Here is a 72,089-nt window from a genome sequence, read left to right on the forward strand (position 1 = left end):
ACAATGTCAAGCATTGATAGTAGATGTCGAGTATCAGAACCTCACCTAGCTAGTCTTCAAAACCTAAGTTCCTACAATTAGGCCAAGTTTGTGTATTTTGTGTAAAATTGTATTGTAGCCAACTGTGTTGATTTATAAATTGGATTGGTATATATGTAATGCATTGTATCACATCCAAAACAAGAAATGAGTGTAATGTAATAAGTAGAGAAGACCAAAAGTGTGAAGTTCAAGGCTACAGCAATATAAGGAGCAGCAAAGATTTATCTATCATAGAAAGGTGATCATTACACTCAAAGAAATGTCATTCAACAAATCAAGTTGTAGATCAGAGATCAGCCACTATTTCATCCTAGCAGGTGAATCAGTTAAATCCTTTCACATGGTAGACTTAATAGTCTTTTGTAAATCTCTTTACTGAGTGCATACTTCATTGTATCTTTGTAAATCCTTTTGCAAGGTGGACCTAGAAGTCCTTATTGCTCCTAATAGGGTAGATCTTCAAAAGTGATCATTGTAAGCCTTAACAGGCCAATATTATACTGCAGTACTAAATCTTGTGAGTATCATCCCCACCCCAGTTTTACTTTCTATTTGGAAGGTTTCTGGGTCACCATATTGTGTATCAAAGTGTTATGAATGTTTTAATGCTTTCAGTTTTTCATGCATGCAATTAGATCAAAATACACACGAAGGATTAACTGGTAAATAAAGAAGAGAAATTTTATAAGTTACTAATTCACACCTCCCCTCTCAATAACTTAGCCTATCATATATATTTCCACCAGATGTGATGGCAAGAAATAGGGCATATTCTACATCATGTCTTGACACTGCTTATCATTTTCATAAAATAGACACACTTGAAATATTCCAACAATCCTACTTCGTGGTGCAAGAATATTGCACATACTTGACTTTAGTGGCACCAAAATTCCATCATTACGAGATTATGTTGGGAGTTTGAAGCTCTTTGCATGCATTCACAGGATTGTCTCATATTTTAGCTATAGTTTTAAGATGGGGTTTGAAAATCTATTGTAGAATTTTATTGAAAAATCTATCTACTTCATGTCTACCTGGATGTTTGCATATTGCTTATTAATTTCCTGTATTGATTGTTCAATAAAGAATTATGTTGTAAATATTGAAAAAAGAAAATGTATTAATCAAGAAAACTTAGTATGGTTGCATGCATGTGAAAACAAATATGTTAAAAATAGAGAGCTAAGTATAGTATGGTTGCATGCATGTGACAACAAATATGCTAAAAATAGAAAACTAAGTATAGTATGGTTACATGCATGTAAAAACAAATATGCTAAAAATAGAAAGATATAATTATAGTAAAGTTACATGCATGTAAAAACAAATACGCTAAAAATAGAAAACTAAGTATAGTATGGTTGCATGTAAAAACAAATATGATAAAAATAGAAAGCTAAGTATAGTAAGGTTACATACATGTGAAAACAAATATGCTAAAAATAAAAAACTTAGTATAATATTCTTGCATGATTTGAGAGATCAAAGACATGCGAAAATACTAATTGCATGTTTATTTTTATTTTACAAAAATATAATTTAATTTATAGATTAATTTATTTAATAATAATTTCTTAATTAAATAAATATTATCCATTTAATTATAAAGTAAATTTTAGTATTAGTGATTATTTAAGTTTAATTAAATTCTTAGTTGCATATAAATGATTTTATAATTATTAATGCAAGAGGGAAGTTAATAAATAAATATTTAGAATTTTATTATATTTTAAGAAAAGTTGTGGTAAAGTTCACTTTGTAATCATTTAGTTAATAACTATTTGACTTTATGAGAGAAATTATAAATAATTTAATTTAATTTAAAATTTTATCTCTAGTTGCATTATGAATTAAAGGAAAAGTAAATATTAATATTGGACTTAAATAGAAATCAAATTAATATTTTAGAAATGAAATTTATTTTAGTATGTAATCTAATAATATACATTTATGTTATTAATTAAAGCATTTATGATCTAAGATTATTTAAATTAATAACATGATAATATTACATGATATTTTATATGCACAAAAAGATCGGATATTTAAATACTTATTGTTTTAAATAAGTATATTAGCGTAACAATTTATATTAACATGTATATTCTTACTTTGTTTCTAAACACATCCTTATGACTCAAACTAAACAAGAAAAAATGGTAGAATTAAATCATGTGGCTAAAAACTATTTGTTTTCTAATATTATGTTTATAGTCTTGTGATGTTTATTTTCTTGATAGTTTTTCTTTGTGGGTTGTTTAGTTGGCCAAGTTAGGATGTGTACTAGAGGCATTTTTGAGATTTCTTTTATGATTATTTGATTGGATGTCATGATTAACTTTATGGTTTGAATTGAAATTTGTGTTATATGAGCTTTATACTATTGAGCATTTATGAGAACTTGGGTTTCAAGAACCAATGTTATTTTTGAGTTGCCTGTTAAGAAACCAAATTCAATCAATATTACTCTTGTGGTATGGGACACTATTGTGGTTTGTGAATTTTGGGAAGGTAGTCTAGGTGCATGTCTATGGTAGTGGCTTGAAATGGGGGCCGAGGTCCAAAGTGGTTGCCAGGGTAATTCATTGTAAGTTGTGTAACAAGTGATAACATAGTACTTAAAATATATTGCCTAGTTCTTTTCCTTGAGATACATTAAAAAGATAAAATAGAGATGTTTCTTTGTCCATGCCTTGAGTGCTTGTATAGACTAAGGATGAGATGGAGATGATATCTTGAGAGGTATGACTAGTTTCCTCATCTTCACGAGAGGGTGTCTTGGTTTTGCATGGAGTCACTAGGGGGCTGAGATCTTGAGAGACTGCCAGGGTAATCTTAGAGTTGGCTCATGTGATGACACTCCATAGCATGTAGCCTGAGTCTCCTTCATGGTTTTTATATATTTGCCTCTAGTGGTGTATTTGTTGGATATTACTTTTGATGGTGTCGTTATTGTGAGTTGTTACTCATTGATTGGATGTCATTTATTGTTGACAATTGACTTTTATTAATGGATGATTAGTCATTCATTAGTGGTGTTTTTATTGTTGAAGGTAGTGATTGGTAGTTTACTTTTATTGATGACAGTTGTTATCTGTTGGTCATTGTGCTTGTGACACTTGACATTGATTTCAAGGTGGTTGTATATTTTTGTTCTTGGTATTTGTATGTTGACTCGGTGTGTGGTGTTAGTATTGTAATGAGTGTCCTTTTGATTTTGATTATCTCTTCTTCTTGAGTAGTTTGGGTTACCTTTGAGGTAGTTTTGGCTATCAAGATTCCTTGCCTAGGATTATTTTATGATTTGATTATCTGTGTGTGGATCGTTCATTCTCTCCTGCACAGTGGGAGTGGAAGCCTGATTAGAGGACCACACAGTCAGGAAGTAGTTTATTCTTACCATTTGGGTCCCCCTCAGATCGGCAAATGTTGGATGCTCCTTGATACAATGGTACCATTATCATTCTTCCTCTTATCTTAACGACTTCTATTCATTTGGTGTATCCATGTATCATGTGTTTTGAGATCCTACGAGATATTTTATTGTATATTGATGTAGTTGTATCTATTTTCACATATCTTGTGACATGTGTAGCAGATGTTATTCATTAGATTTGCTTTCATATTACTAGTTGTATTTATGCATTTGTTTATATGACTATGTATGTGTTTATTCATTTTACGATTATGGACATTGTAATTGAGACTTAAACTTATTAATAAAACTTTATTAATTGTGACTCAACGTGAAAGAACCCTTAAAAGTTTGAAACTGTATTTGTAATTGATTACATGTCCTTGATGTGTATGTATATATTGCTTCTGCATTATTGTTACTTTGATTTTGTTTAAAATTCAGAACAAAAAAAAATAGTTCAAAAAACATTGTAAATATTAAATTTATTTCTTTTGGGTTCTCGAGCGAGGTGTTACAAAAATTGTTACTCTGTATGTAAGCATTGTCTTATCACTATATCCCTAGCTACATTATATTTGTTATGGGATTGAGTTCATTTTGCTGAAGATACACATCTAGCACTTCTTTTTTAAAAATTGTCTTTGTCTATGTAAGCATTGTCAATTTCATTTTGCTCCATATAATTATCTAGCATTTTGGCTTTATGAGCCCTAAATTAATTAGTTCTAATATTCTTTCTTCCTTAAATTAGGTTTGGTTTTAAAATATACTACAATAAATTTGGTTGAGAATTTTGCAACATCGTAAATGACCAATAATGATTATAAATATATATTTAAACACTAGGCATGTCAATCTCATTAAGATCTCATTTACCAAACCACATATTAATATAGGCTACATTTTTAGATTTTCACTAGCTTCCTACATTCATTCCAGGTAAGCAAGACACATTAAAAATGTGAACAAAGTCTCAATGAATGAGCAGATGCTTCTTCTCAATTGATGAGGATCATTCTTGGCTAAATGAAATTTTCAATTTTCAAAGTCAAAAGCACTTACAAATTTCATACCAAAACTCATATTGCTTTATGGCCATATTTTTCCAACTTAAACTAGTAATCCAATTTTCTATGAAATTCATATTCAAATTTCAAATTATATATGCTCATCTAAATCAATTTTAAATAGTGTTCAGCATTTTTAATTCTAAAGCTCACTTTAAACAAGGACGCGTAGCGCCCATGTATAATTAGGTTGTAGTCAAAGTGCTAAGTATTGCTAAAGCAAAAGTTAAATTAAAAGCAATCAAAAGAAATTATAAGAGCCTAACTACGATATAGATTTCCTAGACAAAATTAAAAGAAATCAAATATTTGAAAATAGTTTTTGTTCTCAATTCACTGGTAATCTTATACATTGAAATAAGAATTAAATGTATTATTTGAAGTTTAAAATATATGAGAAAATGAATTTAACCATATTATATGACTTTTAAAATGTTTACTTAAATGTGTTAAATAATATATTAATGATATCATTCATATAGACCATAAATAATGAGAAAATATCCTTTCAACTATTGATACAACTATGATTTGACAATTGTGTCTTCCATATAAGCCCACAAATATTGATAATGTCAAAGTTCATAATAGTAAATAAAGATAGATAAAATTTAGAAAATGGACAAAATTAAGTCAAACTTATGACTCTAGCACACTTCCACCAATAGAATTAAAATTAAATGTTTTTAGTCAAAATATATTTAAACTAAATAGAAAAAAAAATAACATCCACAAGATCAAACAATTTATATAACCTAGGCAGCTAGCCTAAGACACACCTAACCACCGTTTCCTTGCTGATCATATGATACCCAACTTTCGTAAATGTGTCAAGTCTACAAGTGCTCAAGCATCAATAAGCATACTTCAACATGGAAATACCCTGATCCAATATTAACCAACAATTTTTTTTAGTAGGTTAACCTAGATCAGAACGATGCACCTTTTATTGGCACAGATGTAATTCCCCTCGGAGTTTAATAATTATTTTATTGATAAGTAGGAGATGATTTCCACAGCTAGTCAAATTGTGATGTGAATATCAGGATTTAACTGTGTGATTTTGAGTCAAACTCGATGACTCATGTTTCATGAGTAGTGATTCAACATGAATCCATCTCTCATGAGAATAAATGGAACACTTAGCACTCATTGGATCTAGGTGATGCTCACAAGGGTGAAGCACCGGGACTTCCCGGGAGGTCACCCATCCCAGTACTACTCCAGCCTGAGCGCGCTTAACTACAGAGTAGTACAACACTTGGTGAAGGTTTTGCAAATGGGGTTGCAAGCTTTGGGTTTAACTGTGGAGGAAACTCTGTAGTTAAGCGCGCTCAGGCTGGAGTAGTACTGGGATGGGTGACCTCCCGGGAAGTCCCGGTGCTTCACCCTTGTGAGCATCACCTAGATCCAATGAGTGCTAAGTGTTCCATTTATTCTCATGAGAGATGGATTCATGTTGAATCACTACTCATGAAACATGAGTCATCGAGTTTGACTCAAAATCACACAGTTAAATCCTGATATTCACATCACAATTATTTTATTGTTTAATTTGAACATAACTGGACAATAAAATTGCTCAATTGATTTGACTAACCATTTATTAATATTATTTGAATTTGTCACTCATCTGGGTAAAATGATGATGCGAAACCCAGCCATCATGATTTTATTAGACTTCAATTATCACCGCATGTTTTTCAAAACATGTCACATGCAAATCTCTGATTACAATTTTTTTGAACTTAGATTGATTCGATTCTCCTATACATATGTTTGGTTTCGTGTAAATAGATATGTAATGAATACTTTTATAATTATATTGATGATTGTTATCCTCAAGTGTAAGAGTGATAGGCGTTAAGTATATTGAGTTGGAGACAAGATTGGAGGTATAATCTGAATACAGAGTAGACTAGTACCATCTAGAGTACTTACTCTTCTACTTAATTTTGGTGAAAATTAATCATTACAAAAATTATCTTGGCAGTCAATGGGACTCAAGTAATGTATCATTGGGTTTTGACTCCGTATTAGAGGCTTTTTTGTAAAATGCTAAACGAACTCTTTAATCACTGAAACAAACAATTGTGGTTTGCAGCAAGAAAAGGAAAATACTCGTGAAGTCTTACGAGCATCAAACTATATTATGGAGCAATAAAACTGAGTTCACGAACTTCTGCATCACAGAAAGGAGATAATAGGGTTTAAAAAGGAAAACCGCCATGCAGTGTAATGGGCATTACCCTGCTGCATGTAGCAATGAATACCGGGCTCCCAGTCTTTCTGGACTGTAGAAACTGTGGAAAGGAGACAGTAGGGTTTAGAACGAAAAATGAACCACACTGTGTGGGTTACCTCTGACAGTTTAAAATCTAACCAGCCTGGCTGTTGTATACTTTAGAAGTGAAAGAGATATCAAGTATCGAACAAAATAAGGAAATTAAATTGGGGTCTTCAAGTGTTAGAAGTAGTGACCCCATTCGAATTAAGATTACCAAGCGCTCAAAACATTCTTCATTCATGGGGCCCTCCACTGAATTTCTTTGAATTACTTGAATTAAGCTGGTATATTTAACCGTTGAAAGATACGGCTTTGTCCTCCAACTTAAACACTTGGCTCTCGTATACAAGAGGTTTGAGTGAATAACAAATTTCTATATGCAACATCTTTTCTCATAGACTGTATTTTCTGAATGAGTTTATTTTGTTGAAAGAAATTAAATTAATTAATTCTATCCATTAAGTAGACATAATCAAAGAATTACTCGCTATAGTTTATTCTGATTTCTTGATGAAATGACTCCATGATTCCCACAATAAACTTGAAATTTCCTGATAAAAATCATTTGCATTTGTCTGTAACTTTATTATTACCGAAAATTTCATTTGAGAGTTGTCTGTCATTTTAAATATGAATGGTTGAACATAAAGAGAGATCCTTGTCTAGAAATTAATTAAATAGTAAGCAAACAAGTAACAAACATTTGATCTGAGAGAAGTGTGGCCAGAAAGAGGACCTCAACCTGAGAAACATAAGTATTGCCATGTAAAAGAGGTGCTCAACCTGAGAAATGTAAGTCGGACCATTATAAGACTACAAAGTCAATAAACACATGGTTCTAGCTATATACCGATTCTAAAGTATAGAGTCCATACTTTTGCAATGGAAATTCGGACGCAACAAAAACATCTCCAGACTCCTTTTACTGCTGCTAGACATTTGAATCACATGCAGTAATACAAATGTTGCTCATAAATTCAGCATAACTTATATTTCATCTGGCAAAAAAAGGACAGCCAGGTATGGATAAATTGGTGCTTTTTCTGATAGCAATAATAGAAATCTAATTACACTACAATACCTAAAGAAGATAATATGAAGGAAAGTCAAATTTTAGAATCTAGTGACTCACAAATCTTTGACATCGCCTGCCCGATGGTATGCAATGCTGAAACCAAGTCACGTTGTGCTTTAACCTTCTGCTCCTCAACATTGATCATCCGTTGCACATTCATTGCATGATGGTTTAGATATTTTTCATCCATCTCCATCCTACGTTCAAACATATTACAATATTTTTCATGGCGCTTCATTCTCCCCTCCTCGGCCAGCTTAAGATTCGAGATAAACAACTTATTGTTCTCAGACAGTGTTGCTTTGATAGCTGCTGTCTTTGACACTATTTTCCGCTTTTTCTCCAGATATTGCTTGTCCCTATCAGTGGATGTATCACCAGGGCTCTGGAATAATGAATCGGGCATTGAATTCTCCAGAAGTTGTACATTTTTTGCAGGAGTATGACAGTCTTCAAATACTCCATGATCTGATGCAGATGTGTCAATAATCAAGTCTCCGGCGTCATTTCCCCTTTGGCCAAAGTGTTTTCCCATTGCTTCATATAATTCCCTGGTATAGTTGGTTGGCAATTTTTTATCCAACCGTTCCTTAGCAGTCATGTTCCAGTAGCTAATGTGGCCAGGTGGAATGTTTCTTTCATAATTTCTTATTTTTTTATAGTCTGGTAGAATATGTTTCCACCTGTCCCGGCATTGAGTTCCATTACGATCAAGACCATTTTCATGGCAATGAGCTGAGATAGTTCTCCATTTCTCCATAGCTGATTTTGGCCTTTTCATTGCAGCACCAATGGAGCTCATATTTTTCTCAAGTAATTTAGCATTCACTAGAATGAGGGTATCTGAACTTGTCCATCGAACTCTTCCTTTGTGCTCAGAAGAAAGCTTCCTTTTTCCCCGTGGTGTGGTTTCCTCTTCCTCCTGGGCAGATGGTAAACTACAAATTATTTCAGATACAGCCATTATTGGCTGGTTAGATTGTTGCTCTGTATTAATTACAGCATTTGGACCTTCAGGTCCCATTGATGAGATACACAGTCCCTCAGAAAAAGGTTCAGCCAACATCTTGTCTCACAAGGGCAAATCAACTCTAATGGCATGTTATGCAGCTACTCCAACATGAATCTTGAAAGCCCAGCACATAAAATTGGACAAAATCAACAAATCCTGCAAGCATGACAGTAGAGTTGCATAAACCATTGTAAGAGTCACTGCACTAACTAACAAATAGCTTTGCATCAGGTACTTGCTACAAGTAAAGCATCTTTTTCTGTAACAACATACATCACATATCAACCAGGAGAGATTTGCAGGAAAAAATTTCATTTCCAACAGATTATGGCAGTTTGGAAAGAGAGAGAATTAGCACAATTTGTTGGGTGAACTGCGGAGGTAGTAACCTTCTTATATCCAATCCAAAAGACTGCAACCTTCATTCCATATGAATAACAGCATGCAACCTAATAAGTTCAAATCTTTGAAGGGGCATCATAGAAACCACTCCATCGGCACAAAGGTTTTATTATGGTAGAAAGACTAGTTCAGCCACGAATTAAAATGCTTGACCATTAATTTGCTTACGATCTACAAAGTCACTCTATGGCTAGAATGTAACACCTGAACAAAACATAACCAGAAAGTAGCTGCTAAAAGTAAAGTCGCTTACATTACAATAATCTTTATCCGAAAACAATTAATTTGGATATCCCAAAAGATAATCATAAAACTGATCCATGGCAATCCAATCAAGCAAGGAAAGCTTTCCCTGACATAAATCAAGAAAAAATATAACATTCCAGCAACTTTTTTTATCAATTCGCATATGTCTACAGAAATAGAACCAATCTTTACAGACAGGCATACAAATTTGAATAAAACTACAGATATTTCTCTTTGACTAGACTTCAAAGATACTGCTAAATTCTGGTGCAAAAGATTTCCTTTGCCACAACACAGACAGAACTGTGCATAAAATTTGCCACGATATGGACAGAACTGTGCATAAAAAGGTATAGCTGTTGATAATTCCAGCTAAAGCTCATTGTCAAGAAACAAATAAGCGTATAAGGCAGCTCAGGCTTGTTTGTCAACAGATTCACAAATCTTCAGCATTGCTTGCCCAATTGTATTTAGTGCTGAAACTAACTCACGCTGTGCTTTCACCTTCTCCTCCTCAACATTGATAACTCTTTGAATATTCATTGCATGATGGTTCAGGAACTTTTCATCCATTTCCATTCTCCTTTCAAACATGCTACAATATCTCTCATGGCGTTTCATGCGCCCTTCCTCAGCCATTTTGAGATTAGAAAGTAACATCTTATTGTTCTCAATAAGGGTTTCTACAACATCTGCTGTATCAAGCACCATTTTAGGCCTCTTTCCTCCATACTGTTGACATCTATCAAAGGAATTTTCACTCACACTCTGAAATGGTGACTCCAGAGATCCATTGTCCTGTGGAGGTGAATGTTTCACATGAAAATGGCACTCATCAAAGGGTCTATGATCTGATGCAGATGTATCAATTATCATGTCTGCAGGACTACCACTTTGGTTCTGACCAAAATAGGTTTCTATTGCATCATAAATTTCCTTAGCATAGTTTGTAGGTAACTTCTTATCCATACGCTCCTTTGCCATCATGTTCCAAAAGCTTATGTGCCCAGGGGGAGTATTCCTTTCATAATCTCTGATCTTCTTATAGTCTGGTATAATATGTTCCCACCTGTCTCGACACTGAGTAGCATTGCGACGAAGGCCGTTCTTTTGGCACTGTAATGAAATTAATCTCCATTTCTCTAGAGCTGATTTTGTTCTCTTTATTACACCATCAATAGAGTGCACATTCTTCTCCAGTTGTTTTGCATTGATTAGAGTGAGTGTGTCTGCAATTGTCCATCGAACTCTCCCCTTATGTGGAGAAAGAAAATTTTTCTGCTTATCCTGCACATCTTGTGGCATTACCGTACATTGTTCATGACTAGGAGGCAACCTACATATCACCTCTGCAACAGCTGTTATTGGCAAGTTATGTTGATTCTCAATTATTTCATCCTTATCAGTCACACCATTTGCATCTTCAATTGTCATTGGATTGAGACAGAGAGCATCTGGAAAAGGTTCACCCAACATTTTATCATCCAAGGTAATATTACTTCAATGGTATGTTAAGGAGCTTCTTCAGAAATCTTGTAAACTCAGCACAGACAGGCTCAATGTAATGCCTAAACAAATCCTGCAAGCATAAGTGAAAGTGCCATAAACCACTAGAGTCTTGCTGCAGACATTGACAAAAACTGTGGCAGCAGATAACCAGCTAATTAAGAGAAACAAAAACCAATAGCAATAGCAAGCTACCAATGTAGCAAGGATGAGAGAAGGGAAACACTCAACCTGAACTAACCTCTTAAAGAAATGAATATTGTCCGGTAGACCATAAAATAGATGTAACAAATATATACTCACTGTCAAAATGCTAGGAATTATGCAGGTTGAACACTGAGAGAAGACGAAAGTCAACATAGGATGCTCGGGGGAAAGGAAGCTTGTCAAATTTACACGTTTTTCAGATGGACCTAATGAAAATTCACTAACCAAAATTTAGATAAGAGAAAGGTGTTCACCATTAAATAACATACACAGCCTTTGTCAAAACACCAACCAAAAGAAACTAAAAAGCTGATTTTTTCAGAAACAGAATTCCCTTTAAGAAGAAACTCAACATAGCAAGAATAGAAAAGCAAAGTTCAAAGCTGGTGTGCACAGCTTGCACATAAAATAAGCAATTAAACCAGAAAAAGAAACCCTGGAGAAAAGACTAGCATGGCTTTTGGCTGTTCAAAAGGCAACTCACAATCCATGAGTTCAAATAAATGCTATAAAACATACAAAAATCAGCACTCTGAAAACTCAATTATTAGTAGTAGATGAACAAGATGAAAAACAAACCGTCACATAAAAGAATCTCGCCAGTTAATTAAGATTTCCCTACCAATTGCTCAACAGTTCCTCCCTAACACCTGATGAAACTAAATGTTAAAAGCTGCTTGAATGTAAATATTGAAATTGTATATCTATGGCAAAGTCACACCTTTGTTTAGAGTCGAGACCATGGATTTGTTGGAAAAGATGACAATAATCACATTATAAGAATCTATAAGTAGAAGATTTGTATAAACACATTTTAAGAAAACCATTTTAAAGCAGGCTACATGGAGAAAAGAACCAAACCAGATGTAATATGTTGGAAACTATCACAGAACATCCATGTTTCAGTGAAAACATTTTGATTTCTATTATGCTGCCTTCGGACAATTAATCCTTTAAAGGATAGAAAAGAGTGCATATTTAACACGGACAATTTTGAACAAATAAAATAGTAATTACTTATGTTGATGTAAACAATAGTAACTTAACTGATTTATCTTCGACACTATTCATTTGCCTCTACATTCAAAGCTGTTCCAGTACAATTAATATCATATGGTGACATATTCAGCAGCTTTGAGATGCAATAGAACAAAAAAAGACTCAAACGGGAAAATCTGCTATTGCTATATATGGAATGTATAGCAATTCAATACCAACTCAAATTTTTGAAAATAGAATACATGGATATGCAGCTATATAACAATTATGTCAAGTAAAATAGAATGATATGCTAGCATTATTTGAAAATTCCCTTATAACTTTCACTGACTGAGGACATAAATGATTACAAATTGAAATTATAATATCCTGATATCCTTGCCCAAAAATACAAGGCAGCAAATAACATTCAATGGTTTAGAGGCAGTATGTGCTTTGAGAGGAGGAAATGTCCCTTTGTGCCTTGACTAAAAATTCTACATAAGTCCATGACAATAAGTTGTATCAATTCTGATAGTGTTTAGAGGATTGTGCTTTGTCATGTAATAAAACTGCTAAACTCATTGAAGGTAGGTCATGAAAAAAAACTGGAAAAGAATAGAGTGGGACAAGGCCAAATACATGTAATACGTGCACTACAAAAAGACAGGCAAAAAGGTATGCAATAAGGCAGTGGTATCATGGCATAATAAAAAGTGGCTATGGAATTACTACTGAGAGCAGATGAAATAAGAAGTCAATGTGTAATAGTGTCATAGGATTGTTCAATTCCAGTTTCACAAGTTGATCATGCTGGGACCATTTTCTATAAAATTGATAGCATATAGCAGCATGACCATGTTCACTCACCGATTTCTCTTAGAAAGCTGTTGCTTGCATTTGTACTACAGCATACAAATATTGCAAAACCCATGAACAGGTCAGTACGAACAGAATACTTAGCAGAATACACACAAGGTATTGTAATTACTAACTGCAAGATGCACAATGAAATTATGCAATTTCCCCAGGAAATACACAATCAATCTTTTGATATGTTCTAAAAGCCAAATTCAACTGATTCATCTATTGCCAGCACCAAATTCTTCCATCTTTGTTGACTTGTTTAGTTCCAAATTTTAAATCTCCCTCAACCAAAAACTTGTGGTACCCTTGACAACCAAAAGTTGAACTAGCTAAGCCCCTCAAAATCTGAATATTGTTTGCACAAAATAAGAAGAGGAGTCACAAAGAAACTCTCTTTACTTTAAAATAACACTTGATGCATCTAGAAAGAAAGGAAAGGCATTTGCAAGAAAGATAGTTGTCTCTTTCTTTGGTCTGTATTATATGGAAGCTGATTGTGTCTCCAAACCGGCAGCTGCTGTGACATTTTCTGCAATCAAATTCCAGAGGGGAGAGGGACCACACACTTCTTCCTTTGAATTTGATAAGATTACTATTTTCAATTTTGTACTCGAAATTTTAAAAAAGTCAATTTCTTAGAGATATATATATTCTTCCTTTGAATATAAAAAGTGGATATTTTCATCAAAATGGCGAAAACTGTTACATAATGATACAAAAGATCATCTAAGCTAAAGAATTGATTTCTCTCTATAATTTGGCTAATATGAACCTAGACTGTTGTCCATTAGGATCTATTATTGTAAATAGTATATACACATACTTGTCTTCTGTTTCAAAATCCTGCTGTCGCTTTCCCTCCACAGGATCAATATTACAAATGCAGGAGCACTTTAATGCAAGGGAGGAACAAGTTTATGTAGCATAATAATTAACTTTTTTCTCCATGCACTTATCCATCCAGACTAATGTTGCCAATTTCAGATCCTTCCCTGAATTTGGTGAGCAACTTTTCTTTGATGACAGAGAAAATTCCACCCTCTCTTTTTGATATTGATTCACTGAACAGTGAACGTTATCAACAACTTTTTGTTGAGTTTTAAGCTTGGATAGAAACTTCTGCACATGTTCAATAAGAGTGCAAGTGGTTTGGTTATTCTATTTTGTATTACATTTTTAAGGATTGACATGAGAGTTTTTAACTAAGTTGAATAAAGTGTATACAATCACTAATAACTTGAATTTAGTACCCACAGTTACAACTGTCACTGCTATTGTGATTAACCCTATTGCTGTTGTAATGCTCTCATGATATATCTAATCAGTTGCTACTATTCTACTGTTGGCATAACATAGTTAACAATCTTTTTAAGTGTTATCAATGACTTTGGTTTTTAAAGATTAAAAAAGTTCTTGCAGTTGGGGACATCTGACCATCCCTGGAACAATAAGTGGATGTATCAGACATTTCCGTGGCATTTTCTATTTGTGAACCTGTTAGAAAAGTTTCAAAAATTTAATTATTTTTTACTGCCATGTGATATTTCTGTTGTGACAAAGATGGACAACAATCATCTCATATATAGATGGGAGATAGCTCTTATTGCTCTTTGAAAAATTCAGACGTGCATAGCAATTTCCGAGTGCAAAGTAAAGTTAACATATGCTTCTACTTTAGATAGATCCCAAGACATGGTAATGTCCACAGCAACAGTGCTATGTGTCAGATAAGGCAATTTGATAGCAGGACTGCATGCAATCTTCATTGAGAGTTCAGTTGTTTCTTTCATATTGCTAATCTCTTATTGTATTAAAGATTCATCCAGTTTTATAGCAGAACTGCAAGCAATTTTCATTGAGAGTTCAGTTGTTTCTTTCATATTACTTATCTCTTATTGTATTGAAGATTCATCCAGTTGCAGGAAATGCTCAGCTGCTGTCATTAGGCGAATGCTAAGTTTCTATTCTTCTTGAGGATTCAACTCGTTAATGCCATCCTTATTGAAGGAAAAATTGGGTCGTCCAATTTTCTCAGTGGAAAGTGAATGTATGCTTCTAGTTTAATGGGGTCCCAGTAGTTGCTCTATCTGTCATTCGTCTCTCTAGAAGTGCACAAAGGTGCATTGATTGCAGTGTTGCATGTAATTTTCATCATCAGTTCAGTTTTTTTCCTATTTCTTATCTCTTTTGTATTGAAGACTCCTCCAGTAGCAAGAAATGCTCAGTATATCAGGTGCTGTCATCAGTCAACTGCTGAAGTTTCTTTTCTTGGCAATTCGGCTTGTTTATGCCATCCACCTTTGGCCCTCCACCAGGCATGTTTTACAGGGTAATTTGAGTATATAATCCATGTCATAAAATCTCTTTGAGGCTTTGAGCTACTACTGATTGTGGTTGCATATCTATAACTTGCATTCAACTGTATAGCTCAAAGTTTATATGTGCTTTGATTAGTGACTTAAGAGGTCAGCTTACTCTTATTTAATCTGTTAAAGCTAATGTCTCCCAGTTTAGAAGTCAATTTCCCATCCACTTCTGGTGTCATTCCATATTTAAAAAGACTATTTTTTGGTGTCTTGTTGAATTTTCCATTGACTGTGCTATATCAATACATTATATGCAAATTGAATTTAAATGTGTGGCTCACACCTTGTACAACGTACGTGTTTGAATTAGTGCCTTAACAGGTCACTTATGTAACTTGCATTTGAATTAGTGCCTTAACAGGTCACTTATGTAACTTGCATTTGAATTAGTGCCTTAACAGGTCACTTATGTAACTTGCATTTAAATGTGTGTGTCTGACCCTGTACGTGTTTAGAATAGCACCTTGCTAGATCAACCTAAACTAGGATTTATCAAGGTAAATGCCTCCCACTTTATTAGTTGATTCCCAATCTATTTGTAGTATCATTTCATATTCTATATTGATATTGTTCTAAGTTGCCGAATCAGCACAAGTACTAGCCGATTCCAGGTAGGAAACGTCTTGGAACCAGATCTTGGCTTGAATCTCCTGTAGATTCAACAAGGAGTCGAATTTTCCCCACCTCAGACATTCCAGCATTTCACAGGACAACATGTGCCTCTCTATTTGCATAGATGACACTGGAACTCCCTTGAACTATTTAAAAATGACTGTCCAAAAAGGCATGAAACCAGATCATGAAGAATAAGTACGAGAGACTCGTACTGCTCCAGTAAGAGACATTGCCAATTACGCTACTTCAGATTTGTTTGCTGCTCCTTTCTCACAAAAGAAAAAGCCCTAACGATTTTAAATTTTCCATTTTCTTTTTTGTTCCCTTAAAATAAATTATTTGTTTTGGTTTGGTCATTTGACATTTTTTAATTTTATTTGAATTTTTAATCTTAAAATTTAATTTAAGTAAATGGTTTTATATTTAAGTAAATAGTATATGTTGTTTGTTTGTTAAATTAATAAATAAATGCTTACTTGGGGGTTGACCCTGAGATGTAACAGTGAAAAAGTGGCATTCTTAATGGTGCCACAAAGGTTTTAAACCAACAGAGGACACAATGAGGATGCAATGGAGACAGGGGACTTTGAGTACACGCAGCAGGGGTCCGTGTAAGAGGAGTAAGACAGTCAAGCATTAATGCCAAATGCACAATCAAGCATTTAATGTCGGAGATGGGATCACCAAATGGACAGTCAAGCATTAGATCCAAGGATGAGATCTCACATTTGTGGCCTCACCAGGAGCAAGGGCTAGGCTATGAGGTCCCCCAACTGTAGCCTCATTTGAGCAAGGGCCAAGCCAAAAATCCTTGCACTTGATCAATCAAAAACAATAGTTTATTGTCATTTATATACTATAATATAATATAATATAAATTATAGATGCAAAAACATTGAAATATTAGTACTCGTGAATACTTCTAACCCAAAATTGGTGAGCTCCCCAAGACTCCCATATTTTACAAAAACTTGCACCAACATTTTCATTCGAAATGGTTAAGAACTCTCAATTTCTACTTTAAAATCAGTCAAAAACTTGCTAAAATCAACTGAGCCAATTTTTCATCAAAAATTAAAATGATTTGAGTGGTTTCATGCAACTTTGGGCACAATAGATGGTTGCTTAGGGCACAACGGTGACTTACTGTGATTTCATGCACTTTCAATCAAACAACAGCGACAACTTAGGCCACAATGGCGACTGCAGATGATTGTAGATATTGGAAATTTGGCATGAATGATTTCAACATTTTTATATTGATGGACATCAAAGTTGTTTTTTCCTTAAATATAAACAAATATAGATATTCTTAAAATAATACAAAATTTATATCTTGGTGATTGTATACATAGAAATTTAAAATAACTCGATATATACTTGATATTATAAATAAATAAATGATAAGATTACTTTTATTTAGATGAAAAAGATTAATATCTCTTAAGTTTTTTAAGTTAGATGTATTTAAGATATATAGATATAAAAAAGACCAATTAACAAGTACTGTATTTAATTTTATATAAACATGTCAAAATTTTCAATTTGCATGTCAATAATATTCGTTTATTTTAAGAATACTTCAAAAAACTCTTCAAAAGTTACATGAATTCATTGATAGGTTTCCCCCGTGCTTTCACTAAATCCTGTGTTTTTAGAAAATTAAACTTGTGTAGCTATTGCTAGGTCTAATTATTTCAATTATGATATAAATTATCTATTTCTTAAATTCATAAATAAAAATTTATCGTAATTTATTTAATGTGTTGTCTATTTATTAAATTCAGACATAGAGGTTTACATAATATATAAAATATGAATATATATTATGACACTAGATTTTGAAATAACAAATATATATTGTAGAAGTGTACCTAAAACATACCTAACCCCCCAAAAGAAATTTTGTACAGTTGTGTCGTACCCCCATACCCATCTACATGCACGTACCCAATTCAGCAACTTAGCTATTGTTTTGTGGCATCTCTTCACACCACAGCATACCCAGGTGTTTTTCCTTATACTTGAGTTTATTACTAGTTCAAGTGTGGACAGTTCAAGTATGGATCTCTGTCATTCGATCTCATAATTGGTGTATATTGATAATGTTTATTTTCGTTAACTATCTGCCCTTCTATCAGTCGAGATTGGTTTGGAATATTCTTTTGTATTGCTCATTTGCCTTTTTTACTAAGTAGGTCATACCCTACTTGTATTCATATTCATGAAAAAATTTACAACACAAATGAGCATTCTCTAACCTATGTATTATTCGCTTTTAATCTGCTCATTTCCAAATGTATTTGACCATGTACAAGCATCTCCAGATATATGTTAAACATGTATGCATGCATAGTTGATCACCCTCGGCTGTCCCATGAACTCAAACGTTTTGATGTATCCTCCAAAGGCATATTGCCAAATTTGCATAAAGATGTTCTGACTAATGCTAACTCAAAATAAGCAAGCAAAAGCACATACAAATATTGTGCTTCAAGAGTTCTACTTAAGATTGAAGACTGGATACCAAGGCTTTATAAACATCCCTGATATTTTCCAAAGCGCCCCTTGCAACACTTGATCATTCTCATGGTTCAACAGGAAGACAAGCATAAAATATCATTTAGGCATCATCATGATATATATTGATCGAGAGGGTTTTCTCAAGCTTCAATATGAAGACAAACATTAAATATCTTAACAAATCTAATGTCAATGGAGCAACTCCATCAAACTTATGCAATCAAAGCATAGAGGCAGCCCATACAGAAGGATGAATACTATTGTATTAAGAAATAGCCATGTAATGCACGAATGTTGGCAATCTACCAATGATTCTTTTCTGAAATCGATAGCCATGTTGTGGTCATGTGTTGTCAAAGGATATCAATCACCAAGAAAATCAAGTGTTTCCAAATGAAGCAAGTACTTCACACAGCACTCGAGCATCAGGGGACAACGTAAAGGGAAAAAATGGTAAGTTGTGAGGGCCGCTCTTCCAATGAGCAAGAAGAAAAAGGTGAAAGAAAAAGTTCACAAGAATTATTACTTGCATCACAAGTGGAAATTGGCATGCAAAATGTTAAAAACTTGCATCCTTAACTTCACCTAAGAAGATTGTAATAACAACCTATGAAAGCAGAGACATCTCAAACCAAGTAGGAATAAATCCAAGCAGCTACAAGTCAAGCAATACCAATAGGAGCAGCATAGATTTGTTAGGAAGATTCCGTCAAGAGGAGGCATAATAGAGATTTATTTATCACTACTGCAAGTGGGTAATGCTACCAAATCATTTTTGGAATCTTGGGAAGAGTATTTACAAATATAAGATGTTAATTTGTTCATTCACCTACTTAAGAAGCTTTAAAATTTGGTGGCACTCAAGAAGCACCTTCAAACTTCTCTGCTGGTTCCACTTTTCAAAAAAAAAAATATTGAACTAACTGCAATTCAAAGAGACCGAATGTACTCATCAAGGGTGAGTTTAGAGCAACAATCAAGTCCACTTCAAAAGAACACATAAGGGCAACTTGAGATATCAACAAGTCCAATCATTTTCAGATTCTTGTGTCCAGAAGTAATTGCGTGATTATTCTCACCAATTGTTATATCATATAAACAAAAAGATAAAGCAAGGTGCTCCAAATTCAGCAAGCATTCAAAGAATAATTAGGAAAAATGAAGTGATGCAAAGCAGATACAATAAAGAAAGCTGACAAAGAACAACTGACTACTATGAGAATTATCAAAACAAAAAATCCTTTTAGCAGTCGGGTTTTCATTTTGCCGGTAAAAAATCCTGCAGCTCACAAACTCCCTGAAGATATCTTCCCTCGAGTTGACTATAAGAGTGAAGCTGACTAAGCTCTGGCTCTTGCCTCTAGATATCTTCCCTCAAACATTTCATCATCTTGAACTCGGATCTATTTTTAGAAATCTCTCCATCCAAATCAGTGCTATCATCATGACTTGTCTTCCTATTTCTCTACCATCAAGATACTGATCTGAGTTCTCAAGAAAATGTTCTAGTACTGCTACTTACCTAGGAGATTCCACATGCTCATAATCAGCCCCCTTATTAGGTGAAGCCAACAGAAGCTAAACACTGAAATCCTTGGCCTTAAGAGGTTGTTCTTAGGTAATCTTGATCTCTAAATAGAGCTGAAAGGGTCCATCTTCTTCATCAATCACAATGTATCTGTTGAATGTTTAGCAGTCAGTGCCAACATTAATCAACCTATAGGTTTTATGATTTTCACCGTAGACTGTAAACATTAACTTATAACTCTTCAAGTCCGATTTGGTTATCTTTGCATCTGGAATCTAAACATATTTAATAGAGCTATTTACCTTAACAAGACTCACTTTCAGCTTCCTCGCAAACCAAGCTTCCTCTAGGGTCTTCTCCTTTGCTGTCCATGTCAGACATCTCTATTGAGAAGATCTACAATATCTATTGTCTTAGCCAGAAATTACTTGGGAACACTCCTATCCTTCAACATACCCCAAGCCGTCTCAGTAAATTATGATTTCTTCTCTCAACTACTCCATTTTGTTGCAGAGTATAGGGTAGTGTACTAATGTTTTTTATTGTTTTTACCACAAATGTTTATAATTTTTTTAAATAGAATTTTCCTCCATTACCACATCTAACAGTTATCATGTCGCATCCCAACCCTTTCTCTAGTAATGATTCCTCCTAAAATTTCTTAAACACGTCTGATTTTGATATCAAGCAAAATGCCCACATTTTTCTACTGAAATCATCAGAAAAACAAAATAAAGTGTCTAGTGCCAATGATTGTTGTTGAATGCATTGGTCACATACCTCCCCATGAGCAAGTGTAGGACTAGGCTCTCCAAACCTTTCCATCTACTAAATTTTTCGGGCTAACTTGTCCAAGCAGAGATACAAGGAACTGCTCATCAAGGAACTCAGACGAAGAATGTTGAAGATGAAGGGAATCTCTCTCTTGTAAGCAAGTGTAAGTAAAAGGCCAAGACCAAGTGAAGGGTATTCTTCAAAGAGTGAGTCAAAGAAAGATCTAAGAAAAGTTACTCTCATCAATTGGGTCACTATGCCAATCAGTGCCCAAATAATAAAAACAAGGGTTAGTAGAAGAAACAAGTTGCAACTACTATAGAAGTGGGCGAGTTTGCAGCATAATTTACAAATGAGTTTTCATTCATTGCATGTCTCTTGAGTTCATATCCAACAATGTGTGGTGTATTCATAATGGGGCTTATTACCACATGATGGGAGTCAAGAGAGTGTTTCAACAAGTTGGATAAGGGGTTGGATTTCTATATTGAGCTTGGATACAAAGCTATATACCATGCAGTTGGTGTTGGCATGGTCATGTTTCAGAGGGAATCTAGCAAACCCTTCTTAGTGGAGGACGTGGTGTATATCATATGCATGGCAAAGCATTTGATAGATGTATCTACTTTGGAGGACAAGGGTTACATCGTCACCTTTGTAGGGGGCAAAGCCTACATTCGTCCCAAGGATTCCAAGGTAGCAAGAGTGATTGATATCAAGCGTGGTAGCTTGCTTTGGTTACAAATTAGGTTAGTGTGTGTATTGGTAAGCAACAATAAAAAGATAAGATACCTTTATTAATGTCCAATGAAAGACCACAAAGGGTCAAAGGGACTACCAAGTACAATGAAAAGGGGACCAATCTACAACAAGGACACCAAACAAGCATCCAAAGAAAAACAACAGAAGAAACAAAAGCAAAGAGAAAGAAAGGAAAAGAGGAAAGAAACAAACCCTCCCAAAACCACTCAAGGCTTTCAAGCAGTCATAAAGAACTTATGAACAAAAGGATAATCAATAAGGCCAGTCAAAGCCCTTGACCTCATCATAGTGATCCTGGGGGAGGAGGGTTGTCTCGGATAGTATGTCGTCTTAGACCCCACAAATATTGAGAAAGGGGTGATGTCAAATGACCGCTTGGCACCATGCATTGAATAAGTCCCTCTCAAGGAGGTAATAAGTTGACAGGGTAGAGGTGTCATGGGACGTCAATGGAGTGTGTGGTCCCGAAGCCTAAGGGCTTCCTGAAAATAAAGGTCAAGACACCTTTGGTTGTATATCTGAAGAAAGTGGAGAGCCAACATACCTCTCTTAAAAAGCAGTAGCACATCCCTCTAATCTCATAGTACAGAGGACATCGAAAAATGAAGTGCTCCTCAACTCATCTCATTAATGCTACAAAGCTGAAATATTTGAGCTCTTTGTTCAAAAGGCAATCGATCTTGCAATGAAGCCTATGGGAACCCGCCTAAAAGGAGCCAAGGGAGATCGTAAGGGAATGGAGCCAATGGGGGAATAAGGAAGAAGGATGGACAATAAGTTTGTCCTTCAACTCCACAAAGTGTTTCATGTTAAAAGCCATCTTAGGAAGAAGGCCCTCGTTGGGGTTACCCCAAATAGTATGAATGAGTTGCCTATAAGTGTCATCTCTAATATACCCATTCAGCTCCTGGCGGGGAGAAAGGAGATAGGAGTGCATCAAGCGAGCACTAGAAAGGAGAAGGCAATCCATCTCAATCACAATAAAGCAAAAGAAGGGCAGAGTCCTTAGCAAACCAATTGTGAGCTCGACTGAAAGGGTAAGCAAAAGGAGCAATAAACTCAGAAAAATAATAGGTCAAGTATGGATATCTACAACAAGCCTCCAACGAATCAAAAGAGCCCTGAAAGAGGTGAATATACCAAACAAGATTGAATATGGCCTCAAGCTTGGAGGGACAAGCCCCAAATTCAACGAGAATAGTGTTGTGCAGGATGTATTGCTTGCACCAAATAATGTGTTGGAGGAAAATCTAAACCCTCTCGACAACAACCCAATCAGACTAGACTCTAACAATGAATTCTAGAGCAGAAAAAATACCCATCTTCACCATGAAGCATTTAATGTGCTCAAGGAAATAGTTATGGGTCTTATTGAGATGAAGGTCAAGAAGCATGAGGTGTGCAAGGGTTGCACATTAGTAAAATATACCAAGATCAATTTTTATGAGCAGTGACACTAGGTCCAAATGAATTTTGAATCCAATACACTCTAATGTGTGTGGCCATTATCAATAGTGCCCTCAAATGGGTATGAGTATTATGTTACCTTCAATGACGATTTCTCCAAGAAGACGCGAATATATTTTTTGAAGAATAGACATGTCTTTAGTAGGTTCAAAGAGTTTAAGGCTCTTGTGGAAAATCAAACAAGGAGGAAGATCAAGACATTGCAATCCAATAATGGAGGGGAGTATACCTCAAGTGCCTTCAAAAATTTCTATGCTCAAAAAGGTATCAAGAAAGAATTGACGATTCCATATAACCCTTAGCAAAATTGGGCTATTAAGCAATATAACAGGGTTATAGTTGAAGCAACCAAGGCCATGCTCGATGATTAGACCAGTCTTGTTTTTTATGGGTAGAGGGTTGCAATATTGTCATATAATTACTAAATAAGAGCTCGAACAAGGTGTTGAGCAAGATTGCATCGAAGGAGGCATTCACTACAAAGAAAGCGAATCGAAGCACATTCACATCTTTGGATGCCTTGTGTATTGTCATGTTCTAGTGAAGAAGAGAACCAAGTTGGAACCAACTGCAAAGAAGGGTATCCTTGTTAAGTATAGTAAAACTTTCAAGACGTATAAATTTTACATTCCTACCCTAAAAAACACAATTCTGTGTAGGCATGTGAAGTTCAAGGAGGAAAGGGCTTTTAGAAAGTCTAGCAACTTGAAGAAGGTTTTGGAGGAGCAAGCACCCAAGGATGAGGCAACTCAAATTCCTCAAAGTTCAATTACGCAAGCTCGTACGGATAGTAGGCAGGTAGAGCAAGTGGACCAAGAGGAACAGAGGATTCCTCGACCTCAAATTCCTGTCATAGGGAGGAGGAACAAGACAGTTGAGCAAACGCTGAGAGAAGCCCAGGAGTATATTGGTGCTCCATAAGAATCAATTCAATAAAAGCTCCTAAGCACTATTCTACGAATATGGTGCTTACAAGTGAACTAATTATGGTGGAGCCCTCTAGCTTTTTAGAGGCGTCCAAGCACCAAGGGATGCCATGGGGGAAGAGAATTCTTCCATTATGAAGAATAGCATATAAGCAGTAGTGCCAAGACTAAAAGGCAAGATAGTGGTGGGCTTGAGATGGTTCTATAAGACTAAGAATGTTTTGAGGTATCTTTGAAGCATTGTTAATCATGGATTGAGGTATATCCAATAGGGTGGAGTGAAGCTCAAGGGGTTCACCACTGCAGATTGGTAAAGCAGTACAATTAAATGGAAAAGCACTTCAGAGTAAAGTCTCATTTTGGTATCAAGAGGAATCTCTTGGTATAGTAGGAAACTGAAGGTAGTTGCACTGAAGTCTACAAAGATCGAGTATATAGCAGCCAATATGGCTACACGTAAGGCCATCTAGCTTTGGAAACTTCTAGTTGCGCTTCATCAAAGATGGTGTGCAAAAGGGGACAGTGAAGTTGTTGTGCATTCCTATAGACAAGAAGGTTACATGTAATGTCCCTCCTAGCTAGGACAAGTAATACCTGCAAAACAAACGTCAGAATTTATACAATAATAAATATAACTTTACTATTCTACCCTCTATCCTAACCCCTACCTTAAAAGCATCTTCAAGAACAGAATTACTAATGCTCCAAAGGATCTCCAGGTCCAAGATGATATAATATCAACTCTAGTACCATCCTGAATTACTTCTACATCTTCTCTAGAGTGGTTCCACTAAGGTCCTTCCTAGAAGAGATATCCTCTATATAAGGGCCTTATCACATATGCATATGTTAACATCAATGGAATATTTTGGCCTGAAAGAATATATCATATTTGCTTACATCAATCAAAAGTAGACTAATCTCACATACCAACATAAGGAGGTGATGCCATATTAAGATCACTCTCTTCCCTCAAAAGCAACTCTCTTTATCTTAAACCTTTAACCATTAAGTCCATGTGTACCATTCATTTAGAATTACATATTTACATACATTTGTGTATGTGTGTGTGTATATATATATGTATAAATTATCCATATAGAAATTTAATAAATTCATAATTACAATTGAACAATTGTAAACATAATTCTCAACATACCTTCCTTATCTTTATAGCTTGGTCCACTTTATTGGTCCACAAAGGAGTCCCCTTAATATATTCACTCAACTTTACTTTTAATTCTTTCTTCAAAATTCTTTGTTTGCTGCTATAAATAAAAAATATATTTTTCTCAATGTTCTTAAGAGTCTCATGCCTTTCACTTAAAATACTTCTCCTAGGCCCACCGTGCAACATGACGCTTCCATGCCCGCTCATTTTGGTGGCCATTAACATAGTGTGCCCTTTTACTAATGTGGGCTGCTTACTTCATTTATTGTTTTATTTTATTATTAGTTTTGTATATTGATTATTATTTGATATTGTAGGCATGAATGTTGATGGTATTCCTTTGGGGGAGTATCCTAAGCATTGGAGAACATGTAACATGATTGAAATGTTGCATTCATGATTGTGTTTGTCATTGATGACAACATAGTATGGTTTCTGCGAAGACTGATAGAGTAGCATACAAAGATCGTGATCGTATGGACAGAGTTTTGATGTTCAAGTGGCGTGCCGTTAAGGACATGTTCCATCCTGTGTCCTAATGACAAGGCTAAGTGCGTGTAACATAAGTCGAAGATATACGTGATTTATAGAGAGCAGTCCAAAGATAGAGTACCTGAAAGTAGTTTCTGATGATTGGATCGTATCTCCTAACAGAGATATGATCAAGGTATGTGAAGTTACACATAGACAGAGGACAGTCTAATGGTGACATCAACGAGTGTGCAAATCCTAAAGTCGTACGTGTGAGAAGTTGTATAGACTGTGAGCCGATAGTGTTATATGATTGTGAAATTACTAATTATCTTATTATGGTCCTGTTATAACTAATTGGGAAAGCCTCAAGGCTGACTCAAGGAATTGTTTTGAGAACTTGGTATAAAGAAAAGTATTTTCCTTGATTGTAAAAGGTGTGTGGATACAAAGTGTTCAAGGAAGTGCAAACAAGAGCAAAGTGTTTGATAAATGCGAGTAAACGATCCAAGGGATTATTGGATGTGAAGTTTGTGATCTGGTATCGAGATCAGAAGGAGCAGAAGTTTGGTTGACAAGACAAAAAAAGGAAGGAGAAGTACAATTCAATTCTATTATTCTACAAGGAATAATACAAAGATCATTTGGACAGTGGGTTCGTAGGTCTTGCCCCTGAAGCTATTTGGACAGTGAGTCCATCTGCCTTCTACAACTCCTAACAGGGTTGGCACAACTCCTAATAGGGTTGGAATCTCCTAACAGGGATTCAAAGTCTCCTAACAGGGACTGATATGTACTAAATGTATTTCATAGACTCCTAACAGGGTCCATCCTTGATCAAGGAATATTTATATTAGTACATCATTTTGTGGGTACCATCCCTATTGGTGTTAAGTTTCAGTTATCACTGTAACTTATGGATCTAATCTCACCATAATGGATTATTAACTCTTTGTCACATGTTAAGGCAAATAAGGAGAACTATTGTGTACTTTTTATGCACATTATTTGTTCATTTAAATTCATCGTAATTATTGCTTTATGCAGTAGTTTTACTTCGTATAAATCATGCACTAGTTGCATAATGAAACAATCATTATTAAATACAATGTGATCAATGCATTTTTGATGCAGGAGCATCTTGCATGGGAAAATTATTAGAAAGAAAAAAAAAAAATTGAAAAAAAAAAAGTTGAAAAAAAAAAAAAACAAAAAAAAAAAATTGTGGAGAGAGAAAGTGACGAAAATTAGAGGAGAAACAATAAAAAAATTAAAAAGGGGAAAAAGGAGAAAAGAAAAAAAAAGGGGATTTCTATTTTCGAGGTGCATAGGTGGCATAATAGAAAAAAATAAAAAATAAATGGTTGTCATTCCATTTATCAAGGTGTGTGGGAAGAATTCTAAAAAGTTATGAATATTGTAGAAAGTTGTGGAAGTTGTAGAAGGTTGTGGAGGAATTCTAGAAGGTTGTGGATAAGTCATGCATGGGGTGGTAAGTGCCTATTTAAGCAAGGCATATGAGCATTTCTAATCAAGCTCAAGAAGAAGCTTGAAGAGTAGAAGCTTGAGAAGAAGGTGAAAGCTCAAGGAGTAGCTTGAGAAGTGGAAGCTTGGGAAGGAGAAGCTTTGGAAAGGTGAAAGTTGTAGAAGGAGAAGCTTGGAAAGCTTGGAAGGCTTCAAGGTGTGAAAGAGAAGGAGAAAGTGAAGAGTGAGTTTTCCCGAGTCTGTGGACAGAGCGCCGAATGTAAGGCAGTTTACAGCAGGATTGTGATGGACTTGTGAGTGTGTAGACAGAGCGCCGAATGTGAGGCAGTTTACACTTGGATCTTGGATAAGGTTGGAGAAGAGCTAGTGACTGTGGTTTAGAAACAAGGAGATTGCTTGGTGGCTTGCGAGCACAAGTTGAGATCTCGGAGGTTTCTACCAGAGTGTGGATCTGGACTAGCTTGGGCTTGGATTGGATCTTGAGAGATCTTGTAGAAATGTTATTGTAATTGCTATTGGATTTTCAAGTTTAATAAAATTGCTTGGGAAGTATTTTGTTATCTCTTTGTCTTCATATTGTTGCATTCTTGGTTATGAGTTGGTAAGGGTAGTGTGGCCCTTTGTCAATGGTATCAGAGCGTACCTTCGTCAGTGGTATCAGAACAGTACTTCATTAGTGGTATCAGAGCATACCTTCGTCAGTGATATCAGAGCGTATCTACATTAGTGGTATCAGAGCGTATCTTCATCAATTTTTTATTCTTGGTAGCTCTGTATTTCTTCAGTATTTTTTTCCTGCATATTTGTTTCAATTCCTAGCTAGATCTATAGCAGAAATTTTACATGGTATTAGAGCTAAGGTTGTTAGGAAAAGAAATGTATGTTTTTGTTTGTAAGTACTGAAGATCAGAGTTCTCCAAGATGGAATTTTCAGCTTCTTTCTTTCTCATGTCATTCAGTTATTTCAAGTGGAAGCCATCAATTATGCTTAGGCCCACCAGCAGAGGCTTGTATTGAAATGTCACAACATTAGAGGTTGGACTGGATTCTGCATCAGAGATAGGTCAAGATCATGCTCTCTTCGCATGGATCTTGCCTTTCTTGTCACTCTAGTGATGCACTTTTCCAGTAGACCTATCATGCCTCCTTGTGAGAATGCTTCTTTGCTTCTATAGTTGATCAGATTTATAGACGACTTGCACCTATATTTTCAATCATCAATTTATTCTTCATGGTTGAGTAGTGTCGTTAGAGTCACTCGTACAGACTCATGTGTCATCTGCATCCTTGAATGATAGATGTTTTACCTCTGTTTGCCATCTATTCTTTGTTTGAGGAAGCTATGCATATTATTGTCTATTGCATCTTCAATTTGATTAGCAGATGTTTTGCCTCTATTTGCAATCTGCTCATCATTCGAGTAGTGTCTTCGAGGGCGCTCATGTAGACTAATCATGATCATCGTGTCGGTTTGAAAGAAGAATCTTCATTCATCACTATGGCGGTATCATTTGACAGATGTTCACATTTCTTTTCTTCTCCCAAAAGATTTTCAGCTACATCTTTTCTTTCATTAGCTTTTTGCTCTCCTCAGTTAGCCTTAAGTGAGGGTGTTGGTGTTAAGTTTCAGCTATCACTGTAACTTATGGATCTGATCTCATTGTAATGGATTATTAACTCTTTGTCACATGTTAAGGCAAATAAGAACTGCTGTGTACTTTTTATGCACATTATTTGCTCATGTAAACTCAACGTAATTATTGCTTCATGCGGTAGTTTTATTTCGTATAAATCATGCACTAGTTGCATAATGAAACAATCATTATTGAATACAATGTGATCAATGCATTTTTTATTCTTGGCAGCTCTGTATTTCTTCAGTATTTTTTCCCTGCATGTTTATTTCAATTCCTAGTTAGATCTATAGCAGAAATTTTACAATCCCCACTGGGGTTTTCTCTCTGATCAAGGGTTTCCCTAGTTAACATATTTGGTGTTATTGTGCATGAATATCTTGTTGTGATTTCTAATTATATTGCTCATACGGTTAAGATTTAATAAGATTGATAATTGTGATAATAATTGGATAACTGAATATCTTGTTGTGAATATTGCTTAATAACTAGTTCTTTTAACAAAAATTAATTCTAATGTATTTGACATTTGAGCATTATCAAGTAATATTACTATTTGAATAACATTGATTTTGAGAAAAGTATTGGTCTAATATTTCATCAATTAATTCACAACTAATCAAGGTTTATTGCATTACAGACATCTTGACCAAGGCCTTGACGATGGACAAGTTTCTATAATTCAGGGATAAGTTGGACATTGTACAAAAATCCTCCCTTCCTATAAAAGCGTTGATTTTTGTACCTTGAAAGGTGTTTGTGTGTTGAAATTTTTTAGTATGCATAAGGAAGTTCAAACTCCGATTTACTTTTCCCCAACTTTAGATAGAAGTTACAGTTTCTTTGTAGTAGGCATAATGCAAGATGTTATAAAACTGTTGTGTAAAAATAGAGCTAAACTCAATGAGTGTTCTTCAAGTCAAAGTTTATAAATGGAGCCCATGTCTTGAGGCCAGAACATAAGTTTTTATTAGCACAAGTTGGTGATTTATTGAGAGTGAAAGTTTAAGCAGAGAAAGAGGACTGTGAGGCTGAAATATATATATATATATATATATATATATATATATATATATATATATATATATATATATATATATATATATATATATATAATTGTTGTGGCAATCTTGTACTCTGCTATGTAAATTGTTACCCCTAAAGCTGAATAAACGTGTGTTTGTATGATTTTCCAACACTGGAGTTTTCTGGTTATATATGTGTTATTCATTATTGGTTTCGTGAGAATTTGTTTCTACTATTGATTACTAATTATCGTTGTTAAATTACCGAGAGTATTGGCTGTTACAAATCAGATAAATTAAAATTAATTTTCTTTTCTCAGGAATTTGTTGACCCAAATAATCTGGAACTGAGTTATATAACTTTAACAGGTTTACGTAGAACTGTTCTAAAAAATTAAAACACGCAATTATATTAACTGAAATTTTATTTAGAAATACTTTAAAAAATTATAAAAAGCATTTGATTTCACCACTTCGCTAGTAAGGTCCATCGGGGGCATCTGAAACTTCGGAATTTCAAACATGCCATGCATTCTGATTCAGAACATTAAGAATAGCAAGACACTGTTAATAAACCTCTCTCACGGCAAAACATTTATATAATACACTAACGAGAGTAGCCAAATTGCTCAGAATCTCGGATCATACACTTAAAAAAGTTGATATAGGGGTTTATCCTTTACCAACAAACCAATTCGAAAAACATTCAAGTACTTAATTAATCAGAGGCCAATTACTGACCTAGGGCAATAAAGTAGCTGGTTTAACTGTTCACAGAACACCCTTAACGACCCCCAATTAGTATATACACCGCAGAAGCACATGCACAGACGATATCATCGATTGGTACAGAACAAATTTTCAGAAAGAACTTTTAAAAAGCCATAACTAATAAACGAGGGCAATTCGGTACGCAATTTTAAATTTGCCAAAACAATACGGAAGGTACCCAATCCATAAACTTATCGTGCAGAAAAAAACAGTAGGAATTTATATTAGAGGGCTTTTAAAAATAAACAGAAAACGTAACCCATATGACCAGAGGGAGCCAATTAAATGCCATGTGACCACCCACAAAGAAAAAGTAAGGAAAAATGTGTACCTGAAGAAGCTTCTACTGCTCCAGCTCCTCCTCCATCGTCATCAACAACAATATAACATTTTCCTCGCTCTCTTCATTTTTCCGCTGGAGATTTTAATGAATAAAACCCTGGTCTGGCCCTAGGCCATTTTATACTGTCGCTACACCAATGATATTCCCATTCCCAACACTAAAATCTTCTATTTCGCTATTTCAAAAAAACAACAAAGATTAGAAGGGCCAAAAAATATTTATTACTTTGTGCAAAATTGAATATAAGGGGAAAGAAGACTTTTATCGCTGATGAGATTGATTAGGTGGTGGTATGGACCTCATATTGCAGAGAATTTTTTATGACCTTTATAGTGTGGTACACTTTTGTAAAGGATACGCAAATCTCAAATGCAATGATTGGTTTATCATTGCATCATCATTATTATTATTATTGACAATACGAATAATAAATTTTTTATTTTATCTTTAATTTTTTGTTAAATTTGTGAGTGGAATTAATTTTGAGTTTAGGGAAATGGTCTAGTAGTTGTCCAAGTGCACCTACAATTCTTGTTGATTTTTTTGGGTTTGTAGGTGAGTGAAGAGCTTAAAGCTAACTTTTCTACTTTCCAACATTTACAAAACTCATAGAGTGTGAGATGATCTAAAAGTGTCATTTTAAAATGTTCCCCAATACTCGCCACTAAGACCCTCAATAGTCGTTATAGTACTTTTTGGACTAATGGACCAATCAACAATCAAAAAATGAAAAAATGAAAAAAAAAAAATGAACGACTATTGGGGTTCATGGTGATTTATTTTGGCATGTTTTTATGTTTTATTGTGGGCGACAACTTGCTCATTTCCCCTAGTTCTGGCAAGCATGATACTAGTGCATCTATCAAATACAATTTTTTTATCAATTGACCAATCAAATTTAAGAATTTTTAGGATTTATTAGTGTATATTATAGTTCTTTAATTTCCATATTTTTTTTTTTAAAGTAATAATAACATTTGTTTATCTTCATATTGGTTCCCCTATTTTTAGTGAGGAGAAAAATCATTTTCTAATACTTTAATTAATAAATTTTCAGCATGCCTCATAAATACATATAAAGGTATAAAGTTGGTTAGTTTTAGAAATTTCTAGTCTTATATGGATAAAACAATAATATTGAATTAATGAAAGGTAAAGAGTTGGTTAGTTTTAGAAATTTCTAGTCTCATATAGATAAAAACAAAAATATTGAATTAATGAAAAATATAAATGATAGTACATAGTACAACTATCAATTTTGTGATTTGTATTTTTTTATGTAGTTTTTTTTAATTAATTCAAACTCCCCTCCCTTCACTCACACTCACATTTTCCCAATTTTATATTCAATTTAAGATAAATGTCTTCTTCAATTAATTTGTTATTATTAAATTTGATATATGTGTGTGTGTGTGTGTGTGTGTGTGTGTGTGTGTTTTTAATTAATTCTACACAAATGTTTTATCAAGTATATGAATGATTTTTAATTTATTTTATCTAAATGGGTTTTTTAATTATATTATAAATAAATTTATTTAGTTTTTTACTTTATTTTATAAAGATGATTTTTCAATTTAGTTGATATAAATGATCTTTTAATGTATTCTTGGTCTTTTTAATTTATTCTATATAAATGATATTTTATGTTAGTGTGTATTAGTATATTTATTCTTGATATTGATCTGGGATTTGTGTTTAAATAGATGGAATTAATTTATATTATTAATTATGTTTAAATCTTGAACAATTACTAAACAAAGTGATTTGTATGTCAGAAGTTTGGTATATGTGTTTTGTAAGCATGGGTAGTCTAGACTTGGTTTAGGGCTAGACATGCCACGTGCTTGGATTATTTGATGCTCCACATATATTTTTATATTCATATTGATATGAGATGTTATTATCATGATCACATTTATCAAACCATGTTCTTAAAATTGAGTGCACATGTCAATATGTTCTTGATACCAAAGAAACTAATTTGAGAATTGTTTTACCATTATTATTAAATTTCAAAATGTGATATGTATATGTAATTTGTTTGTATGTATCTATCATACTTTGATATTATGACTAATTCATTTGTCATTTCTTTTAACTCTCTCTTTATATCTCCTCTCATTCCTACTTTATATTTCTATATGTATACATCTAATTTTCTTTCTCCCTCTTTAGCTATAGGGAGGAACTTTGACACTTTGTGTTTCTTGTTTTCATATGGAGACTGGAATTTTAAATATAAAAAATTATTTAATTTTTTTAATTAGTAGTTGTGAGTTTATTTAGGAAATAAATGTTGATTTATGTGTTCATAGTTATATTTAAGAGTGTTTTTTAATTTGACGTTAACCTGGAATTCTTAGAAAAACATCTAAATTTTGATTTATGAAGATAGATAAAATAATTTAGCAAATAATTATAAATTGTTGCATCTTGATCCACTATGTAACTATCTTGATCCATCTAAGAAGTGGAGTTCAGAAAATAGGAAGCTTGTAATCCAATAAGTTTCCAAAGACCTTTTATAAACATCATCAAGTGTTAATGAGCATAAGGTCGTACTTTTGCAAACTTAATTTTCACTCTTATTAAGATCAAGTCTACAGGCATGGAGGTGAACCAAATGATAGATAGTCATTTGTCAAAATTTGAAGTTTTACTTAAAAGGAGTCATAAACTTCCAATCGTGAGGTGAATATAATGTTAACATTTGACACACCATTTTTACCCTATCAATATCAAGTTTTATGTTGCTTTTAATTCATTAAATTTCCCCAATTAATTTCTAATATTACCTTTTTTATCCTAAAATCTATAGAGTAATTCATGTAGATTAAATTTATTTATTTAACTAACCCAATTTACAAGATAATACACAAATGGAATAATTAAGATCACTTCAATTTTTTTCTATACTAATAAAACTAATTAGAAATGTATGTTTGGTCAAGTGGCATTTAGTTGACTAGTAAAGTCAAATAGATCACAACAGGCCTACTAATGATCAAGACTTGTTGGATGCAAAAGTTTGTGATGTTGTTAAAGGATAAGATACTGAAAAGTTTCCAAATGGTTCAACATGTTTACCCTCTCAACCATCTATACGTGTTAGTTGTAAGTAAGCTCTATATTTCTGATTCTAAACTAAAGACAGTTATAGAAATAATATAAATATCATAGTAAGGTAAAAACCTCCCTTTTTGCATGATCAACTTCATATTAATTTCATATGAGTAAATTTCCTAACATTTATAGATTTTGTATCAATTGGATGCATGTTCTCTTCATTAAGTTTGTTTTCTCTTCCTTTGTAAGCAACCCACATGGTAACCTAGTGTATTATTGATAAAGATAAGAGCCACTAAAGTTCAAAGGAAGAAGAAATCTAATATTGCATTACTTTTCGCCATAGAGTGAGTTTTGGGAGCTCATCATGGATAGTACATTTTCAAGTTGTGGCATTGGTTGAAGTGATCAAAGGAACCACAAAGTGGAACTAACGTGGAAGCATAATAATGCACATGGAAACACAATGCTCCTTAGGAGTGAAGTAGGATCCAATACATAATTGAAGGTGTGTCACTGGTTCTTTTTGGTTGCAATTTCAACTGAGCACATGCCATCATCAAGGGAAGATTAACTAGCAGTTCTAGTTGTCAAACAAACTTACATACTCACCATTTTCATCCAAAATCAATAACTCCAACAAGTTGAATTTACACATGTATTTCCATCATGATTAAAAGTCATTTCATGTATAAAATTAATTTTTCAATATATATAGTTTTAATATCTTTTAATTTTTTAATGTAAATAGAAACAATTATTCCAACGAGTCTTGGTGAGTACTTCTCATAAGGGAGTTTGAATATTCTAGATTGTGCCCAAGTGGCCTTTTGTAATTTGTTTTTTCCAAAATTGAAAATTTTGGCACTTTGTGCTCAGTTCATTTGGAAATATTTGTTTAGTGCTTTCTTGGTTTTAGTTTTTGTGATTCTTAATACTACATTATAACCAAGGATATTTAAATCTTACATGCATTCTTTTCAGATTTTTCGTGAATTCTTTTAATTATTATGTATTACATTACGTCATTTGAAATGAGAAGCTAGTTTGAAAAAACGATTCCATTGTCTTTAATTGGGATCTTTCTTTTTTATTATAGAAAAATAGGTTTTGAAGGGACCATAAACCATTTTTACAAAAGATTCTTACATAATTAGGTAAATCATTAAATCACCAAGAAATAACCTGAGACAAGAAGGTTGCAAAAGAAAGACACAAAGACTTCAACAACCAAAGACCAACAAAACAATCAAAGAGACAACATAAAGAAGCAAGAAATCCAAAGAAGAGAGGCACCATCTAGGCTAGGCTCTTGAGGGTCCCAACCACCTTAGATTTTAGTTGGCTCATGTTCAAAGTCATTTTCTTTAGGCTTCGCTAATCAAGAGAGGGGGTTTGGGCCTTTTTCTTAATGTTCCCCTTAGTCCCCTTGCTTGGATAAGACTCCCCCTAGGCTTTATCATTACTAGCATCCATGTCCACTATCATCTTCTCCTATTGCACCTTGTCAAGATTGCCCAAAATTTAAGCTTCATAGTCTCAATAATTTTATGTCTAATCATGTGGCTATGAGTCATAATAATTTGGAGAGGAACTTGGATGTTCAATTAGATTTTTTTTTAAATATAGTTTATTTCAAAGTTGTTTCACCCTTTCCAACCAGTCTTAATTTAGATGATCCAACTCCTTTAAAATATAGATATTGTCTCATGGATCAAAAGCCCAAGTCTTTGAAACTTCCAAATTGTGATTTCTTTTTTACCTACCTTAAAGATCAACAATTGTTATGGTAAGCCCAAATGTGAAATCTGCATCTTCTTTTACCACATTTGTTAATGATTTCTTGACAAAGATTAATTGGACCTAGCATAACACCCACTCAAGTATAGGTACCAATGGTTGTTTGAGGAACACCATGAAATTTTAAATCATTCAAAAGTGGTAGTTCTCTTGTTCTCTTATTATCTCTACATGTATGGAATCCTACTCCAAGTAATACATTGAAGGTGGTCCATGTATTCACTATGATGACGTTAAAAACAAAACACATGTATTATGTGGAACATATTTGTACCATGCATTACTTCACTTAGTAGAATGTGGCCTTAAATGTCTTCTCACATCCTCTAAGGAGAAATCTTTGAATTGGTATAGATAATTTCCATCTACCTCAATTTGGACTTGGGATCAATCGAGTAATAAATTTGTCAGTGAATTTAACAAGCAAGGAGATTGGTCCTATTTATTATAACTATTGATCATGATCAAGGGGTCCTTGTAATAAGACATCATAAATTTCAATCAACTTTCCATAAGACATAATAGAGGATTTAATGGTAGCTCAACCACTACCAAGTATGTCAATCTTTTCTATCTTGAGTCCTTTAATACTCATGATGTTCTATTCACTTGAGAGTTAGACACTCTCATATGTATGTGATTTTATGTGAGGTTTGAGAATAACCTAATGGATGTTGGGAAATTGTCACCTAGGCAACCTCTGAATATGTTTCTAGAATTAACTATATCACCTTTGGAAGAGATTTCAAGCACATCACAAGCCATTTATTCAATTTATTTATATCCCACTACCTAGGTAATGACTTTGGGTTTAGTGAACTTAGGTACAAAAATGAATGATATGAAAAGCATCTTGTGGATCTTTTCAAAAATAAATTATCTTAACAAGTAGTGGGCCACAAAATCCAAGCCAACTTTATTATTTTTTTAGGGAAAATGCTCAATTTAAAAATAAAACCAATATTAAGGGGAACTCTATTACCAAATCAACCCCAACACTCCAATTTAATTGTTCTAGTTATGACCATGTTACAAGTAGTAACACCTAATTTCCATAGCAATCCAATGGCAAGACAAAATAATTTAGCGAATTATTCTAATGCATGGAGTTTTCCTTGCAACTATGTGTACTTTCCCCATAGTTTCTTAAGGGGAAATATCTAGCAAAAGATAGTGGACTAAACTAGGTAGGGAGAAGCTTTAAAAAAATACCTTCCTCTTATAGATATTGACATCCTAAGGTTCATAATATGGTTTTAGTAGCCTAGAAATAAGGAATTTCCTTGGAACAAGACAAAAAAGCTCACAACATTCTCTTTTCTCCTAGGTTGAAGGAAAAGAAGCAGTATAACACTTATGTTTGTCCACAATCTAATGGAGGGATTTGGGGGGGCGAGGAATCAGTAAAATACTTAAAACTTAAAACTTTGATACTTAACCAATCTACCGATACATATAATTATTGTCTAACTAGTTAGTGAGTGATCAACAAAGCAAACAAGATAGAAAGGTAACATCACACAACATAGATTTATCTTGTGGAAACTTGATCAGGGTGAAAACAACACTTGTGAGGTGATGCTCACTAATCTTGCACCCTTCTAGAGTACATCAATCAAGAGCTTATCCCTATTAAAATATTACAAATATAATGTCAAGTGCCACCTATTAAAGGGATTTTAGATAAACCTATTTTAGTATTTAACTCATTAAAGGTAACTTGATTAAATGACTCAAGGCACAACTAAGTGTGTCACCCTATTAGGGGATTTGGTATAAAAGACTTGTTAGAGTCCACCCTCAATAGGATTTAATGTTGTAGTTATAAGAGTACAATAGAATGGTTGACCTATGAGAACTAGATACTTGAATTAGCTTAATTTAGATCACCAGTATGATTTTGGACCTATTTGCAACTTGCTCTGCACTCCCTCGGTACTACAATGTTGAAAGAAGGAGATTGTTGAAAATAGATTGATACAAGTATGATAAATGTGTTTCAATCATTGTTTTGTCACTGATGTCAAACATGTTTTTTGCTAGTAAGACAATTGCTTACATGATTCAAGTACTATCACTTATTTGATTGATGAAGAGGATTTGATCAAAAGATGTAACAATAGTAACTAATGGAAAGGTTGAGTTATGATACGAAAAGGAGTGCAATAATCAACTAAGATAGTGGTAACATAATGCATTGATAATCTACTTAAGGTTGCAAAGGTTGTGTATGTGTAAAAAATTTCTCTATCAAGAGCAAATGTAAATAATAAAATGTTATTAGCATGTGCATAAAACAATATCAAAATCAAGAAAACTACTAACTACTATTGTATTTTAATACTAATGCAACCAATAAACAAGAGTCCCCATGCAACCTTAAAGCAGCTCAACAAGGGCGCCCATAAGAGGCCTCGTTGGTGTATTTTAGTTGGATGGATGTAGATGTGCTCTCCCAAACACAACTATTGAATAAATCCTTTCAATGATTAAACTATGAAAATGAGATGAATCTAAGCTAGATGAGTGATGAATGCTTCAAGAGGAGGCTATGGAAGAAGCCATTCTCAAAACATCCTAAGAAGTGGAGGTGAATGCAAGAATTAAATCTAACATCTACCAAAGAGTTAGTAACAATGCATAAAAATCACTAAGAGCTCTAGAACATACTAGCATGATAACATTGCAAATGAGAGAGATTGGAAAATGCTTGAGACGAGGGCTCTATTTATAGGTTTGAGAGAGACCTTGGGGAGGTGGCATCTATGTGGCATCCACATAGGTGCCACGAGAGAGACACATGGACTAAGGGGACAAGCCATGCAAAGGTCAACATAGGCCTTTTGGATGAAAGTGATGGCTCAAGGTTTGCTCACACATGTATGAGAAACCTTGGAGAAAGGAAAGGGGGACAAATGTATAAGAGGTGTAAGAAGTGTGAATAAAATAATAAGATGGAAGCTTTATTGGATCTTGAGTTGCTCACACGTGTCAGAAAATACTTAGCGATAACAAAGTGTTTAGAAGGGGGTTTAGGATAATTAAGTGAGATTAATTAATGGGTAGGCTTAGAAGGATGAGAGTGATTGGTGTAGGTTAGGTTTTAGGAAGGGATTAAGATTAAATTACTTAGGATTTAACTTAATCATGGGATTAAAGAATTTAATAAAGTGGAGGGAATTAAATAAATTGAAATTTATTTAAAAGGGATTTACGGAGCACTACACATTACATAAATTTAATACATTAGAGAGGATGTATTTAAATTAAATTTAAATACATTACGAAAATGAACCTATTTAATTAAATAAATTTAATTAAACAAGTAGAAGAATATGACAAATATAATTAAGTAATAAATAAATAATTATAATGTCACAGGAAATATTAAATAAATTACTATAACATTTGGGACGATTTTAAGTGTCTACATTTTTCCCCCCTTTGATGTGATGTTAGGACAACATTATATCAAAGAAAAGAAAATATAGGTTGCCCCAGAGAGGATAGGAGTCTTAGGAGGTTTGTCATAGTGACGGCAAGGGAGGAGGTTGCCCCCTCATGAAAATAGAGCGAAAAATAAATTTTGGACATTTTTTATGAAAAGGACTCTAGAAGAAAAGAAAGGGTAGGAAAAAGGCATAGATGAACATTTTGCATGATTTGGGGATATCAGGGGTCGACATGGCCAAGGAAAGGGTACAGGCTCAAAAGGGGACCTTGGAGGGCCTATATAAGCCTCCAAGAGGCACATGGAAGAGTCATTTGTACACCTAGAGAGCATAGAACTAGAGTTGAGGATGGATCCAATCGAAAGACTACAACTTGGAGAGTGCGTCTGGGAGCACTAGAGGTCAACTAATATGGGTCCATCAGTAAGTCGATCATCCCTACTTGTCAAAGTTTGAATTATGTATTTAATTTTGGCATTTATGGCACATTAAATGGGGAAAAAATGAGCTCAGGGCGGAGATGATAGTTCTCCACTCTATCGTCTACGCAAACGATAAACTAGGTTTAGGGTTGTTGCGAAGATGACAGGATTTGTCTTGTTGTCTTCGAAGACATTAGGGTTCATCATGTTATCTACAAAAATGCCAAATGGGGGAAAATAAATGGTGGTCACGGGGTTGGAGACGATGATCTCCATGTCATCATCTTCGAAGACAATAGTCTAGCAGCTGTCGATAGGAAAACTGACGTCTATGCAACCCCCAAAGATGCTAGTTTGGCATCTCCACAATTTTTCATCTCCACCTATCCACGTCTACATGGATTGGCATCTTCAATGATTTGGATGAAGTGACGAAATCAAATGATAAGTATGACCGGGGGGTAAACAAAGTATGATGCTCCATGCATAGTTAAGCAAAAAGAGCAGGAAACAAATGATATACTAACCATTGCATGTCTATGTTGCAGATGGTGATGGTGACATTTTGGTTGCGGGAGCACTACTCAGTGACAATGGTGCTAGGAGAGACACTCAAGGAGATAGAGTGGGGTCACATGAGGCTATGTGGTTTGGAGCATGTCCATGAGTGGTCTGATTTGAGGATGCACTTAGGCAGCTTTCTACACTATAGAGTAGTGGCATACACTGACCTTGAGCTTCCATCTACCGATTGGAGAGGTGATAGTTACTCTTCTCGATGTGTGGTAGATTCTCCAAGTGCCAATTTATGAGATATATCTTGAGTATGTACTAGAGGGTGCAAATCCCTATCTATGAGAGTGCTTTGGACAACGACAATAGAGGTTACCTATTCACCAATCATGGTTGACATGGAGGGAGGCATTAGAGCATAGGTTGCCATGGATTGCCCTCTATCTTGCCTCACTTTTATGGAGGATGATGTTAGACCATGTTGGGCATGGGTTTTCGATTGGCAAGACACGAGTGTTGAGCACTCTTTTACAGGATGACGGTGCAATCTTTTGCTTGGGTCAGACTATCTTGGCTCAGCTATACCATGATCTACACATGTGTGCCTACACACCATAGCAGACCATAGGTCCAAGGTTGACATTGCTAATGGTGTGGTCATGGGAGCACATAGGTGTGACATTCCCTATTACGAGGCGAGAGACCTGACAACTTGATGAGCCTTATGTATGTCGGTATAGGTCACTAATCTAGTACCCCTTGACTAAATCAATTGGATTTTGGAGAAGATGTCTAGATGAGATTATCATGTTTGACTAGATGCCATATGATGGTGGTGAGTGGTGGGGGGCTACATTACCGGCAAGAGGAGAGGATGATAGTGAGGATTAGCTCTACCTTCCTTATACACAGATAGATTATTGGTTGATCAGTCAGAGTATTCATATTGTTATGTGGTATATGCCCTTTAGGGTGCAACGACAGTTTGGGCGGGTTCAGAATGCTTTGTCAGATAGATTCCTATACCTCATGGTATCCTAGGAGTATGGTAGATTATGGGGACATGGGACCTTTCTGAGCTTGGCTAGGATGTCATGGTATGGTATGCAACCAGTGCCCTAGGTTCATGGACAAGACCAGGGAGATGTAGGGATGACACTCGCATACGCATAGTGGTGGATGACCCATCAGCCAGTGCAATTGATAGTACCAGGAGTGCCACTAGCAACAAAGCAGGCACAGGGAGAGGAGATGGGGCAGGAGATGGGGGATAGGTAGCAATGGTGCCACCACCAGGGCATGGAGCGCAATAGGGTCCTCTAGGGTGTATAGTCTATCAAAGGAGAGGACCAGTACTTGTGAGGCCACCATTAGTGCAAGGGCCACAACCAAGTCCACAAGTATAGGGGCCAGAGGTATAGGTACCGCCGAGGCCACCTCAGTAGGATGATATAGAGACAGTGAGGGCTAAGTGGGACAACCTCCAGAAAAAGGTTGCCTAGCTACAGGCTGAGGTATAAGCAAAGCGAGCGAGGGCAAACAGTGCCCAAGAAGCCTTAACAACACTACATGCTAAGATAGATTTAGGGGAGTTCAATGACTTCACCATGCAAGCAGAGATGGATGAGTTGGCCAAGATAGACACTCTTTGGTAGGAGGTGGCCACCCTATGGGTAGAGAAGGAGACTCAATAGAGGTAAGTAGATGAGTATCATAGCCAATGAGATATTGCCTAAAAAATGGTATAGGCTAGGGGGATGGTGACGGTGATGTAGGAGGCTTTGACTACACACCGGCATGAAGCATGAGTTGTGCAAGAGGTGGCCTACTATAGGTCATTGTATCATGATGTTGTGCCTATAGATCAACGTTAGCCAAATTTTTAGGAGGCATCTAGCTTATGGGCCATAGGGGGCTGTCGAAGATCAAAGCCATCAATTGGACATAGCAGGCTTCCACAAGGAGGGGTACAGGAGGGGTAGGGCCCTCATAGTCAACCACATGGGACCTAGAGCCTTCATTTTTGACACAGTGATGTAGATGTAGCTAGTTTTTGATGATGCATTATGCATGATGTACTAAATGATTCTTTTGTATACAGACTGTACATGGACACTTATTTTTTTATATATATGACATGATTCGATGAACCTATGTGTACATGGGTGATGGTTTCTTATGCATGTGATGTTTATAATGTTTATGAGTATTATGCATGGTGGTATGATATTGTTACTAACATTATGATGCAGTATGTGTGTGATGTTATGTTTCTTATGATTCCTATAGGATGACTAATGTGTGGATGGTGTAGGTCCTATGGTGAGATATGAGATGTATGCATTTTTTTTATGTTACATGTATGGATTTACTATATGATTTTTGAGATGTATCATGATGTATATGTCACTAAATGTAATGGTTATAATGTATGTACTTAATGGATTAATGTAATGAACAAATAATGGGATATAATAATGAATGAAATGCATAATGTAATGAATGTATCCTAAAAGACATGAATCATGAATACAAAAGGAAATGACATCAACTTAAAGTGTAAATGTGAAATATGAAAATGTAATATGAATGAACCTAATGAATGGACATGTGTCAAACTTTTCACTCATAGGAATCAAGTAGCTTAGCATAGGAGGGGGGAAATAAATTGAATCCTGGTCTCAAGCAGAGTGCAATGAAATCCTATACTGTATAAATCCTAACTACATGATACCAAGGGATTCAGTTGTGTTTATATGGGAGAGCACACCCTAGTTTAATTTTGCAAAAGGAGTTATGCACCATATGCTATAGAAGCATAGATGACAAGATTCCTTTGCATGGACTAGACTCTCAACACAATAGATACTTTATTATGATAGATGTAGATTACATAGTCATAATGGAACAAATGAGATATATGCCTTGGAGAGGTTTAGGCACACCAAAAGTCTTTTTAGGGATCTTTAGCAAAAAATGTGTTAACTTGTTGCCCCCAGTGAGCAATGTATAACCATAACTTGAAACTGACATACATGTACTAAAGCATCAAAAACATATCATACTACAATCGACACATCTAGTCAGTTGGATCCATTTAGGTGATACCAAAATATGGAAGATCAAGGCACACTATAAAAGGCTACTACTAACACACAAAAATGAAATCAACCAAAAGAGACTGCATGACCAAGTAGTCATTCAGTCCACAATTTCTACCAAGAATGTTAAGTCCCAAAAGTGAAGGTTGTAGTGCCATGTGTAGGAAGGATTCATCCTATGAAAGTTTGTTTGTCTGTCATTCTTGTCGTAAATGTTTGTTGGCAAGGGCTGTAAAAAGAACAATTTCTCGAATCATTAAGTCTCAAATGGTGATTTTGTTTAGGTTTTGTTGTAGTCGCTAGTGTGGGAAAAAGCTCAGTGTAATGGAATTAGGACAAACACTCAATGGGAAAATACCTTGTGGACTAGAGGTCTTTTGAAAGATGGAAGGTGTATGGATGCCTTGTGGACAAGAGGTATTTTATTAGATGCATGAAAAGCGCAAGTCAAATAGGACTTCTACACAAAGATGGGAAATGGGGGAATGTGGTGAAGTGAGATGAGCCTTATAGATAATGGACCAACAATTATTTATTTATTTTTAGGAAATTTTTCCTCTTTTTAGTTATTCTTTCAAGAACATTTTACAAATGTTTTTGAAGTTTTCTAATTTTCTAATTTTTTTGGAGTTTTGTGGAACTATAACAACACTATACAGGAATTGCAGAACTCAAGCATAGAATCGCTTGAGGTGTTGAATATTTACAAGCTCAGGGAGCAGATCTCCCTCTAAAGTGGCAATCTGATATGTCTTAGAACCATATTTGGCTATAATGATAAACAGACCAAGCCAATTAGCTTCAAATTTTCCTTTCTTTTCATGGTTCTGGAGGTTCTTCATGTTATGCTGCAAAACTAAATCACCTACCTCAAATTCCCAAGGTCTAACTTTTTTGTGAAACTGGAGTTGAAGGCAATTTTGATACATGTGGAGGTGGTTTAGGGCATTGAGGCATCCCTCATTGAGGATTTGCAACTCTTGCAAGTGAGCAACTCAATATTCTTCTTCAGACATCAAATTCTTGAGAGAGATTCTTAGGGAAGGGAGCTCAATCTCGATTGGTAAGATAGTTTTAGAACCATAAACAAGGGAAAATGGGGTGGCTCTTGCGGGGGTATAGATGGAGGTGTAGTAGGCCCAAAGGGCAGGAGCAATTTGGAGGTGCTAGTCATGGCCAACTACATCAACAATTTTCTTTAGGATTTTCAAAATAGTTTTATTGGTGGCTTCAGCTTGGCCATTGCCCCGGGGGAAGTATTTGGTGGAAAAATGCTAGGTAATTCTAAATTTCTTACATAATATGACAACTTCCTAATTTTTGAAAGGAGTCCCATTATTAGTCATGATGTCTTGAGGGATACTGAAATGATAGATAATTTAGTTCAAGATGAACTTTAAAACCTATTTTTCAGTGGTGTAGGTTAATGGGATAGGCTCGACCCACTTTGTGAAGTACTTAGTGGTGGTAATAATATACTTGTGACTATTTGCAAAATTTGGATATATTTGACCAACAAGATCAAATCCTCAATGGGAAAAGGTCCATGGTGTGATGGTGGGCTAAAAGTCTTGGGCAGGAGCGTGTATCAAACCTCTATGTTGCTAACAAGGTACACATCATTTCACAAAATGATAGGCATCCACTTTCATAGTAGGCCAATAGTAACCCATTCTGAGGAGTTGTCTCACTAACGTAAGGCCACTAGAATGGACACCACAAATTCCTTGGTGAACCTCTTCTAACATCGTTCTGGCTTCATCTTGTTGGAATTCTTTTAGAATAACTGGGGGGGAGGGGTTGAATCAATTATTCAAGGTCTAGATGTACAAAATAAAACTTTTCCACAATTCAGTGAACCCATAAAACATTCATATCCATGCATGCATTCATTGTGTATCTACTAAGACTTATATGTTACTGTCAAATCAACTTGCAAAAATGTAAAGCATGAAAAACACATTCATCAACACATTTGACACAATGATTAAATGTGGAAACCCAATTTGGGAAAAACAACTAGTAACATGCTACTCCTTTTCACTCTTCTGAAGTGATGCCCTATGAAAGGCCAACCCTATTAAAGGTTACAATACACACTGTTAAATGTGACTCAGTTAAGGGATTTCAGTCACCTTGTTAAAAGTGAGCCTTGTTAGATGACTTTAGGCCATACACTTGAAATGCCACCCTGTCAAAGGATTTTCCAATGACTGTTAGATCAACTTTATTCTAAAGGATTTACCCTAGACTGATACAATTGTTTGAGAGTATTAGTAGATCTTTGATCTGATACAACTTACAACTTCACTTGTAGATTATAGATCTCTATTCATTCCTCAATTCTACTTCTCTTTCATACTTTGTAGCTCTGACAACTTGTTCACCCTTCAAGCATTCATCTCCTTAAGCCTTCTTTCTTGGTATGCCATTTTAGACTCTTCTCTTGGGTCACTTGATGAAGAAAAACCCCTAATTCCTTCTCCTCCTTAGGTTCTCGCTTATGACACCAACCTCTCTAACTCTTTTGCTTCATGACTAGACAGTCCTATATAAAGGAAATTAGAATATTTTCCTACTTATTATCCATTATCTAAGTTAGGGTTTTGGATGGATTAACTAGGATACAATGTATCTACCTCATATCTTGTCTATTCTAGAAACTTCTCCTATAATCCATTTGAATTTGCCTGAAAATGGTTTACATCAAACTATGTGCCACTAGCTCATCAATCTTACCTTCCTCTTGGTTCACAAGTTCCAAGAAAACAAACTTGTCGGCTTATATTTGGCTAATCTTCTATCTTTATCATAATGCAACAGCTTGGCATTATCAATCTTTTGATGCTCAACACATACTATGTTACTCGACATCAACTAGATTTTATTAGTGCTCAACATCAACTAAAATTTATTTAGCATCAACTATGTAGCTTGGCATCTACTAGAATTTGTTTTCACTCGGCTCCAACTGACTTTTTGCTCAACTTGCACTAACTTTTCTTGGCACCTATTATCCACTCGATCAAGCTTGGTAGAAAAACTTTATTTAACTTATTCTTCTAAACTTTCTAAGTGTAGCCAGCTACTTTGTAACCTTAAGTAGATCATCAATACATCATATCATTGTTGTCTTAACCTATCCTTGTACTTCATTACATAATCATAACTCAACCTTTCCTCTAGGTGCTTTTGTTTCATCTTATTGATCAAATGCTCTTCATCAATCAACTAAGTGATAGTACTTGAATTTTGTAAGCAATTTTCTTACGAACAAATAATAGGTTTCACATTACTGACAAAAAAATGATTAAAACACATAGTCTACTTCAACAATCTCCTTCTTAACAATCTCTTTTAAAATGATCTTTTCAATCAGATATCAATAATCTCCCTCTTTGACATTGATGGCAAACCAAATTGATCAACCTATATCATCAAATGATGAACATCTTGTTCAACCAAATTGACTAGGTTAAGATAGTAAGGCAATACCAAAGAAAGAACTTGTATTCCATGTATTCCTCTTTCAACAACTTCAATCTTATGATTAGCTTATAAAATGTCTTCCTTAAAACTTCCTCTGAGTTCCTTCTTGTATCTCCCTCTTGCTAGGTAGATTAGGATTTCTCCCTCATTCTTTCTAGCTCTATGATTTTCTCCCTCTCTATTTTGACTTGATTCTTGATATTTTTCTCCCTCTCTAATCAACAGATCAGTTTAGGACTTTCTTCCACTTTTCTTTTGATCTTCTGATGATGTACTTTCTCCACTATTCCTCTTACACTTGATCAATTTAATGTACTTTCTCCCTCTTTGACAATAATTCCAGAGATATATACCAAACACTTGGCATCTTTAATACTTGCAGATATAAGCTTTTGTAGTTTCCTCATTTTCTCCCTCTGTCACCTTGCTTGTGATTGATTTGAAGTTTTAGCTCTATGATTACTTTAGGTAGTTCCTAAAGTAAGATCCACTGCATCAATTTGTATTATATGATCATTAACTTGTTTGATGTAGGGCACTTCTTTTGTTTCTTACATAGCCTTTAATAGGGGTATCACCCCTAGTTTACCTCTTAGATACTCATGAGCATCCTAGGTAATGGTTTTGTGAAGATATCAACAATTTGTTCCTTTGAGTTAACATATTCCATCTTCACCTCTTTGTCTTGAACTAACTCTCTTACATAGTGATACTTGATTGCAATGTGCTTTGTCATTGTGTGCATTATTGGATTCTTTGATATATTGATAGCACTTGTATTATCACAATAAACTGTCATTGGTTCTGTGATTTCTTCCCTCATTCCTTTGAGTAGTTGTTTGATCCATACAATGTTTACAATTTACAACAAGAGCAACATATTCTTCTTCAACAGTAGATTGGGAAGGACAACTTTGTTTATTGCTTGTCCATGTAACCAGTCTCTTACCGAAGAAAAATGCTCCTCCATTGGTGTTGTTTCTGTCATCAATGTTTCTAGCCTAGTTAGCATAGTGTAGGCTCTCAGTTCAAACTTTTCATTCTTCTTGTAGTATAAACCAAACTCTTTTGTTCCTTTCAAGTATCTCATTATTCTTTTCACAACCATCAAGTGATTCTCTCTTGGATTAGCAGAGAATCTTGCAACTATCCCCACAACTAATGCAATATCAGGTCTGCTTGCAATTTGCCAATTATAGACCAATACAATGGCTGATTCACCTTAGCTAAATCATCATTCTTTGATAGCTTGTATCTTGTCACCATAGGTGTACTTACTGGTTTGGAATCCTCTAGTCCAAATGTCTCCAATATCTCTTTCACATACTTTGACTGAGTGATGTATATACCATACTTTCACTGATATACTTGTAGTCCCACAAAGAATTTGATCTCTCCAAATATAGACATTTCAAATTCTTGTTTCATCTAATTTGCAAAGTCCTTACACAAAGCATCTTATCCTCCAAATATGATATCTTCAACAAATATTTCAAATAGCAAAATACCTTTGTCTTTTTCTATCTTCATGTACATATTGTTGTTATCACCAGTCCTTTCAAATCCAATCTTCACACGATAAGTATGAAGTCTCTCATACCATGCTCTTGGTGCTTGCTTCAATCCATATAGGGCTTTGTATAGTCTACATACCGTTCTTATTATTTTCATCAACAAATCCTTCTAGCTATTCTATGTAGACTTCCTCTTCTAGTATTCCATTTAGATATGCAAATTTAATATCCATCTGATAAACTTTGAATCCTTTGTATGTAGTATAAGCAAGTAGAATTCTTACTCCTTCCATTCTTGCAATAGGGGCAAATGTTTCAGCATAGTCAATTCCTTCTTCTTGTACATATCCTTTCCAAACTAATCTTGCCTTGTTTCTTGTCACTTTGCCATTCTCATCTAGCTTGTTTCTAAATACCCACTTGGTGCCAATCACATTCTTGTCTTCTGGTCTAGGAACTAGACTCCATGTTTTGTTCTCTATCTATTGAATCTCTTCTTCCATGGCCTTGTACCAGTCATCATCTTCTAATGCATCTTTCACTATTTTGGGCTCCTTCATGCTTAACAAACATGATTCACTTCTTAATCTATTTCTTGTTATTGGCCTTGCATCTTTGTTTCCAATGATTTGATCAATAGGATGATGTCTTTTGACATATTTAGACAATCTTGGTTCTACTCTTGTTTTTGTATTTTGTCTTCTAGCTTTAGTGTCACTATGTACATCTTTGTCAGGTATCTCAACATCTCTTTCATGTGTACTAATCTTAGAATTAGAATGTCCATTTTCTTCATTTTACAACTCGACATCTAAAATCAGCTCGGTTCCTAAATGCAAATTGATATTCACAAGTTGTGACTCGACAGCTACTGAGACTTGTTGTTGGTTTGCAACTTGATTTTGTAGCATCTTCTTTAGTAGGATTCCTTCATAGGAGTATATAAATGATTTGTATTCTTTTGGTTCTTTTATAGGTTCAACCTCATATACTTTTGTAAATTCATCAAAATTCACATTTGCACTTTCCACAATTTTGTTAGTGTTAGTATTTAAACACTTATAGGCTTTTCTTCTTGTAGAATATCCAAAGAATATGCCTTCTTCACTTTTTGCATCAAACTTTCCATTACTAACATCTTTAAGAATATAACACTTACTTCCAAATACCTTAAAGTATTTCACATTAGGTGGATATCCATACCATAGTTCAAAAGGTGTTGAATGAGTACCTTTCTTGACTTGCACATGGTTCAAGGTATAAACAGTAGTACTTACAGCTTCTCTCCAGTATTTTAGAGCAACATTCCGCTCCATCATAAGTGTTATGGCACAATCCATTATAGACCTATTTCTTCTTTTAGCAATTCTATTTTGTGAAGGCTCCTAGGTGCAAATGTATGTCTTTTGATTCCTCTGTCATTACAGAACCTCTCAACCTCATTTGAAGTGAATTCTCCACCTCTATTTGATCTCAAGCATTTCAGACTTTTACCTATTTCTTTTTCAACTCTTGCCAAGTACCACTTAAACATTTGAAAAGCATCAGATTTTTGTTTTAGAAACATGATTGTCATCATCCTAGAGTAATCATCAACAAATAGCATTATGTACTTATCTCCTCTGTATCTTTGCATTTCAATTGGCCCACACAAGTCAGTATGAACAATCTCTAGTATTTCTTTGGAGGTATAAGCTTTACCCTTAAAGCTTGAATTTGATACTTTTCCTAGCTAACATTGTTTGCACATTATATTATCAGGTTTCTTCAACCTAAGCAATCCTCTAACTCTTTTCATGTTACTAATACTAACCAAATTATCAAAATTAACATGACATAATCTCTTGTACCAAAGCAATACGGGTAAAAGTGCAAAGTTGTGTCACCTTTCAGGCTAACTTATCAAAACAACTGAATTTGAGCATTTCTATCTCGAAGTCTCTTTTTTAAAAATATATGATCTAGATAAATTCATTCTAGCTAAGTTATATATGGTCTCACACTTTTCCAATTGGAAAAGCCTATTAAATGCATGTTTTATACTAGTTTGTATCCAATTACTAAAGAAATAAAATTATTTTAGAAAAGTGGCGTTTCAATAACACTAAATATTTTTTATGATATTTTTTTAATAATATCTAAACACCATTTTATAGTGCTCAGATTCAAGAATATTCTCATATAGATTTTATAGTGTTTTAATTAGATACAGTATATTATAATTAAAAAATTCTACAACCACATATTTTAACACTTGAAATGATGTCAGTTTTGAGAAAGAAAAAAATATTAGATCATATCAAAAAAATCTAAAAATTATATGATGTTCTAGAGGAGAGAGTCCTCTTCTAGAATGTATAGTTTTTCTCCTAGTTAGAATAGATTTTTTTTTTTTAAATGTGGTGGGAGATGAAAACTATCAATTTAAGGTGAGTTGAGATTTCAATCCCCATAAAAGAGAAAATATAGGTCTAAAGCTTATTTTTATTTTTTATTGTTCTAGTTATATATGTTTTCTATAACATAGTGTAAGATCAAAGGGAAATAAGTTTATTTCCATATAGTTTAGTGGTGGGAACTAGACCCCTAATTTTAAGTATTTTTCAGCACTTAAAAACTATCTATAAAAATTAGAAAAATATATCAAATCTTATTCCAAATAATTATTAAAAATTATAATCCTAAACTTCATCCATTTTTGCACATTTCATTAGTTTACTTCATTTCCAAATTCAAAATAATAATACCAATTTTATGTCATTGAAGGTGAACAATTGTAATTTTGTTAGCCTTTTCCTTTACAAAAGGGTGACACAGGTTTGTACTTTTACCCATACGTCATCAACTTTCACAATAAGACAAGTAGCATCCTCTATATCCATATAGAATAGATAACTTCTAATTTGATCGCCTTTTCCAATCAGCTTCCCATTTGTGTCAAATATCTTGGCAATTTTGCTTTCAAATTCAACCTTGCATCCTAGATTATTTAGTTGTGACACACTTAAAAAGTTATAATTTAATCCCTCAACATATTAAGAATTATCACATAAAATCTTGTTTGTGAGTTTGATAGACCCTTTTCCTTTTATCAAACATGGTGCATCATTAGCAAATCTTACACTATTTTCATCATAACAATTTAAGGTAATGAACCTAGTTTTGTCTCCAGTCATGTGATGTGAGCATCCACTATCAATGATCCATCTATCATTCCTTTTCACACAAGTCATAAGTGTAGTTACCTCATCCTCATCAGATTTGTCCTTCATTGTAACATATATCACTTCATCATTGTGTTCATCAGAATCATTTTCATTAGCAATGTAGCATGACTTCTTGCCTTTGTCTTTGTAATCTCTGTTGTCATCTTCTCTTCTATTTTTGTGCTTATTTCCTTCTTTGTAGTTCTTCTTCTATGTACATCTTGTAGCAATATGACCAACCTCATTGCAAATGAAACAAATGATGGGTAACTTACTTTTGAACTTGCCTTTACCACTGTGAAATCTCCTTGCCAGTAGTGCTTCCAATTGTTCAATATCTTCCTCATCTATATTATTGTCACTAGATGCATACTTTATCTTTCTCTTCTTCTTCTTCTACTTTACCTCCTTAGAATCCTTTAATAATAATTTAGTTTTTAGATAGCTCAAAAGTAGTGAGTCTACCTACCAAACCTTCAAGGGTTAGATTATTTCTTGGTATACATCTCAATTCTTGGATTGTAGAAACTCTAATAGCATAAATAGGCAGTAATGTCCTCAAGACTTTACTTAGCATAGTATCATCATCTATTTGACTTGTACCACCTTTTATTGTAGTAACAACTTCTTTTATCCTAGCAACATATTGAACAATATTCTCACCTTCTTCCATTCTCATGCCATCAAACTTATCTCTAAGGCTCTTAGAATGGGCTCTTTGAACATTTTTGTCACCTCCATAGATGATGGTTAGGGCATCCCACATCTTCTTTGTAGTGTCACTTCCTTTAATATCATCAAATTCGGCATAGCTTAGGGCAGAGGCAATCTCCAACATCACCTGATTGTGTTGTTTCTTTTTCTTTATATCTTCAGTAGTTAGGGCTCCTGTTGGATCAACATGTTCCACTGTAATGGTGGATTGTGCGTGATCTCCAAGTCCTCCAAGGTGTAGCTTCATCAAACTTTTCCATGCAGAAAAGTTATCTCTGTTGAGCTTGGGTACTTCTCTTTTAGACATCTTGATCTTTGTGCTTCTAGTACCTTAAAACTAGTCATCTTAAGCAAATGGCTTTGATACCAATTGTTGGAATTCTTTTAGAATAAATGAGAAAGGGGGGGGGGGGGGTGTGGGGTGGGAGGTCAGATGTACAAAATAAAACTTTTCCAAAATTCAATATATTGAAAATGATTGAAGAGATCATGAATGAAGAATAATAGAACTGGTAAAGAATGTTTTCAATCATTGTTTTGTCATTAATGTCAAACTTGCTACTTGCAGGAATGAAAATTTCTTTAGTGATCCAAATACTATCAATTGGTTGATTGACAAGGAGGTGGCAATCAATAAGATGTAACTAAGAGTACCTAGAGAAAGGTTGAAGTTATGATGTTGTAAAGAAGTATAAGGATCAACTAAGCCATTGATGACATACTCTAAGACACAGAGGATGGACACACTAAGACATATCAAAGATGTAAGGATTAACTAAGTTCTAGTTAGTGTCGAGTGATCTTCAGGTGTCGAGCAACGTTTAGGTGTTGAGTGTAGATCAGGTGCCGAGTAACATAGAATTCTTCAGGTGCCGAGTAGCAAAAAAAGATAATGGATGTCGAGTAAGTCTTCAAGTGCCGAGCAAAGAAGAAAACACTATAGGTGTCGAGCACTAGTAAATAATAATAGAAGCCAAGTAATACAGAAGGAGTTGAGCATCAGTAAACCAATGATGCCGAGTTGCTGCATTATTTGTAAAAGTCAAAGATTTGCCAGATCAGCAGCGATAAGTTTGTTACATCAAATTTTGTGAATTAGTTGGATGATAGGGATGATGAGTATTCTCATAGAACTCTATGTAATCCATGCAAACTATTTTCAAGGCGAATGCTAATGGATTTATCATGAAGTTTCTAGAAGAACAAATTGGACGAAAAACAAAACTGTTTTCTCTAGAGCAAATTAAGATTTGAGCGAGAAATTGAGAACAAAACTTTTTTATAAGAAGCTACAGGTCAGAGATCAAGTGAGCATGCATGAGAGGGAGTTGGTCATAAGTGTGATCATGCGAAGAAGCCAAGAGGAGTAAGAACAAAGCATCAAGACTCTAAGTTGATCAAGTGACCACAGAGTGCATTGGTGTGACAAGTGGAAGAACTCAAGGAGACAGATCTTGAAGGGTGAACTAGTTGTTAGCACTGCAAGGGAGAAGAGCCAAGCAAAGAAAGGAACTGAAGAAGTGATCTGAAATCTGCACAGTTAGGGTTGCAATCTATATCCGGTCAAAACCCTTCTAATACTGTCTTATCATTGTATTAGATATCGAAACCCTACATTGCTAGGTTAGCTTAACAACTAGGTGGATAAGCCTCAGGAAAAGGATAAAGAGATCCCTAGAAGAAGGACAAAGAGATCCTCAGAAGAAGGATAAAGAGATCCTTAAGAGAAGGATAAAGAGATCCTTAGGAGGAGGATAGGAGATCCTTAGAGAGGGATGAAAGATTCTTTTGTGAAGGTGACTAAAAATCCCATGGACTTGGGTGAGCCTAACAGCTCTATGTAAATCCTTTAACAGGGTGACATTCCAAGTTGAATGTTCTTAAATCCTTTAACAAGGTCACATTTAACAATGTGTTGTAGCCTTTAATAGGGCAGACCATCAGAAGTGGTTGAAATCAATTTTGCAGTTATTTTGTGGGTATCATCCCCACTCCAGTTTTACCTTCTTATTCCTGGAGGGTTTCTGGGTTATCAAATCCTTAGTGTTATGATGTGATGCATGTTTACTTTTCATGGTTGTTTAATGTTCAACTGCATGCATGATAATTTCAGTTATGTGTCATTAAGGATTTGCAGAAGAAGTTGTATTGGACATCATTGGACCTTAGATAATTGATTCACCCCCCCCTCTTAGTTATTCTAAATAATTCTAACACAATGAACCCATAAAACATTCATACCCATGCATGCATTCATTGTGTATCTACTAAGACTTATATGTTACTGTCAAATTGACTTGCAGAAATGTAAAGCATGAAACACAACACATTCATCAACACATTTGACACAATGATTTAATGTGAAAATCCAATTTGGAAAAAACCACCAGTAACATGCTACTCCTTTTCACTCTTATGAAGTGATGCCCTGTGAAAGGCCAACTTTGTTAAAGGTTACAATACACATTGTTAAATGTGACCCAGTTAAGGGATTTCAATCACCCTATTAAAAGTGAACCTTGTTAGAGGACTTTAGGCCATTCACTTGAAATGCCACCCTATTGAAGGATTTTCCAATGACTGTTAGGTCAACCTTAATCCAAAGGATTTACCCTAGACTGATACAATTGTTAGAGAGTAACAATAGAGCTTTGATCTGATACAACTTACAACTTCACTTGTAGATTACATATCTCTATTCATTCCTCAATTCTATTTCATTTTCATACTTTGTAGCTCTAACAACTTGTTCACCCTTTAATCATTCATCTTTTTAGGCCTTCTTGTTTGGTACGCCATTTTAGACTCTTCTCTTGGGTCACTTGATGAAGCAAAACCCCTAATTCCTTCTCCTCCTTAGGTTCTCGCTTATGACACCAATCTCTCTAACTCTTTTGCTTTGTGACTAGACATTCCTATATAAAGGAAATTAGAATATTTTCCCATTTATTATCCATCATCTAAATTAGGGTTTTGGATGGATTAAGTAGGATACAATTTATCTACCCCATATCTTTTCTATTCTAGAAACTTCTAGAATCCATTTGAATTTGCCTATAAATGGTTTACATCAAATTCTATGCCACTAGCTCATCAATATTTTCTTCCTCCTGGTTCACAAGTTCTAAGAAAAAAAACTTGTTAGCTTATATTTGGAAAATCTTCGATCTTTATCATAATGCAGCAGCTTGGCACTATTAATCTTCTGATGCTCGACACATATTGCATTACTCGACATCAACTAGATTTTACTGGTGCTTGGCATCAACTGTGTAGCTCGGCATCTACTAGAATTTTCTTTCACTCAAATCCAACTAACTTTTTGCTTGGCTTGTACTAAATTTTCTGAGCACCTACTATCCACTCAGTCAAGCTTGGGAGATAAACTTTATTTAACTTATTCTTCTAAACTTTCGAAGTGTAGCCAGCCATTTTGTAACCTTAAGTAGATCATCAATACACCATATCATCACTATCTTAACTAATCCTTGTACTTCATTACATAATCATAACTTAACCTTTCCTCTAGGTACTTTTGTTACATCTTATTGATCAAATTCTCCTCATCAATCACTAAGTGATAGTACTTGAATCTTGCAAGCAATTTTCTTACTAGTAAATAGCAGGTTTAACATCAGTGACAAAACAATGATTGAAACACATAGTTTACTTCAACAATCTCCTTCTTAACAATCTCTTTTCAAATGATTTTTTCAATCAGATATCAACATATCTGAATTGAGACATCAAAGGAGGGTTCCATCAAAGTGTTTTCAGAAGAGTGTATCACCTAGGATAGTATATCAGGTAGTGCAATAGATGAAGGTTTTGCTTTGGTTTGTGGAAAGGGCTATGGGGATTAATTTGTGATGAAGTTAGGAAAAAATGTCAGAGTACCATGGAGACTCAGGACTGACAATCTTGCATACCAGCTTTGATTTAGGTTGCTCATAAGCAAGATTAAAAAGATCTCAACAAGAAACTCACACTTAGGACTGTATTTAGGTATGGCGATCGTGAAGGTGATGGTGGCCATAGCATCTATTACTTTTTTATTAGTCCTTGGTATCTATTGAAAGATTGTCTTAGTGAAGTGTTGTTTAAGATCTTCAACTATTTGGTGGTATGGCAACAAATTTTCATCTTTTGTTTGATACTCATCTATAACTTGTTTAATGACCAATTAGGAATCTCCAAAGACAAGTAGTCTCTTAATATTCCATCTAATAGCTTGAAAAAGCCCTATTACTAATCCTCCATACTCATCTATATTGTTTGTATAAGGGAATGATAATTTGTAAAACTTAGGAATAATGTCTCTGTGTAGTGTAACAAACAAAATTCCTACCCTCAATCCCTTTTGTGTGAAGGAACCATCAAAATATAGTTTTCATTATGTAGTAGGGGTAATGGTCATAATTGTGTCATCTGGGAAATCTCCTATAATAAGATGGTCTCCTTGAAGAGGAGCTTCAACAAGCTAGTCTGTATTTACTTGTCCCTTAATGGCCTTGTGATCTTTATAGACAATGTCAAATTCACTTAAAATCAAAACCCATTTTGCAGCTCGACCAGTGAGGGAAGCTTTTGATAGAAAATACTTGAGGGGATCTATCTTGACAATGAGATTTGTAGTGTGATTAAGCATATAATGGTGTAGTTTTTGCATGTAATAGACTATCGCCAAACAAGCTCACTCAATAGTAGTGTAGTTCAGCTCATAGCCAACTAATGTTTGATTGAGATAGTATATAGCTTGCTCATTACCTTTGTCAGATCTAGTTGCACCAAAAAGTAGCTGGGGCAACTGAAGTGGCAAAAATGTACAAAATTAATGGTCATCTGGCTATTGGAGGAACTAGAACTGGTGGATTATCCAAGTATACTTTAACTTGTTCAAATGCTTTCTTATATAGGTAATCCCATTGAAACTTAGTGTCTTTATGAAGCAAATCTTGGAGGGGATGAACTTTATCTACTAGCTGGGATACAAATCATCTGATGGACTATAATCACCCTTGAAAACTGTAGAGTTGTTTCAATATAGTAGGTGGAGCCATTTCCATGATGGCTTTCACTTTGGTAGGATCTACCTCAATGCCTCTTCTTGACACTCTGTAACCTAATAAATTTCCCGATTGGACCCCAAAGAAACACTTCTTCGAATTAAGACACACGTTGTATTTCTCCAATCTCTCAAATATGATGGTAAGGATAGTAATGTGGGAATCACATGTCTTAGATTTTCCTAGAATGTCATCAACATAATCCTCCATTATGACATGTAGAAGATCATGGAAGATTGTAGCCATTGCACGTTGATAGGTGGTGCTGACATTTTTTAAGCCAAAAGGCATGACTTGGTAACAAAACGTTCCCCATAGGGTAGTAAATGTCATTTTATGTTAATCTTCTTCTGTAATTTTGATATAATTGTAACCAAAGAAACCATCCATTAAAGACAAAATTTCATATCCGGTAGTTAAGTTCACTATGATGTCTATGTTAGGAAGTGGAAAATCATCCTTAGGACATGCGAGATTTAAATCTCAAAAATCTAAACAAATGCAGATGCCCCCAGATGCTTTACCTATAGGAACAATGTTGAAAACCCACTTAGGATAATCAATGGGTTGGATGAATTTTGTCTCTAGCATTTTTTGTAGTTTTGCTTTTACCAAAAGTGCTACCTTAGGATACATCTTGCATAACTTTTGCTTCATAGGTTTAATCTTTGCATCTACTACTAAGTGATGCATTACCAAATCTGTGTCTAAACCAGGCATGTCTTTGTATGTCCATGCAAAATTGACTTTGTCTTTTTGTAGGAACTCAGTCATCACTTTTTGTTCTTTGGCACTTAGGGTAGCTACAATGTAGGTGATTTGTGGATTATCTACCATGCCCAAGTTTACTAGAATTGTGTCCTCATTCAATATAGATGACTTTTCTGGTGGTAAAGATCTGAATGGAAAATCAATCTCTCCCTCTAATGGCACCTCTAGGAGGTTTTGACTAGAAGATGTGTCCTTTATTTTGTCTTTTTCTTCATCTAGAAGTGCTCCAAAAGAGTTTTCACTAGAGGATGTTTCTTCTATTTTTTTTAATTTTGATTTTCTTTGTCATTTTTTTGATGAAGAGAGTTGACTTGGCTACCAAAGTAGGCTTCCTCATTGTATTAGATATCATGTGCATAATCTTGGAGATTCTTAAGGCCAAAGAGTTCAATCACTGCTTCATTAGAGTTACAAATATCAAGAGCTAGTGGTGTGTCCTAAAGGTCCTAGTCTATCATGTCAAGATTGGTGAGGGGTAGGTCAGTGGATGAAAGGTCAGCTATGGTAATGACATGGACATAGTTATCTAGGTCATCCTCAATGTATTGGAAGGGTACTTCGAAGAATTCCTCCTCTTTAGTCTCAGAATTAGGTTCAACCATACAATAGTTGTCAACAAAGGACACCTTGGGTTTAATGGAGCCCAAACCATGTCCTTTCTGATAACTATTAGCCTCAAGGGGTTGTTTGATTCCATCTTCTTTAGGTCCAAGGTTGATGTCATGATATCCCATGTTCTCAATGATGGGAGGAGCCTTGACATACTTATCTTTAAGGAATTCCTCAGAATCATCTTTTCTATCAAAATATAGCCAATCTAAGATATTAGACTCCATGTGTTCATCACTAAGTGAAACCCAATGTTCAAAGGTTGTTTTATTAACATGAATAGTATCCTTATTTGTAGAAGGTGGTATTTGGGAAGGTTTTCCAAAGAATCAGGGGGAGAGTGGTAGTTGTCCAACACACAAGGAATTTTCAAACTTATACTCTCCCATTCCTTGGTTAGCAAAAGTAACCTTCTTCACTATAGTATTGACCTTTTTATCTTCAACCTTTTCTTTTCCTTTATAGGAACTGGAATCAATATTGGATAACTTTGGTATTGTTGTGGAAGGTGATTCTATTATAGTGAGAGATCTAGGTATAACTTTAGCAAACTCACTGATTGGAAAAAAAATTGTTGGGGACACATTTAAATCTCTTGCAAAAGGCAAAAGGCAAAGGATCGCTTGGAATTGTGACCTCTCTTCCTTGCCGAGGAAATTTCAAGCACTGATGATATATAGATGGGACCGCTTTTAGTGTATGTATCTAGGGTCAACTGAGCAAGATGTTATATGGCAAGTCCAAATCTAGGACATGGCATTCAGTATTTATTATAGTCATCCCAACCTTTAGCAGTAACATGATAACTCCTTTTGATTCTCTTTCTCTTTTATAATATGCTTTAATTGTTATCCTTTTATTGATATCTAGGAGGTCTTCTAGAAGCCCCAAGAAAAAAGATCATCTTCAATGTACAAATGTTCAAACTAGATCCATTATCTATAAGGACTCATTTTATTTTATGTCATTGTATAAGGACTTCAATGTGGAGCGAAAAATTGTGGTATTGATCAGGACCTTGGAAATCTTTGTCTGTGAAGGCAAGGTGTTGTTGTGGGACAAGATTTCCAATCATGGCGGTGAACTGAGATGCATTAATATTCACCAACCTTTAGTAGTACCATGATAACTCCTTTTTATTCTCTTTCTCAGATGCAGGAGCATCATGCATCATCTTTCATCATATGCTTTAATTGTTATCCTTTTATTGATATCTAGGAGGTCTTTTGGAAGCCCCAAGAAATAGATCATCTTCAATCTACATAGGTTCAAACTAGATCCATTATCTATAAGGACTCATTTTATTTTATGTCATTGTATAAGGACTTCAATGTGGAATGAAAAATAGTGGTGTTGATTAGGACCTTGGAAATCTTTGTCTGTGAAGACAAGGTGTTGTTGTGCAGCAAGATTTCCAATCATGGTAGTGAACTGAGATGCATTAATATTTTTAGGTATATGAGACTCTAAAAGAGCAATCTCCAGAATTTCCTTGTGGATAGGTGAGGTGGTGAGAAGCTCTAGAATGGATATTTGTGTAGGAGTCTTCCTAACTAAGAGAGGACATCGTAGTGAGAAGTGGGTCTTTTTGAGGTGGATGGTGCAATAGGTGCATGTGGAACTGATGGATTAGTGGGACTGGGAGTAGCAGCTTGCAAAGTAATTCTTCCCCACCAAGTGGTTGTAGCAAAATCAACTACTTGTAGGACAAGGGTATTTACGTGAGTGTCTACCTCTTCAATGTGGCCACAAATGGAGTCAAAACCACATATATCATTTGTTTCTATTTTACCACACAAGGAGTCAAATCTTGATATGTGGTTAGTAGAATAATCATAATGTAGCTTGTTAGACATGGAAGCTCAGTTGACATTGTTTGTATTGTTGTTATTTTCATTGCTGTGGTTGGGGAACGACTTTTGAAATATCTTCATTTTAGCATTTTTAGAGGGTGATTCTCCTTCAACCTCAATTTCCCCATCATCGACAAGATTTTGAATGAAGACTTTGAGCTTGATACACTTGTTTGTTTCATGTCCTTTGATGCAATGGTATTAGAAATATTCATTTTTCCTATACTATTTTGATTTGGGTTGATTTTCATCAAAGGGTCGTGTATTGGGAAAAATAATTAAATGGCGATCCACTAAATTTTGAAATATGGCATTCAAGGGTTCACAAAAGTTAGTGAACTTTCAATTTCAATCATAATCACGATTGTAGTTGTTATTGTTTTTTATGTTGGGAAAGAATTGTGTTTGATTGAAAGATTGTTGGTTGCTCTAATTGTTGTTTTGATTTTGACTTTGATTGTCACAGGTACGATAGTTGTTGTTGTTGTTTCCACCTTGAAGGTTTTGTACACTTTTGACATCAGTGACACCATCGTGGGTAACACCTTTTTTTGGAGCAAAATTTGGGTTTACTATTATTGTTCATGTCATTGTTTGAGGATGAGGATGAAGAGCTATAATGTTTAATGGAACCCTTATCTAAGAGTCCATATGCAATGTTCTTACCTTTCTTGACTAATGTGGTAAAGTCTTCAGGACTAACCATCTTCATTTGAAAAGACATCTCCATAATCAAATTCTTGATAAATATGTCTACGAGGTGAGAATATTAAATTTTATATGGCATGCAATTAGCAAGATGCCTCCACCATTGTAGAAAATTGGCAAATGTTTCATTGTTTCGTGTTGCAAAAATTACTCAAAAAGGCATGATGTTCAATGTTATAGGAATATTGTGCTACGAATTTCCCTGGCAAGTCATTAAAAGAGGTGATGGAACCTCTAGGAAAGTTCATTAACCATTCAAGTGTGGAGCCACCAAGGCTTCTTTTGAAGAGCCTCTTAGGATAATCCTCACTATAGGCCACTTCTTGCCATAAGACATAAAATTCCTTGAGATGTGTGATGGGACATGTTTCTCCCGTGTATTTGTTGAATTTAGGAATCTCAAAGTTTGATAGAAATGATATCATGTTTATAGATCTATCAAATGGAAAGGGACAAATTTCCTCAAAAGAGAAGTCCTTCACCCCTTTGTTGTTCATGTTATGGACCAAATTTCAAAGTTCATGTAGTAGTTGGGATAGATCTTGGTTTGGTTGTATTTGTGACTGTTGAGAGTTGATGAACCCACCTCCAAAGTTGTATGGATTCCCAAACACATTATGAGGTGGTGGAGGTGGCCGTGTGCCACTTTGGCCAATGTATTGATATGTAGTCATTGGGATTGGTACAAACATTTTCATCATACTTGTTGGCATTTGTAAATAAGAGGAATATATTGGTTGTGTCAGAATTACCATCTATTAAATAGGTACTTGCCCAATGTTTAAGCATCCTACAGTTGGACCTTTCAAGGTTGACTATGGAATACTATCATGTGTAGTAGTGTTAGGTGTAGCATTGATGATTTGTTGAATATGTTCCACACTTAATTGGAATGCGGGCTATGTTGAAGCTCTTGATGTAGATATGGAACTAGTTCTTACCACGGGTTCTTTTTCCTTGCCATATGTTTGGGTAATGTTTGAAGTTGGAAACAAGGGAGCACCATCCTTGGTAATTTATCTAAACAAAGTGCTCTTATCAAAAACCGTAGGGACATTAACACCATTTTAAACTAGGTTTAGGAAGATCTCCGTCTTGTTTGCCCTAATGGATTTTTCCAACATTTCCAAGTTGTATGGATATGCAAGAAACATTTGGACATTATTAGGGATATTATTATTCTCAATGGGATCCTCATCTTGGTACACTTCTTTTTCATTATGTGAGTTACTCCCTAGAGTGGTGTTTCGAAAAGGATTCTTTGATTCTTGTGTGGATGTTGAGCTAGGCATACCAAAGTTTGTATTAGGGAGAAATGTGTTCCCAAATGAGGCTGATTATGGAGGAAAAGGATTCTCCATCTCTTGTTTTCTTAATGATTCCAATACATGTGACAAAGGATTAAATGTTAGTCTGTCAGATGGTGTTTGTACTGTGCAATTGTGACCAAACCAATGGGTGGAAGATTGTGGAAGAAAGAGAAGATGTGAGAGAGAAACCAAACCTTATATGATAAAGGGGAAAACAACCTAAATGTAAACAAAAGACCTTGTTGATTTTGAAAACCAAGTCTAATATATGATAAAAGTATCTTTCTCCTACCAAAGATGGACAAGTGATATTTGGACAAGATAGGACACTAGATAGATTACTCACTATTTGGAGATGGACTTGTGATCCCAAATGAGTAAGTATAATTATGATAAGTTTTTGCTTGTGGATAAAGGTCTAGTGTTGTAATCTCAAAATTTTTGTAGCTAAGATGTTCTTAGGCCAAAAAATTAAGGTCCAAATGGTCAAGCTCTTTAGAGAAAATTTTGCAAATGGAAGACTAGAAATTTTGAAAATGAGTTGATGTGGAAAATGAGGGTAATATGGTCACTATGTGGATAACTCAATTTTCTCTCACTGGAAAAAAAAATCTCGGGTTTAGGGAAAGTAGACCAATTTTGAAGTTTACCATTGTATAAGATTCTGTCATAATGGTCCTATTCAGCTTCTTCTTTCTTGATGTCTTTGATAGCGTATCATAATTGTTTATCACTGTGTGCTAGGTTTTTCCTTTCCTTGTAGGAAAATGGTTTGGATAACTTCACCTTCTTAGGTTTGAATTTTTTGGTCATGACAGGAACAAAACGAACCCAGTTATAAGACCAAGCACAAAAACTTTGCCAAAAAAGTTTGTGACTAAAAGACCCAATGAATTTCAAATACTAGAACAAATATAAGAACTCATGAAAATAACCATAGGTCAAGAGGAGCCACTTATAACCATTTCACTCACTGAATGCTTAACTCACCATTTCACTCATTTTTGGACTTTTTTAATGTTTGGTATTGGTTTTGGATGTTTAAACACTCAAGCATGCTGAACACATCAACAATCCTAATAAGGTTGCCACTAGGATGTAAAAAGATTATCTAGAGGGTGTCCTCGATATACCCAAGGTATGTAAGGCTCAAATTTGTAGATGAAAGAAAATAGTGCCACATAGTTGGGAGGAGACAATAACCCAAATCTCTACCTTCACTTCTCAAAGGTATAAAGTTCTTTGGGGCTTATTCAAGAGTGACATAATTTTGCTTCCAAGAGAGGTGTCTTTCGATTCTTCTCCCAATATTTATACTCCACCAGAACATTAGAGTTGAGGTCATCTCAAGGGGTGATGAAATCCCCAAACAGGCCTCTTAAAAAATAAAAATAAGACCACTTACTTCTTGTGCACTCAAGATCATCTGAAGGTGTGAGAGGAGAGAATATGTAAGTGGCCCCAAGATTTAAAAGACACTTGTTATTTTCCAATGAACCTTAGATTTTCTATCTACTTTTGAACACCCTCATGTTTAAGCATGCATTATTTTTTCCAACTTGATAATGTTGTCAATATAATTAAAAGTGAGGATTCATCAATATAAAGTAAACCAATCATCTTCAACATAAACAAATTGCTGGAAATGAACAGATTCCCTTAAGTCATTCAAGATTGAGTGTATTCATTTTAAGCACCAATTCCAAATGTTCCATAGCAAGCTTCTTTGTCCCTTAGTCATTCAAGATTGTATGAGAGTGTTTTAAACCCAAAATCAAAATATTTCATCGCATTCTTCTTTGACCTTAGGCATTTAAGAGTGTATTCATTATCTAACCATTCATTCCAATGAAAAGCATGTCAATTTCCTTAAGGCACTCAAGTTTGTATTTGGTTACTCTACACATGCATTCCAATGAAAAGCTGGTTCATTCATTAAGGTATTCAAGGGTGTGTTTGAACATCATTCATTCCAATGAAATGTGTGTAAGTTTCATTAAATCATTCAAGAGTGTATGTGTAATGTTACCTTAAGACATTCAAAAGGTTTGTTTGACCTTTTGATATTAGTTGTAACAAGGACAAATTATTAGTTCATGCAAGTTCATTTACCACTTTAAACCCTAGAAATGATTAAAATCACTAAAAATACTCCAAAGTTTGTCTCCTGCAATAAAAAATAGATTAGAAATCCTTGTATATCAGTTGAACAATGAGTTAGGCATTAAAAAATTATAAGTCAATCTATCAATACTTAGAGACGACAGACACCAGGCATAGACAACAGAACAACAGAGATGACAAAACTCCTACAAAACATTGAAGGTGGTCAATATTTTCACTATGATGACATTAAAACTCCTACAAAACATTGAAGGTGGTCAATGTATTCATTATGATGATGTTAAAACTCGTACAAAACACATGTATTATGTGGAACATATTTGTACCATACATTATTCACTTAGTAGAATGTGGCCTTAAATGTTTTCTCACATCCTCTGAGGGGAAATCTTTGAATTGGTATAGATCATTTCCACCTACCTCAATTTGGACTTGGGATCAATCAGGTAATAAATTTGTCAGTAAATTTAATGGGCAAGGAGATTGGTCCTATTTATTATAACTATTGATCATGATCAAGGGGTCCCTATAATAAGATATCATAAATTTCAATCAACTTTCCATAAGACATAATAGAGGATTTAATGGTAGCTCAATCACTACCAAGTATGTCAATTTTTTCTATCTTGAGTCCTTTAATACTCATGATGTTCTATTAACTTGAGAGTTAGTCACTCTCATATACATGTGAGTTTATGTGAGGTTTGAAAATAACCTAATGGATGTTGGGAAATTGTCACCTAGGAAACCTTTAAATATGTTTCTAGAATTAACTATACCACCTCTGGAAGAGATTTCAGGCACATCACAAGCATTTATTCAATTTATTTATATCCCACTACCTAGGTAATGACTTTGGGTTTAGTGAACTTAGGTACAAAAATGAATGATATGAAAAGCATCTTGTGGATCTTTTCAAAAATAAACTATCTTAACAGGTAGTGAGCCACAAACTCCAAGCCCACTTTATCAAAATTTTAAAGGGAAAATAATCAATTTAAAAACAAAACCAATATTAAGGGGAACTCTATTACCAAATCAACCCCAACCCTCCAATTTAATTATTGTAGTTATGACCATGTTACAAGTAGTAACACCTAATTTCAATAGCAATCCAATGGCAAGACAAAATAATTTAGTGAATAATTCTAATGCATGGAGTTTTCCTTGCAAAAATGTGCTCTTTCCCAAAGTTTCTTGAGGGGAAATATCTAGTAAGAGATAGTGGACCAAATGAGGTAGGGAGAAGCTTTAAAAAATTCCCTTCCTCTTATAGGTACTGACATCCTAAGGTTCATAATATGGTTTTAGTAGCCTAGAAATAAGGAATTTCCTTGGAACAAGACAAAAAAGCTCACACTATTCTCTTTTCTCATGGGTTGAAGGAGAAGAAGTAGTATTCACTAATAACACTTATGTTTTTCCACAATCTAATGGCGACGGGGGGGGGGGGGGGGGGGGGTGGATCGATAAAATACTTCAAACTTCAAACTTTGATACTTAACCAATCTACCAATACATATGATTATTGTTTGACTAGTTAGTCAGTGATCAACAAAGCAAACAAGATAGAAAGGTAACATCACACAACATAGATTTATCTTGTGGAAACTTGATCAGGGTGAAAACCACACTTGTGAGGTGATGCTCAATAATCTTGCACCCTTCTAGAGTACATCAATCAAGAGCTTATCCCTATTAAAATATTACAAAGAAATTGTCAAATGCCACCTAGTAAAGAGATTTTAGATAAACCTATTGGACTCTTTAACTCGTTAAAGGTAACCTAATTAAATGACTCAAGGCACAACTAAGTGCATCACCCTATTAGGGGATTTTATGTAAAAGACTTGTTAGAGTCCACCCTCAATATGATTTAATGTTGTAGCTATAAGAGTACAATAGAATGGTTGACCTATGAGAACTAGATACTTGACTTAGCTTGACTTAGAACTAGTATGATATTGGACCTGTTTGCAACTTGTTTTGCACTCCCTTGGTACTACAATGTTGAAAGAAGGAGATTTTTGAAAACAAATTGATATAAGTATGATAAATGTGTTTCAATCATTATTTTTTCACTGATGTCAAACTTGCTATTTTCTGGTAAGACAACTGCTTACATGGTTCGAGTACTATCACTTATTTGTTTGATGGAGAGGATTTGATCAAAAGATGTAACAATAACACCTAGAGGAAAGGTTAAGTTATGATATGAAAAGGAGTACAAGAATTAGCTAAGATAGTGGTAACAAAATGCATTGATAATCTACTTAAGGTTGCAAAGGTTGTGTATGCATAAAAACCTTCTCTATTGGGAGCACATGTAAACAATAAAATGTTAGTAGCATGTGCATAAAATAATATCAAAATCAATAAAACTACTAACTGATATTGTGTTTTAATACTAATACAACCGATAAACAAGAGTCACCATGCAACCTCAAAGCAACTCAACAAGGGTGCCCAGAAGAGGCCTTGTTGGTCTGCTTTAGTTGGAGGGATGTAGATGTGCTCTCCCAAACACAACTATTGAATGAATCCCTACAATGATTATAGTATGAAAATGAGATGAATCTAAGTTAGATGAGTGATGAATGCTTCAAGAGGAGGCTATGGAAGAAGTCGTTCTCAAAACATCCTAAGAGGTGGAGGCGAATGTAAGAAATCAAACTAAACTATCAATGCAAGAAAGAAATCTAACATCTACCAAAGGGTTAGTAACAATGGATAAAATTCACTAAGAGCTCTCAAACTATACTACCATGATAATAATGCAAATGAGGGAGATTGGAAAATTCTTGAGACAAGGGCTCTATTTATAGGTTTGAGAGAGACCTTGGGGAGGTGGCATCTATGTGGCATCCACATAGGTGCCACAAGAGAGACACATGGACTAAGGGGACAAGCCATGCAAAGGTCAACATAGGCCTTTTGGATGAATGTGATGGCTCAAGGTTTGCTCACACATGTGCAAGAAACCTTGGAGAAAGGAAAGGGGGACAAATGTGTAAGAGGTGTAAGAAGTGTGAATAAAATAATAAGATGGAAGCTTTATTGGATCTTGTGTTTCTCACACGTGTGAGAAAATACTTAGGGATAACAAAGTGTTTAGAAGGGGGTTTAAGATAATTAAGTCATATTAATTAATGGTTAGGCTTAGAAGGATGAGAGTGATGGGTGTAGGCTAGGTTTTAGGAAAGGATTAATATTAAATTAGATAGGATTTAACTTAATCATGGGATTAAAGAATTTAATAAAGTGGAGGGAATTAAATAAATTGAAATTTATTTAAAGGGGATTTATGCAGCACTATGCATTAAATAAATTTAATGCATTAGAGAGGGTGTATTTAAATTAAATTTAAATACATTAGGAAAATGAACCTATTTAAAGATGCACTTGCTATCACAATCACCATTAATGAAACCCAAATTTTTTCTCTGTATTTCAAACAAACACAACTCTCTTATTTTCTAACATGCATAGTTCAGAAAGAAAGAAAGGAAAACTCTGGCTCTGCTCCTCATGGCCTTCACAAGAAAATGGGCTAATGCTGAAAATAATCTGGAAAAGTTTCTCTCTTTGCTATAGCACCAAGTCTGCAGTCTCGGAGAGAAAGATCTATCTCCAAAAAAAACCCCTGTGAGTACCTCTTGTCACTTATTTATTCTTCTCTTTTGTCAATCTCCATTCACCTTCTCGTAACTGATTCTTGGATATCAATATTATTTAAAATCATTTCCGTGGAGACTTCTTAATTTTTCCCCCACCATTGGTTTTCCTTGGTGAACTTTATTTAAAATTTATGTTCTTTTCCTTGTTTAGGTGTTTATATCATTATAAAAATAGTCTTATATCTTAGCAAATTCGTGGCCCCTATGGTATACTCATGTTGACAGGTGGCATTTGCTGGTGATGTGGTTCTGTTATAATTATGTGACTGTGATTGACAGTTTTGATAGTGATCTACTCTGTCGACTATAACTTGTGAACCAAGAACAATTTCAAAGATCACTCAAGTTAGATTGCACATAACTTACTTTTCAACAACATATCCAAAATTGAGCCAAATCTAACAGTTCAATTAGAAGTTATCTCCCCCGCACTGAGACCCAATTTTGTGATCTGCATTTTGTAATTATTATTGCTAAGCCGATAGAGGTGCAAACAGTGATGCATATCTCATGATTTTGCATACATTTTGGAAATTTCTCTAGTGAGAATGTAGAAAACTAGGATTTCAAATACATATCCAAAATTGAGCTTGATCCAATGGTTAAATTGTGAAATACAACCCTTGAAATATGACTGTTTTTAGGCCATCAAAGAATCTGAGATTTCTTCTGCTTGTATATATTTATTCCACTTCAAGATGGATGCATTCTAATGTAAGCTCATTGTATGTATGTTGCATGAAATTAATGCTATTCTTATCAACTATTCAATTCAGTTAAACTTCATGCAAATCCATATCACCAATATAAGGTTAATGCTCATCACCTCTATCAAGCAGATCAGTCTCTTCGAGCTGGAAATTGATTTGTTTTAATGCATAGACAAATGATAGCTTTTGATATTTCTCAAACCTTAACCATGATTCCATGTTCAATATGTGTGTGGACTTTTATGTTAATCAACTGCATCAATTGAATCAGATGAAACCAATCACATTAGAGCATAGTCTCTATGCTTGCCTTTAAACTCAAACTTTGAATTACCGAACCTTTGAATTATCAAATTCATTGAACCCTTCATTTCTGATAACTATTCTCTGAACACATTTGCTATGCCACTTTAAACTGATGAAACTGTATAGCCATTGAACCGATGAAGTCTGAGCTTGAAATGTGAATTGAGACATAGTTCTGAACCTGTCTGAATTAACAAATCTGCAATTTCAAACCGAGAGTCTGAATTTTGTTTCTAATGAACCTGCAAGACAGATCAACTGAACCATTGAACTGCTTCGAACTACTTTGAACTACTTTGAACTTCAGTTCGAAATGGTTCAACAACTCTAAACTTGAAGCTTTGAAATTGTGACCATATCGGATACTAACAGGGGCTCTAACTGCGGGACTGATTTTGATGCCAAAAGCAGAGAACTCTAGTAATCTCTGGGAAAAGAATAGTGCACTATCCATGGGCAAATAGAGTCAACAAGAAGAGAAGACTAAGAGTTGCTTGCAAAGAGGGTGGAGGGGAGAAGGGCAACACCAACAAACCAAAACCAACAATAAACCAAAACTACCAGCAAGCCTGAAGCTTGCACATTATTCCAAACTACACTATGCACAACAAAAAATTATTTACAATATTTACAAAGGTAGGAAAACAAACCTACCATAAAGACCGGAAGAAAGAAGAAATTAAGTGAATCCATTTACCAGTTGAGAGAAATAGGAGCCTTTTCTAATCATCAAAGTGTACCTCAATGGAACAGCTCCAAACCATTGCTTGATGATGACTCTTTTAATACCGAACTTCAAAATGAAAAGATGCATGCATATGCTGAACCAATTCTCTTTTCCAAAAAGCTGTGACTCATCATAGTACTCATCTGCATTGAAGAATTCATCCTTCACATTGGCAGGATCTGATTCCACCTTAGGCTGAAAAATATGAAATGGAAAAGCCTCACCAAAAGATGATGTGTAATCTTCAGAAATATTGTCACGCAAGTTCAACTCCTATACATAGCCATGACCAGTTTGTAGCCATAATGATGCCTCCTTCAGCATAGGATCAGCTCTCAAATATATATCTCCTTCACCTCTTTCAAGGAACCAACTATCAACACATATCTCAACATTTCTTTTACATTCCAAACCAACAACATTATGCATGGATGAATGAGAAAGGAAGTTTTCAATAAATGCTTCATTCTAGAACTAACTTGAACAGGCACCTAAGGTATGATTAGGAAAATGATGCAGCTTAAGTGATGGTAGAGACATACCCATAGCTTCTTCTTCTTCATAGATGAGATTTTCACATGGTGTTTCAGTAGAGTTTTCACCTCGCTGGGGACTATTGAACAGATTTTCATTTTTCAAGTGTGAATCTTGAAATTGGAAAAGAGGATTTTCTATGATAGTAGTATTCTCATCAAACCCCATTTGTATGAAAAATGGATTGAGGTTACTCCAGACAATTTTACCTTCCTGATTTTCAGCCTTTTCTTTGCCTTTTTGGTCATTGGTGCAAGGATTACCATTTTCAACCTGAGCATTCTCATTATCCCATCTTACTTCATCATGGTAGAAAGAATTTTCAAAGTAAGATAAATTCTTATCAGCATATGTCACCTTACTATTAGTACAAGTTCTCATAGGAGAATATGACATGGCTTCGTTAGTACCTATGATAGATTCTTTAATTTGCTGATTACAATTTTCAGAATGCAAAGAATCATCAATGTTCATTGTTTCAGTGTGACTAAACTTCTGAATACTATTATGAAAATCTTTACTATCTGGACCATTTGAAAATAGATAACATTCCATACCTGTAGATTTGAGAGATCTAGCCTCTAGGCTAAAGAAATATTGCGGTAAATCCTTGTTACCTGAATTTACAAGCTCTTCAGCATTGCTTTGCTCCTCCTCATCATTTTCAATATGCAAGCTACAGAATCCTGACATCTTTAAAGCACCATCTTCAGCCAACAAGGGTTTTTTGAAATCTCCATCATTAAAAACTATTAGATTCTGAAAATGAGAAACATTGAGAATAGGTTTGGCTTCTTTTAGAACATGCTTCCTTTTTGTAACTTTCTTATCAATGTAATGTTGCTATCTACAAAGATATTCTTTCATTGGGGCAGTCTTTATAGATTTCATACCACTAAGGATTAAAGCATCATCTAATCTGGTTGCTTCTTTCTGCACATTTACCAAATTTTGCATTCCAAAGCATTGAAACCAAAACTTGACTTCAACATCCATAGCATCAATAAAGAAGCATACCTGATTTCTTTCATTTGGTTGGTTGGCTAGAGGAATTTTACCAACAGTCTGATTAAACCTATCAATGAACTCCCTTACAGATTCATCATCTTTCATCTGAATTTGAAGAAGGTTCACTGATAATTGATGGGAATTAATTGTGGGCTGAAATCTTTCTAGAAATCTCTGCTTAAGATCATCCTAAGTTGTAATACATCCATCTTGCAAATGCTGAAACCATTCCGCTGCTTTTCTCATGAGGCTTTGAACAAATAACCTGATGAACACATCTACATCCTGCACACCAAGAATCCCACATGCAACAATAATCGCTTTGATGTGATCTGTCGGATCTTGTGCTTTGTCTCCATCAAACTTGGGAAGATATTCCCATGACATATTAGGTAAAGCTAAATAACGGGCCAGGGCAAATGGTCCAATCTTCGCCCC

The 72,089-nt window shown here is 34.8% G+C and overlaps 2 protein-coding genes across 5 annotated transcripts; both read right to left on the bottom strand.

Moving 5' to 3' along the window:
- Positions 1–7,537: 7,537 nt before the first annotated feature.
- Positions 7,538–31,217, bottom strand: LOC149555176 (uncharacterized). 3 transcript variants are annotated; one of them, XM_089829225.1, is made up of 3 exons: positions 30,960–31,217; positions 30,599–30,640; positions 7,538–9,060 (listed from the first exon to the last, which is right to left on the bottom strand). In XM_089829225.1, exon 3 carries the CDS (start codon positions 8,956–8,958, stop codon positions 7,924–7,926), a length of 1,035 nt encoding a protein of 344 aa, XP_089685351.1. In that variant the 5' UTR covers positions 8,959–9,060; positions 30,599–30,640; positions 30,960–31,217; the 3' UTR covers positions 7,538–7,923. The 3 variants fall into 3 exon arrangements, with proteins under 3 accessions (XP_089685351.1, XP_089685352.1, XP_089685350.1); XM_089829226.1 differs by lacking the exon at positions 30,599–30,640 and having other exon boundaries at positions 7,538–7,815; positions 7,950–9,060; positions 30,960–31,216; XM_089829224.1 differs by lacking the exon at positions 30,599–30,640 and having other exon boundaries at positions 30,960–31,216.
- LOC149555177 (uncharacterized) lies at positions 9,641–12,024 on the bottom strand. Of its 2 annotated transcripts, XM_089829223.1 has the most exons (3): positions 11,845–12,024; positions 11,362–11,471; positions 9,641–11,131 (listed from the first exon to the last, which is right to left on the bottom strand). In XM_089829223.1, exon 3 carries the CDS (start codon positions 11,026–11,028, stop codon positions 9,967–9,969), a length of 1,062 nt encoding a protein of 353 aa, XP_089685349.1. In that variant the 5' UTR covers positions 11,029–11,131; positions 11,362–11,471; positions 11,845–12,024; the 3' UTR covers positions 9,641–9,966. The 2 variants fall into 2 exon arrangements, with proteins under 2 accessions (XP_089685349.1, XP_089685348.1); XM_089829222.1 differs by lacking the exon at positions 11,845–12,024 and having other exon boundaries at positions 11,362–11,588.
- Positions 31,218–72,089: the final 40,872 nt, after the last annotated feature.

This window comes from Cupressus sempervirens, chromosome 5, assembly GCF_028749045.1.
Source record: "Cupressus sempervirens isolate cs-2001-9-10 chromosome 5, ASM2874904v1, whole genome shotgun sequence".
Taxonomy (NCBI): Eukaryota; Viridiplantae; Streptophyta; class Pinopsida; order Cupressales; family Cupressaceae; genus Cupressus; species Cupressus sempervirens.

Excerpts from the sequence above, each read along its gene's own strand:
- LOC149555177 (XM_089829223.1), bottom strand. The coding sequence starts at position 11,028 with ATGTTGGGTGAACCTTTTCCAGATGCTCTCTGTCTCAATCCAATGACA.
- LOC149555176 (XM_089829225.1), bottom strand. The coding sequence starts at position 8,958 with ATGTTGGCTGAACCTTTTTCTGAGGGACTGTGTATCTCATCAATGGGA.